Below are 72,089 nucleotides of genomic sequence, written 5' to 3'. Positions count from 1 at the left end.
CCATGACCACTACATTTGTGCTAGCAGCTCAAGGAAGGTTAAGTGTAACACGTTGCGGGTCAGAGTTTTGGATAATATCTTTATGCCCACATCCTCTTCCCCCAGGGAAAATTGATATGACAGGATAAGCAGTGGAAATTGAAGCACCACAGTCAGCATTCTTCCTTCTTCTCACTCCACCCACATGGATGCTAGATGGTTCATGAGTGGCTTGATTTGACAGTGGAGGACAACCCATGGTCCTCATGCCCAATGTTGAGCTGGCTGCAGGGTTAGAGGTTCTTACCCCACCTGGCTCTTCCACTGGATTGCTAGCAGCGGATGAGTGGCCAAGTGAGTGGCCTGAATGCAGCGCATTTGGAGGGCAAATAACTGACTTGTCAGAGGACATCCTCTGCTCTATAGCCCCCAGCATTCGGGGATCAACAACCCTATCCACAATTTTATCTATATGCTTTACAGAGAATATGTTGTGGCACTCAAGGCCTTGCAAGGTCATTAGAGATACATCATGGTGATGCATGCGTGGATGAAACACAGGAGCAGTGGCTCCAGTACAACTCACACTTGGAAGTAAAGCACACCATTTGTGCTGCACCGGTGGGCTTCCATCAGGAATACTACCAGGTGCCAAACTGCTAGGTCCTGGGCTTTGTGTGAGGAGGGTTAAGGAGAGTTATTCGGTGATATAGTTGCTGCTACGGCATCCCCTGCTTGAGTTGGGTCTCCTAGATGGAGTGATCCAGCTGGTGAAGGTACCTTTATCAGATGTTGTGGTTGTGATTGCGTGTAGTAATGTTGAGGTTGTGCCATGGAGAGAAAATTTACAGCTGTTACTGGTATTATGGGATAGAGTGATCTGGTTGTATGATCCATTGTTATGCCCGTTAGACGTTCCACCGAGGGGAGGTCCTGCACTAAGTTTAGCAGGCGGGCAGCTAATTAAGGGGAGGCCGACAGGCATCACTCCACCAATTCTATTTTCCATTTCTTTGTTGATTACACCTAATGCACATTGAATAAAACAGTTTGATATAAGGGTGAGTTTACTAATAGCAGAACATTTTATTTTTTTAACTTTGAGAAGAGTTCTTCCAGGGCCCAACTAACTTGACTCCTAAATCATGAACTAGTGTCAGTAAGTAATCCCTGCCTCACCCTTGGCTGCCTGGCTCCAGTGACAAGGCACATACATGTGGTGCATGTGTAGAAATAAACAACTGAATGGGTAATAAAATGAGACCAAAAGCTGCACTCCATGTTACATAAGAATATAGGAAATTTACAAGAGAAATAGCTCAAGGCAATCTGTAGTAAAAACCAATTGGGGCTGTTTGAGGAAAAATTGTTTTGCGCAGAGTTGGTGATCAATTCGTTCCACAAAGCAGCAATATGTTTGTTTTTGGCATTAAAAGGAGATACATCTCAGAGCAAAACATTTAGATTGGAGATAGGTTTTAAGAAAGAAGCTTTTCAAAAGTAAAATGATTTACTCGCAGTGACTTGATAGATTTGTACAAATCATGATAAATTGCTCCTCAGTCACACGTCCACAGTTTCCAGTTGCATAGGTTCTGACCAACTCCAGTTTAGAAACATAGCAACATTTCTAATTCCAATCTGTTTCAATTACGTTTCTGGAGGAACACATGTTCCCTTGGTCTGCAGTCCTTTGGATACCCTGGTGGCACGGGGGAGAAGTTTGATTTATTAATATTGTAATATCGCCTACCTGGAATCATGTAGTGTTTGAGCCCTTTTCTCAAAATTTAAAAATGCATGGAGAACTAGTAAGCTGTTAAGATTTCTATCTGAAGGACAACACAGACGGACACAGAAAGACATACTCAGTTTTCACTGGTCCTCTCTTTGACTTCCAAACAAGCCACAGTTTTTCTGTTTTTCTTCACTCTGAAGTCACAGAATAGAAATTCAGCATGTATTTTATCATAGGGGTGTATGATCAAATGAGCATGATTTCCCCTTTATTACCAATATTAAAAAATGGAGTTCTTCTCCAAGCCCTCAACTATGTACCTACAATAGATTTGGTGTTAACATAATGCTTAGAGACAAAGTACCAATAACGAATCCATACATCTAGTTAGACAAGTCATCTACCAAATAAAATACCTAAAGTACAGACAAGCAGAAATATTCAAGAACATAAACAAAGCATACAAAGTAGCTTTCACCAACACCCACAAACTAGATCAGAGGTTGATCTCACACAGAAATGTTTTGGATGCAATCCACTCCATATTTTGGTAAAACGTAGTTGAAATTGAAATAAATATAAAAAAAGAAAATTAGATATGATCATAAATCCACACAGAAACGATTCAACAGATATACAGTTGAGTGAATTCAAAGGGTATTGATGGATATTCGGTTGAGACCATGTCTCACCTGAATACCTATCACACAACAGTTGCAAGAAGACAGTGAAATTACAATAATGTGACTTCTACAGTACACCAATAACTGGAGACACCAACATGATCACTAAAAAGGTCATAATATGCATGTAGGGCATAATTGAATCAAGCTAAGAATGCACTTGCAGTAGTCAAACAAAAGTAGAACACACACACGCACTTTGCCAAGTGAATGAGGATATATAAAACTGTAAAAAATAAATAATCAGCAGACTAGCTGCCACTCTTCACAAATCAAACAAATATCACCTGTCAATCCATGTTACATTCTTACCAACTCCGCATCTGCATCAACCTTCACACCTTCGATCCCAGTGTTGCAACAAATTGCATACAAACTGTAAAATGATCTCAAAGCGTAGACAGTGGCAGCATTAACATGCCCATCCAGCCTCATTAGATGGCTAACTCCCTCAGCAATAATACAACGCCTCGGCTACCCTCCTGTTGACAAAACAAAACAGAGATGTAAACAAAGTTTAAACTAACATTGATTATGACATATACCATATTGTTTTGATTATTCTAGAAAGGAATGTAACTAGACAACCACAATGATATAGCAAAGAAATGCTCCCACTGCATTGAAATCAGTCAGGATTCAAATGTTTGAGATAAGCAGAGTTCACATGCAATATTAAAGAGGGGGTGAAAAATAATTTGATGAAAATAATTAGCAACATTATAACGACTCAAGCCTGCAGCAGGGTTTAGCACTGTGGAGAATGATTTTCTTTAGCATTGTTCAGAGTAACAATTGGGTTTGAACCACTGCAATTTAATGGATTCATTCCTACATACACCAAAGAGCTACATACAGCAAAAAAGGGATACAGCAGTTCCAGATACTTTTTGTGAGTTACACTTCTTGGTAAGCAAAGTCTCAAACCTTTCCAAGTTGGCTTTTTATTGCATTATTACATCCCTTGGTACCTGTCATCAAACAGCAAAACCAGTTCTCTCAAATGTACAGCGGTGCCACTCAGGTTCTGCATTACCTGTGATACAGACCTGGAAAAAATGAAGGAAAACCTGTTAGAAGAAAGATGAAAACAAAAAGAGGAAGAACCCGGAGGATTAAGATGAAAAGGGTCAAAAAGCTTCGTTTTGACCCTAATTTGAACTTACCTCCACCTCCAATCCCCGTTCTAAAAGACCAGAAAAGGGAAGAAGCTCAAATAGAAATTGTATCATTGGACTGTCACCCACTTCAGATGAACTCTAGTTCAGCAATTTTGGTGTCACAAGAAGTTACTTCTACAGAGCGAAGTACTGCAGTAAGTGCATAAAGCAGCTTGAATCCTGATGCAATACTATTTTCATCTGCCGTGGGCAGTGATGTGATTTATAATGCTAGTAAACAAGCAAAGGGAAATCGTTATGTTTGCACTCAGCCTTCTGCCCCCCTTGCATTGGACTTTATTTTAAACTTTGATTATGAGCTATATATGAATAGGTATTATTTATTGAGCTGTTTTGATGAAATCTACGATCTAAAAAGGATACAGAGTAGTGATTTGGCTGTGATTCATGTCTTAACCCCTTCACTGTGGTGGCTATTCCGCCGCAGTGCTAAGGGGGCAGGGCGGAAGAGCGGCGGGCGCATGCTGGTGACGGAACCGCTCCGTCACCAGCGTCGGTTGCGCTGCGCTTATGACGGAGCGGTTCCGTCATGGCCCCGCCCGCTAAATAGAACGCTCAGCGCAGGCGCGGAATTAGCGCCGCACATGAGCGGCGGGCGGGCCATGACGGAACCGCTCCGTCATTAGCACAGCGCCACCGCAGCTGATGACGGAGCGGTTCCGTCATCAGCATACAAGGGGTTAAAATATGTCAATCTGTGGGTCCAATGTGACGTTACTTTTAATTATCTCTAACACAGATAAATTACGGTGTTGTGGTATCGATGTACTGGTCCCCAATAAGGAGAAAGTTCCTGAAAAAGAATCTATTAATAGATGGCTTCCCCCTACAGAAGATCTACCATCTCTTGATCCTTACCGTTTGGAAAGCGAAAGGGTATTGCAGATCTCCCTCTGTAAAGATGGAATGAGAGTTTCCTTCCAGCTAGAGAAAAAGAGCAGTAGAATACTACCGGTAGACAGGGACGGACTGGCCATAGCGGGCACCGGGCGTTTCCCCGGTAGGCCGCTAGGGTGGGGCCGGTTTTAGGCTCCTGGGGGGCCGTTTTTGTTACCGGGGGTCGGCAATGTCGGCCCCCGGTAACAAAATCGGCCGAAACCGGCCATCGCAAACTGCTCACCTGCACTCCCCCTGACCCCAGGGGGGGGCAGCTGAGCAGTTTGCCAGGGCTGGTTTCTGTTCTCAGTCCGGCCCTGCCGGTAGATGAAGAAAACAAGAAATTGAGTTGGGTGGCTGGAGCACTGAACCCAGATAGTACAATAGGTCTAAGGTTTGAGAACTCCTCCAAGCAAAGGCCTGAAACTGGTCTCATGAAATGCAGCGGGCCTAAGCACAGGTAAAAACAAATGGCGGTTCTTGAAAGAACAGAACGCCAATATAACATGCATCCAAGAGAGCTGGATTACTAAAAATTGGTCCATGGAAGATTATTATGTGCTGAGCAGCCCTGCGTTTCCAGTGAGCAGGGAACATGTGAAAGGTGCCATCACCATCCTGCTTAGATCAAGCCTTAAGTGGTCTTACAAAACAATTCAACCTTCTTCAACTTTATTTCAGGCTATTAAGCTAGAGACTAAGGTTGATTCTATGAACTCCGGGTCCCTTTTAATTGTGAATGCATATATTCCTCCAGGCACTTCTAATACAAACTTATTGAAAGGCTTGTTTGCCTTTATTTCATCCATTTTCGAAAATTTAGATTGTAAGAACCCACTGTTGGTTGGAGACTTGAATGCTTAAGTCTCCACCCATAGTTTGGGGCTTTTTGCTAACTCCACTAAGGAGGAAGCCTTAAATATACCACCGGCTCATTTCCTGAACCATAGTTGAACAGATAAAAGAGGAACAATTTTATTGGAAGGCTTAAGAAACTTGGAGGTTTTAGTAGTCAATGGGAGACTTGGAAAAGACGTTCAGCGAAAAATACACACAAGGGACAGAAGGGTGGCTCCATTATTGATTATGTAATTTACTCCGTTGATTTCCTTAATAGACTATCAAATATATTGAAATTTTGGAAAATCAATTTAGTGACCACATGGTGATTGGTTTAAAGATAGATTTGTCACCTACTGGGGAGAGCTCATGGAATTTTAGGGATAAAACAGTAGCTTTTACCCGAACAAATAGCAGAATTTACTGAAATTCTTTGTCCGTCTCTAAATTAAAAGAGTCACCAACTATTTTAATAGGTGATAAGCAGCTTAGAGTAGTGGAAATTCAAGATTACTCCCAAATTTTCTCACCCAAAAATTAAGCAGAGAGTATGTTTTAATCTATTGCTTCAAATAAATAGGGTTTTAAACAAACTAGTAAGGGCTCAATTTGGGAATTATTATCCTGAACGAAATAGACTAATAGGTTTACTAAAGAGGAAAAAACAACAACAAAAAAACGCTCATTAAAACGAAAAAAAGGAGGATTATGAATGGGTTTAATTAAAAGAAGCTGCGTCCAAAATTAATTCAAAACGATATTGGGAAATAATAGTGGAAAGCTGTGGCACTAGAATGAAATAGCTTCTTACTTAGGGGCCGATTCCGATCTGGGTCGGAAAGCACTCCGACCGAGCCGGTCTGGGGTGTTTTCCGACCGATCCGGACTCTTGCAGTCCAACCGAGTGAGTACAATGCGGCCGTATGCTGTCAGACTCGGTTCGGTTGGACTCCCATAGAAGCCAATGGGAACCGGTCGTACAACGCATACATGGGCTACCATTGACTGAATGGGTACGTCGCGGGCAAGTGCGCCCCCTACAGTGGGTACGCGTCAGTGCCATCCGCGCCGTACATGCCTTTATTGGGGAGACCCATGGGGTCTCCCCCTGTGTCTGAGTCGTAAGGCTGCGGGTAACAGGAGGTCCGACACGGACCCCTGAAGTCCAACTCCGGGAGCTATTGCGAGTCGTACGGAGCGGTTCGGACCCGGAAACGGTTCGGACGGAGATTTCGGGCTTGTTCGCATCGTACTTCGACATCTGGACCCGTGTACGACTCGGACGGAAATTCAACCTCCAAAACAGATCCTCTATTGCCGAACCCGATTCGGTGCCCTACCGACCGAGATCGGAATTGGCCCCTAAGTAGAACTTTATTCCATGAACTTAAATTCCCTTTCGCACGACTTCTCTTGAATGACCTTCTTTGAAATTTCAATCCATCCCCCTACTAAGGAAGAAATTGTTAGATTGATTAAAAAAATGAGAGCTTGAGGGGCAATGGGCCCGAATGAAATACTCATGTGCATTATAAAAAATGAGCCTGGATTATGTGCAACATATCTTACCCCCTTATTTGAGCACTGCTATCGGTAACTGAAGGAACCAAATATTGGACTAATATACTATACTCACCAATAGCCCATATACCTTATTCATAAATATTAAGTCAGTCGGCAATGGAGAAGGTTCAATAGTTTATTCTGCAGATACAAGCCCTGACAGGGGAGCCTCAGTCTACACGACCCTCGGAGGTGCGCAGAGGAGACTGACTACATACAAACAGGGCAAAGCATATGTACGTTTCACACACAGCACGATGTCACCTTACTAGGAAAGATACAACTTGTCAGTGAGCCAGCAGTAAGACCCATATAAGGCACACTTGATTGCTAGCAGCTAGGCCTAAGCTATTCCGGGGGCAGGTCAGTAAGGTGCCTCCCTTTCTATCTGTAGCTCGGGGAGTACAGGAACGGGCTCTGCTAGAATGTGCGCATCCCACAATAAGGGCAGGTGTGATTTTGGGTTTCCCTGAGCTACAAACTAGCGAGTGGAGCAGACAGCTAGGTCTGCCTTCGTGGTTTCGTGCAGAAAGCCTAATCACGTGATTTCAGGGAAACAGTACTTGACATGGAGAAACGAAACAAGATGGCTCCGGTCATACCAATAGGTTTAGGCAACACTAAAGTGAATCGTTCCTTACTATAATAATACAGTTTGAATAATGCTAGGCTAACGTGCGGTTATAAGGTTATATTGTATATATTAGGCCAACTACATGTATTTATCATATTTATATCCCATCAAGGTGGAATGTTGCATGCAAAAGACCTGGTTGTGGAGTAGAAAGTTTGGGTCTAGGGTTGTCAGTCATTATCAGAAATGCCAGATAAAACAGCACAGCAATTCCTGGTTAGTGCTGGAGCAGGAATTGGGTCAGACAAGTGATTTGCACATAGGAATCGACTAACAGACCTAATGTTGCTCTTTCAGTGCCTGTAAACAAACCCTACAAGAAGTAATTCAATGGAGCCATGGGAAGCAGGCATTATACATTTGGATAGCAGACTGTTGACCAGGCTTTCATACCTATAGATAATTACCACACAATCACCTTCAAATTTCTTTTTTACACGGCCCAACCCATTTGACCTTATGGACCATTAGAATGATATTGCCTTGGAGAGGGAAAAACTAGTTTTTGAGTTTAATAAGTGTATTACCTTATTTATCTATTGGTATTTGTAGAAAGGGATGGAACATTCACCATGACCACTACATTTGTGCTAGCAGCTCAAGGAAGGTTAAGTGTAACACGTTGCGGGTCAGAGTTTTAGATAATATCTTTATGCCCACATCCTCTTCCCCCAGTGAAAATTGGTACGACAGGTTAAGCAGTGGAAATTGAAGCACCACAGTCAGCATTCTTCCTTCTTCTCACTCCACCCACATGGATGCTAGATGGTTCGTGAGTTGACAGTGAAGGACAACCCATGGTCCTCATGCCCAATGTTGAGCTGGCTGCAGGGTTAGAGGTTCTTACCCCACCTGGCTCTTCCACTGGATTGCTAGCAGCGGATGAGTGGCCAAGTGAGTGGCCTGCATGCAGCGCATTTGGAGGGCAAATAACTGACTTGTCAGAGGACATCCTCTTCTCTATAGCCCCCAGCATTTGGGGATCAACAACAACAGTGACATCACTATCTTGCTGACCCTATCCACAATCTTATCTATATGCTTTACGGAGAATATGTTGTGGCACTCAAGGCCTTGCAAGGTCATTAGAGATACATCATGGTGATGCATGCGAGGATTGGCTCCAGTACAACTTACACTTGGAAGTAAAGCACACCTTTTGCGCTGCACCGGTGGGCTTCCATCAGGAATACTACCAGGTGCCAAACTGCTAGGAGTTGTGTGAGGAGGGTTAAGGAGAGTTATTTGGTGATATAGTTGCTGCTACGGCATCCCCTGCTTGAGTTGGCTCTCCTAGATGGAGTGATCCAGCTGGTCCTGCTGGTGAAGGTACCCTTATCAGGTGTTGTGGTTGTGATTGTGTGTAGTAATGTTGAGGTTTTGCCATGGAGACAGAATTTACAGCTGTTACTGGTATTATGGGATAGAGTGATCAGGTTGTATGATCCATTGTTATGCCCGTTAGACGTTCCACCGAGGGAAGGTCCTGCACTAAGTTTAGCAGGTAGGCAGCTAATTAAGGGGAGGCCGACAAGCATCACTCCACCAACTCTATTTTCCATTTCTTTGTTGAAAACACCTAATGCATGTTGAATAAAACAGTTTGATATAAGGGTGAATTTACTAATAGAAGAACATTTTATTTTTTAACTGTGAGAAGAGTTCTTCCAGGGCCCAACTAACTTGATTCCTAAATCATAAACTAGTGTCAGTAACTAATCCCTGGCTCACCCTTGGCTGCCAGGCATCAGTGACAAGGCACTCCTCAGAGAAATACATGTGGTGCATGTGTAGAAATAAACAACTGAATGGGTAATAAAATGAGACCAAAAGCTGCACTCCAAGTTACATAAAAATATAGGTAGTAGTACAAAGATTTATTTCGATATAAAATATCTTAAAAAGCACATTGCCAGTTAAAAATACAATTCATTTTTACAAGACATTAGATAAACACTTAAACAGGAGTACAACAGTAAAATATCATTAAACCAATTACAGCTTTGGACACAGTTAAAAAGTAGTCGCCTTGTAAAATTATCTTAAGTCTTTCAGTCTGATCACCCACGCCCAACTAAGGAATTTAGCCACCCCAACGGCTAGGGCGGTGTTAGGATCTGTCTGTAAAATTCTGAGGGCAGAAGAATGATTCTTGGTCTCAAGCTGGCGGCAAACAGGTTTTAACCATTTCGACCTAGGTTTATTATAAGCGCGACATACAAAGAAAAAGTGTGGGATAGTTTCAGGTGCATCGGTACAAAATGGGCAATCAACAGGTGTTTGGTTGGGTAGTTTCCACTTGCAGGTGCGTTCACGAACCGGAAGAGCTCCCAGTCTGAACTGAATGTAAAGTGCCCTATCTCTGGGTTTCCTAATGAAATCCAGGTAGGGTTCAAGACGTTGTACTGTCTTGTGTAGACGGAACTCATCTGTCAACCTGCCCAGTTTGGTATCTCTAGAATCTTGGGCATCAACCCATAAAAAATAGGCTCTCTTAATTTCCAGTTTTGACACCGATACACCTGACTCCCATGCAATGTTAAAACCAATAGCCAATAAAAACTTCTTTACCCTAGTAAGCCAAACAATTTTATGGGACCCCTGCATATTCATGACTTCTCTAAGGCCATCTGCATAGCTAGATAGCTCAGGTGTACGCCACAAACGGGCCTAATAGAGAAGCGAGCGCAAGATAATAAGATCTTTAATTGATCGGCAGCCCATGTTGCACTGGAGTGGTTTGCTTGAAGTACCCCTAGGTAATGAAACAAGCTCTCTAAAAAACGTATTTTCAGCCGTAACAAGGGGATCAACGTTGTTGAAACCCCAGAGCTCACCTCCGTACAATGCAATACCTACTGATTTAGCAGCATAAATCTCCAGTGCAGGTGCTATGGGTCTGGATTTGAGGCTCTATGTCCCCTCCCAATGACTCCCAGAACACGCTTGTGATTCAAAGGCATTTTCTCAATGTGTGGGTGCCATTTCAAATGATCAGATATCCTTATCCCTAGATAGTCAAATGTTTTAACACGCTCTAGGGGCACCTCGTCAAGTGTAAGCGTACAGTTGGCTTTCCTGCTAGGGTTAAAATAAAGGAGCTTGGTTTTGGTTGTATTAATTGCCAAGCCCCTTAAGTTACAAAATGTACAAAAGTGATCTAAAAGCTTCTGGAGCCCCATTGGTGTTTTAGATACCAATAGCGTATCGTCCGCAAAGAGCATGGTAGGGACTTTGACACCAGCCAGGGTAGGGGCATCAGCATCAATATCAGACAAAAATGAAACAACCCCATTAACAAACAACGAAAAGAGGGTCGGCGCCAGGACGCATCCCTGGCAGACACCTCTATTTACCGGGATTTTGTCGGTTTTCTGCTCCTGTGTACCCCACCGGATGCATGCATAATTTCCATCATGCATACGGGTCAACAAATTCAGAATGGGCAAGGGTAACCCCATCTCCTGCAAAACCGTCCACAGGGGCTCTCCGGGAACCAGGTCAAACGCGGTCTTTAAGTCAATAAAGGCCAAATACAGACCGCCCTTGCCAATGGTTACTATCTTCCAGTGCAACAAAACCAGCCTAAATGCCTGGTCAACAGTGCTTGTGCACGCCCTAAAACCTGCCTGGAATTGGGGGATGATGTTGTTCTCCTCCGCCCATGAGAGGATCCTCTCCAGAAGGACCCTGCCAACCACCTTCTGGCCAGCATCAATGAGGCTGATTGGGCGATAGTTGGCAGGGTCTCCCCTTGGTCCCATCTTATAAATTGGGATCACCTTGGCCCCTTTCCAAGAGCTCGGAACCGGAGACCCCTGAAGAAGGGCATTAATCAAAAGGGAGAAGAACTTAGCCCATTGCTCGATATTGGCATGGAATAGATCGCCTGGGATGCCATCCTGGCCCGGTGCCTTCCCAGATACAATTTTGTTAATGGCTGCCTCAACCTCATTTTGCCCTGCAGGATCGATGAAGGACAAAGTGTTTATAAATATATAGGAAATTTACAAGAGAACTAGCTCAAGGCAATCTGTAGTAAAAACCAAGTGGGCTTTTTGAGGAAAAATAGTTTTGCACAGAGTTGGTGATCAATTCGTTCCACAAAGCAGCAATATGTTTGTTTTTGGCATTATAAGGAGATACATCTCAGAGCAAAACATTTAGATTGGAGATAGGTTTTAAGAAAGAAGCTTTTCAAAAGTAAAATGATTTACTCGCAGTGACTTGATAGATTTGTACAAATCATGATAAATTGCTCCTCAGTCACACGTCCACAGTTTCCAGTTGCATATGTTCTGACCAACTCCAGTTTAGAAACATAGCAACATTTCTAATTCCAATCTGTTTCAATTACTTTTCTGGAGGAACACATGTTCCCTTGGTCTTCAGTCCTTTGAATACCCTGGTGGCACGGGGGAGAAGTTTGATTTATTAATATTTTAATATCGCCTACCTGGAATCATGTAGTGTTTGAGCACTTTTCTCCAAATTTAAAAATGGATGGAGAACTAGTAAGCTGTTAAGTTTTCTATCTAAAGGACAACACAGACGGACACAGAAAGACATACTCAGTTTGCACTGGTCCTCTTTTTGCCTTCCAAACAAGCCACAGCTTTTCTGTTTTTGTTCACTCTGAAGTCACAGAATAGAAATCCAGCATGTATTTTATCATAGGGGTGCATGATCAAATGAGCATGATTTCCCCTTTATTACCAATATTAAAAAATGGGGTTCTCCTCCAAGCCCTCAACTACGTACCTACAATAGATTTGGTGTTAACATAATGCTTAGAGGCAGAGTACCAATAACTAATCCATAAATCTAGTTAGACAAGTCATCTACCAAATAAAACACCTAAAGTATAGACATGCAGAAATATTCAAGAACATAAACAAAGCATACAAAGTAGCTTTCACCAACACCCACAAACTAGATCAGAGGTTGATCCCACGCAGAAATGTTTTGGATGCAATCCACTCCATATTTTGGTAAAACGTAGTTGAAATTGAAATAAATATAAAAAAAGAAAATTAGATATGATCATAAATCCACACAGAAACGATTCAACAGATATACAGTTGAGTGAATTCAAAGGGTATTGATGGATATTCGGTTGAGACCATGTCTCACCTGAATACCTATCACACAACAGTTGCAAGAAGACAGTGAAATTACAATAATGTGACTTCTACAGTACACCAATAACTGGAGACACCAACATGATCACTAAAAATGTCATAATATGCATGTAGGGCATAATTGAATCAAGCTAAGAATGCACTTGCAGTAGTCAAACCAAAAGTAGAACACACACACGCACTTTGCCAAGTGAATGAGGATATATAAAACTGTAAAAAATAAATAATCAGCAGACTAGCTGCCACTCTTCACAAATCAAACAAATATCACCTGTCAATCCATGTTACATTCTTACCAACTCCGCATCTGCATCAACCTTCACACCTTCGATCCCAGTGTTGCAACAAATTGCTTACAAACTGTAAAATGATCTCAAAGCGTAGACAGTGGCAGCATTAACATGCCCATCCAGCCTCATTAGATGGCTAACTCCCTCAGCAATAATACAACGCCTCGGCTACCCTCCTGTTGACAAAACAAAACAGAGATGTAAACAAAGTTTAAACTAACATTGATTATGACATATACCACATTGTTTTGATTATTCTAGAAAGGAATGTAACTAGACAACCACAATGATATAGCAAAGAAATGCTCCCACTGCATTGAAATCAGTCAGGATTCAAATGTTTGAGATAAGCAGAGTTCACATGCAATATTAAAGAGTGGGTGAAAAATAATTTGATAAAAATAATTAGCAACATTATAACGACTCAAGCCTGCAGCAGGGTTTAGCACTGTGGAGATTGATTTTCTTTAGCATTGTTCAGAGTAACATGGGGTTTGAACCACTGCAATTTAATGGATACATTCCTACATACACCAAAGAGCTACATACAGCAAAAAAGGGATACAGCAGTTCCAGATACTTTTTGTGAGTTACACTTCTTGGTAAGCAAAGTCTCAAACCTTTCCAAGTTGGCTTTTAAATGCATTATTACATCCCTTGGTACCTGTCATCAAACAGCAAAACCAGTTCTCTCAAATGTACAGCGGTGCCACTCAGGTTCTGCATTACCTGTGATACAGACCTGGAAAAAATGAAGGAAAACCTGTTAGAAGAAAGATGAAAACAAAAAGAGGAAGAACCCGGAGGATTAAGATGAAAAGGGTCAAAAAGCTTCGTTTTGACCCTAATTTGAACTTATCTCCACCTCCAATCCCCGTTCTAAAAGACCAGAAAAGGGAAGAAGCTCAAATAGAAATAGTATCATTGGACTGTCACCCACTTCAGATGAACTCTAGTTCAGCAATTTTGGTGTCACAATAAGTTACTTCTACAGAGCGAAGTACTGCAGTAAGTGCATAAAGCAGCTTGAATCCTGATGCAATACTATTTTCATCTGCCTTGGGCAGTGATGTGATTTATAATGCTAGTAAACAAGCAAAGGGAAATCGTTATGTTTGCACTCAGCCTTCTGCCCCCCTTGCATTGGACTTTATTTTAAACTTTGATTACGAGCTATATATGAATAGGTATTATTTATTGAGCTGTTTTGATGAAATCTACTATCTAAAAAGGATACAGAGTAGTGATTTGGCTGTGATTTATGTCTTAACCCCTTCACTGTGGCGGCTATTCCGCCGCAGTGCTAAGGGGGCAGGGCGGAAGAGCGGCGGGCGCATGCTGGTGACGGAACCGCTCCGTCACCAGCGTCGGTTGCGCTGCGCTTATGACGGAGCGGTTCCGTCATGGCCCCGCCCGCTCAATAGAACGCTCAGCGCAGGCGCGGAATTAGCGCCGCACATGAGCGGCGGGCGGGCCATGACGGAACCGCTCCGTCATTAGCACAGCGCCACCGCAGCTGATGACGGAGCGGTTCCGTCATCAGCATACAAAGGGTTAAAATATGTCAATCTGTGGGTCCAATGTGACGTTACTTTTAATTAACTCTAACACAGATAAATTACGGTGTTGTGGTATCGATGTACTGGTCCCCAATAAGGAGAAAGTTCCTGAAAAAGAATCTATTAATAGATGGCTTCCCCCTACAGAAGATCTACCATCTCTTGATCCTTACCATTTGGAAAGCGAAAGGGTATTGCAGATCTCCCTCTGTAAGGATGGAATGAGAGTTTCCTTCCAGCTAGAGAAAAAGAGCAGTAGAATACTACCGGTAGACAGGGACGGACTGGCCATAGCGGGCACCGGGCGTTTCCCCGGTAGGCCGCTAGGGTGGGGGCCGGTTTTAGGCTCCTGGGGGGCCGTTTTTGTTACCGGGGGTCGGCAATGTCGGCCCCCGGTAACAAAATCGGCCGAAACCGGCCATCGCAAACTGCTCACCTGCACTCCCCCTGACCCCAGAGGGGGCCAGCTGAGCAGTTTGCCAGGGCTGGTTTCTGTTCTCAGTCCGGCCCTGCCGGTAGATGAAGAAAACAAGAAATGGAGTTGGGTGGCTGGAGCACTGAACCCAGATAGTACAATAGGTCTAAGGTTTGAGAACTCCTCCAAGCAAAGGCCTGAAACTGGTCTCATGAAATGCAGCGGGCCTAAGCACAGGTAAAAACAAATGGCGGTTCTTGAAAGAACAGAACGCCAATATAACATGCATCCAAGAGAGCTGGATTACTAAAAATTGGTCCATGGAAGATTATTATGTGCTGAGCAGCCCTGCGTTTCCAGTGAGCAGGGAACATGTGAAAGGTGCCATCACCATCCTGCTTAGATCAAGCCTTAAGTGGTCTTAGAAAACAATTCAACCTTCTTCAACTTTATTTCAGGCTATTAAGCTAGAGACTAAGGTTGATTCTATGAACTCCGGTTCCCTTTTAATTGTGAATGCATATATTCCTCCAGGCACTTCTAATACAAACTTATTGAAAGGCTTGTTTGCCTTTATTTCATCCATTTTCGAAAATTTTGATTGTACGAACCCACTGTTGGTTGGAGACTTGAATGCTTAAGTCTCCACCCATAGTTTGGGGATTTTTGCTAACTCCACTAAGGAGGAAGCCTTAAATATACCACCGGCTCATTTCCTGAACCATAGTTGAACAGATAAAAGAGGAACAATTTTATTGGAAGGCTTAAGAAACTTGGAGGTTTTAGTAGTCAGCGGGAGACTTGGAAAAGACGTTCAGCGAAAAATACACACAAGGGACAGAAGGGTGGCTCCATTATTGATTATGTAATTTCCTCCGTTGATTTCATTAATAGACTATCAAATATATTGAAATTTTGGAAAATCAATTTAGTGACCACATGGTGATTGGTTTAAAGATAGATTTGTCACCTACTGGGGAGAGCTCATGGAATTTTAGGGATAAAACAGTAGCTTTTACCCGAACAAATAGCAGAATTTACTGAAATTCTTTGTCCGTCTTGAAATTAAAAGAGTCACCAACTATTTTAATAGGTGATAAGCAGCTTAGAGTAGTGGAAATTCAAGATTACTCCCAAATTTTCTCACCCAAAAATTAAGCAGAGAGTATGTTTTAATCTATTGCTTCAAATAAATAGGGTTTTAAACAAACTAGTAAGGGCTCAATTTGGGAATTATTATCCTGAACGAAATAGACTAATAGGTTTACTAAAGAGGAAAAAACAACAACAAAAAAATGCTCATTAAAACGAAAAAAAGGAGGATTATGAATGGGTTTAATTAAAAGAAGCTGCGTCCAAAATTAATTCAAAACGATATTGGGAAATAATAGTGGAAAGCTGTGGCACTAGAATGAAATAGCTTCTTACTTAGGGGCCGATTCCGATCTGGGTCGGAAAGCACTCCGACCGAGCCGGTCTGGGGTGTTTTCCGACCGATCCGGACTCTTGCAGTCCAACCGAGTGAGTACAATGCGGCCGTATGCTGTCAGACTCGGTTCGGTTGGACTCCCATAGAAGCCAATGGGAACCGGTCGTACAACGCATACATGGGCTACCATTGACTGAATGGGTACGTCGCGGGCAAGTGCGCCCCCTACAGTGGGTACGCGTCAGTGCCATCCGCGCCGTACATGCCTTTATTGGGGAGACCCATGGGGTCTCTCCCTGTGTCTGAGTCGTAAGGCTGCGGGTAACAGGAGGTCCGACACGGACCCCTGAAGTCCAACTCCGGGAGCTATTGCGAGTCGTACGGAGCGGTTCGGACCCGGAAACGGTTCGGACGGAGATTTCGGGCTTGTTCGCATCGTACTTCGACATCTGGACCCGTGTAGGACTCGGACGGAAATTCAACCTCCAAAACGGATCCTCTATTGCCGAACCCGATTCGGTGCCCTACCGACCGAGATCGGAATTGGCCCCTAAGTAGAACTTTATTCCATGAACTTAAATTCCCTTTCGCACCACTTCTCTCGAATGACCTTCTTCGAAATTTCAATCCATCTAATTTAAAAAATTTCTAATTTCTAATTTCTAATTTAAAATATTTCTAGAGCGCAGCGTACACCTTGCGGTTTCTTGGCGCTAGGGGGATCAGCAACTGAGGGAGAAAGACCAGAAAAAGATAAAGGGGATATTGAGAGAGTTTAAGTGGGGAAGGCCTGGCTGGAGAGGAACGTTTTCAGATCTCTACGAAAGGGGAGATACTGAGTGGCAGAGCGGAGGTGGTCAGGGAGTGAGTTCCAGAAAGTTGGAGCCAGGGTGGAGAAATTGGCCCCGCCCCACTTTTTACGAGTGAAGCGAGGGATCTGAAGGAGGGACTTGGAGGAAGACCGAAGTTCTCTTGCAGGTACATAGGGATTGATTAATGAAGAGATGAAAGCGGGGGCAGTGCCCTGGCGGGCCTGGAAGACCATGCAGCCGATCTTAAAGAGGGAACGTTCTTTTACAGGGAGCCAGTGAAGCTCCCTGAGAAGAGGGGTGGAATGGTGATAACGAGGGAGGCCGTACACCAGCCGGGCTGCCTGGTTCTGGATAGTCTGGAGTCTACGCAAACTGTACGCGGGGATGCCATGGTAGAGAGCGTTTGCGTAGTCCAGTCGCGATATCACTAGTGCGGCCATGATGATCTTAAGTGCCTGGGGGGAAAAGAAACGGGAAACAGTGCGGATGGTGCGGAGAGTGAGGAAGCAGGAGGATACCACGGAACTAATTTGTGAATGGAGGGTGAGCTGGTTGTTTATTTTGACACCGAGTGTTTTGACCGTGGTGGAGGGGGTCGGTGCGGGACCAAGAGAGGGGGGCCAGAAGAGAGAGTTCCAGGGGCTGGACGAACCACCAGTGAGAACCAGCTCGGTTTTATCCGGGTTCAGCTTGAGGTGGTTGTGGTTCATCCAGTCCCTGATGAATGTCATAGTTGACTGGAAGTTAGAGACAGAGAGAGGAGAAGGGGACAGATCAAAGATGAGCTGGAGGTCATCCGCGTAATTATAGACGGTGACCTCCAGCTGCTGGAGTGCGAAGATGAGAGGAAAGATATAAAGATTGAAAAGTAAGGGGGAGAGAGAGGATCCCTGGGGAACACCGCAGGTGACAGGGAGAGGAGTGGCCGTGAAGTCGCCTAGCCGGACCGCCTGAGTGCGGTCCCTCAGAAAGGAGGAGAGCCAGATCAAAGCTGATCCCCCGATGCCGGCCGCCTTGACACGGGTAAGTAAGATGGTATGGTCCACCGTGTCAAAGGCGGCGGAGAGATCAAGGAGGACCAGTGCCTGGTGTTTGTTCTCATCCATGCCCTTTCTGAGTTTGTCTAAGACTGAGACCACGACTGATTCAGTCGAATGCCTGGGACGGAACCCGGCTTGGCGGAATGCCGGTCCCCCATTTGCCTCAACATGGGCGCTAAGTGCCGCGGTAACGTGGCGTTCCATCACCTTGCCCAGAAAGGGTAGCAGGGAGATGGGGCGGTAGTTGGCCGAGATGGAAGGGTCAGCGCCAGGTTTTTTCAGGATGGGCACTATGGTAGCTGCCTTTAGCGCAGAGGGCACTACGCCCTGTGCCAGGGAGCTGTTGAGGAAGGCAGTGGGGGGGTCAGGGCAGCTGGAGTAAATTTGCTGCAGGACTCGTGCCGGGCAGACGTCCGCGGGAGACCCCGACTTCACTTTGGGGAGTATCTCCAGAAAAGAGTCCTGAGTGAGGGGGGGGTGGAGGTAAGAGGGTATAGAACGGAAGGGGGGAGGGATCGACGAAGGCAGACGAGGGTGGTGGGATGTTGGTCTTGATGGTTGCTATTTTTTCTAAGAAATAGGTGTTAAGCTGGTCGCAGAGTGGCTGGGAGGGAGGGATATGGGGCGAGGTTCAGTCTGAGAATGCCAGGTCATTCACTATGCCGAAGATTTCCCTGGGTTTGTTTTCTGCAGAAGTTATTTTTAACGAAAAGTAGGTGGTTTTTGCAGCCAGGATTGCTGTTTTGTATTCGGCCAGTGCTGATAAAAAGTGGGTTTTTGATAAGGGACTGTAATTTTTCCTCCATTGCCTCTCCGCCCGTCGGGCGCTCAGTTTGAGATCTTTTAGGTGGTCATTGAACCATCTATTGGAGTCCTTTGGTCGGCGGATGGAAATGCGGCGTAGGGGCGCCACTGAGTCGCAGCCTTCAGCCAGCCAGGTGTTGATGGCCTTGGCTTGAGAGGCAGATGGTAAGCCAGCAAGAGTAGGGGTAGAGTTGCGGAGCAGGGAGGTCAAGGAGGGATAATCCAGTCTATTCCAGTTCCGTGCCCAGGTGTTTTTGGCGTGCGGAGTTTTAGGCATCAGGTTACGGAGAATGGAGAAGGAGATGAGGGCATGGTCGGACCATGGGCACGGCGAGACAGCAGCCGAGGCCACAGGGAGGTTGAGGGACCAGACCTGGTCCAGTGTGTGCCCATGGGAATGAGTGGGGACGGATATGTGTGACACGAAATTGAGGGACGAAAGGCAATCTGTGAATTCTTTTGAGGCTGAGCACTCATGGGGGTCTGAGGGCCAGTAATTAAAGTCCCCTAGCACCAAGACCGAGGCGTAGTTGACCACCAAGTTGGCCAACAGGTCTTGAAATGCCGGCAAGAATGAGGGCGAGGGCTGAGGAGGGCGGTACATTAAAAGGCAAGTGATGGGGGGGAAATGAAAGAGAGCGGACTACCAGGAAGTCAGCAGGGGGAATGGGGGGAAAGGGAAGTGATTGGAAGTTCAACTCTGACCGAGCGATTAGGGCGACCCCACCGCCAGCCTTGCCTGCCGGCCGGTCGGCTCGCAGGGCCACATAGGAGGGGGGTAGGGTGGCCAGGAGGACAGGGAGGGAAGTATCACAGTACCAGGTTTCGGTCAGGAGCAGTAGGTCAGGTTTCTCAGAGTCGAGTAAGGCAAACAGCTCGTGGTGGTGCTTGACCGCTGACCTGGTGTTGAGTAGGAAAACAGACAATGCCGGAGTGCTGGGGAGGGGGTCGAGGGGAGGGGGGCAGGGTGACGGGGGAGCGTGCAGCGGGGGACAGGGTGCTGTGGGGGAAGAAGGAGCAAGGCCTAGAGAGGAGATCAGTCTGCGGATGGGATCCGGAAGTGGCCAATGACCTTGAAGGGCAATAAGATCCTTGGAAGAGTAGGACGTAGTTTTGGCATGGAGTCGTGCCCCTAGCCCCGTCCGGCCGCGGACGGGCGCAGACGGGCTTGCCTTAGGCGCGCCTTTGGCGCGCAAACGGCGCTCCCGCTGCGCTCGTCCGCAGCGAGTTCTAAAGTTGCACATTGATATAGGTGGCCACAAGGGCAGAAAGGGGGCGTGGCCTGAAGGTGGGCGTGGCCAGCCGGTCAGAGGGGGTCACGTGAGCGCTAGATCCGCTACACGGAGCCCTCTGGTGCAAAGAATCAATGAGCAGCAGCAGGTAAGATAAAAACACAGTATAACAGGTTAAAAGGAGAGCTACTAAGGAAGAAATTGTTAGATTGATTAAAAAAATGAGAGCTTGAGGGGCAATGGGCCCGAATGAAATACCCATGTGCATTATAAAAAATGAGCCTGGATTATGTGCAACATATCTTACCCCCTTATTTGAGCACTGCTATCGGTATGGGCGAACCCCTTTGCCATGGTCAGGTATTATCCTAAAGCCGCTGCACAAAAAGGGTGAAAGACATCTTCAGGGATCTACCAATAAATAGCTTTATTCGATGCAGTAGGGAACCTTACTGACTGGCTAGTAGAGGAGAAAATCCTTCCCATCGAGCAAGCAGGGTTTAGGAAAAATCATTCAACCTTAGAAAACATCTGCTTGTTGAAATGAATAGAAGATAAATATACAGTCTTTCGCAAAACAAATGTCTATGTAGCATTTATAGACTTTTCTTCTGCATTTGATAAAGTCAATCGGCCACTTCTCTGGAAAAGTTATATAAAATAGGGATGCGCCTATTTTTTTTTTTTAATATGTGGGGTGTTAGAAAGGGGGGTCTCTAGTTGGCAGGCTTGTACCTGTCCAAGTAGGGATCCTTTTTTTTTTTTACTTTGTCATTTTGTTACGTTACAGTGAATGCAAATCCATTAAGCTGACTGTCATATCATAATCTCAATACACTGCAAACAAATATCTCAGAGAAACAAAAAGAGATAGACACCCTTTTGTAGTCATTACCTAGGCGGATCTGTCCTGAACATGCCCCATCCTCCCAAACTATACCACTTGCCCGAAGGGCAATTCGAGCGCCCTCTTTAGGCCTCACCGTGTTTACACATAGTTGGGAAATTCAAATAAAATATAAAACTTTGAGAATCACATACAACATAAACAACGCACCCACACATTTATCCAATCCCTGTGGTAACAAGTCTGTGATCCAGATGTGTATTCAACGTCGAGGAAGTGGCTGCCACGTAAATCCTGAGGGGACCACAGATATCCTTTGGTTGTGAAGTGCGAGGAAGTGTGGAAGCATATGTCTGGCTGTTCGTGCTACAATATGGTAGGCTCCTTAACCAAGCACGTAAAGTGGGAACCCGCTTCCCACCCCAGTGAATAGCAATCTCCCGCTTGGCTAGGAGAAAGCCGATAGCGGCGAATCTCCAAACTCCTTTGGGAAAGTTCACTAAGAACCCCATGAGCGCAATCTCGGGCAGCGGGGAGAGAGTTAGATTAATCATGAGGCCTAATGTGTGGTGTATCACATTCCAGTAGGACTGTAGTTTGGGGCAAGTCTATGTTAAATGTGCAAAATCTGCGAGTGGAGCATAACACTTCACGCAGTGATGTGATCTGGAGGGATCCATTCTATGTGCGTGAGCTAGAGTGATGTATGCTCTGCGCAAAAATTAAAATTTAAAAGCTTATGGCGACTGTTTAATGATATGTCTGAAATAACAACACAGCACTTTTCCCATTGCTCATCCGTAATGGGGTGTCCCAAATCCGATTCCCAAGCCTCCCGAATTTTATGATTGTTAACAGGCATTAAGCTTGAGCAAGTTCTATATAGTCTGGAAATCAGGTGCACGCCATTGTCTGCGTCAATAATAGTGGTGAGTGGAGCAAATGAGTCGGGTTCAAGCTGAAAGCTTGGGAAGATGCTGAAAGGACCCTGTTTAATACAAAGCGCTCCATGAAGGTGGCCGATCAAAATCGAGTGTCTTCCGCCAATGAGAAAACATGGCCCGCGGAAAAAAATCGCCACATTCAACAATATTAGGATTAGGATTAGGAAGCGACAGATCAGAGGAATATAGCAGGGGAGCCTCCATTATGCAATGCAAGTTATCCCAGGTTCAACTGCTGGTAGAAACAGTCCGAATGTCCGCAGGTTCTCTAGGAATTCCCTTGGGGAGCACAAACTCTAGTGTGTCTGGGAGAATAAAGTCTGTCTCCGGTTGGAGGAATGGTATCATAGCGTCCGGGTGATACCAGGCGTGGGCATAACTGAATTGGGCTATGAGAAAATATAGTCTGAAATCCGGGATGCCAAACCCCCCTATCATATGGTAAGGTAAGTATCTGCCACCTAACACGTGGGCTCTTGACCCCCACGTTAGTCGAATAAGATGTGAGCGCAGTGTCTGGAAGAAGTGACCCGTGAATGATATGGGGATGTTGTTAAACAAATATAAGAATTTTGAGAGGACAATCATTTTGATCAATTCGACCCGACCAGCAAAAGACAGGGGGTGCCAGAGCCATCTCTCGATTTGTGATTCGAGGGCATCCAATGCCCGCCCATAATTAAGACGGATGATTTGAACTGTATCTAAGTGGTGATGGATGCCCAGGTACTTAGTGGATTCCGTGCACCATTCCAATGTGAACTCACAGTCCCACTTTATCGTGCTTGTGGTCAAGGAGAATATTACAGACTTAGACCAATTGATATGGAGTCCCGAAAAGCAACCAAATTGGATTGTCTCCGGATTAAAGGTTTGAGGTTAACCTGGGGTTCGCGAACATATAAAATGATATCGTTCGCATATAAAGAAATTAATATTGGCCCAGTGTTGAACGGAAGGCCCCTCTGAAGGTGACATTCCTGGAAGTGGTGGACCAGCGGATCCATGGCTAAGATGAACAGCAAAGGTGACAAAGGGCATCCCTGTCGCGTGCCACAGGAGAGAGAGAATGATCGCGAAAGTATGCCATTTAAATGGGCTCTGGCAGTAGTTCTAAGATATTTCAATGCAATGTTCGTAACAAAGCCCAGCGGCAGTCCCATCCTCCGTATGATGGAGTGGCCAAGGAGTCAAACGCCTTCTCGGCGTCCAACACAATTGCTGCTGCGGGGGCGTCTGGATTATTTCTGTGCAAGACCGGGAATAGTGTCCAGAGATTAACGATGTTGACCAGTGAGGAACGAAACCGGTTTGTGCTGGGAATATAATGGTTTCCATCAGCAGAGATAATCCGAGGGCTACCATCTTACCCAATATTTTGTGGTCCAAGTTTAACAGAGACAAAGGTCTGTAGGAGTTACAATGTGTGGGATTTTTGCCTGGTTTAGGCAAAAGACTTATTACTGCCTCCCAAAGCGTAGGGGGAAGCTCATTTATTTCAAGTGCTTCCGCATATATCGCCACAGGTTAGGGGGCTAGGAGCTCTTTATATGTCTTAGAAAAGTCCCTGGTAAACCGATCCAGGCCGGGAGCAGTAGAACCATTAAGAGCTTCAATGGCGCTTACGATTTCTTCCGCGGAAAATGTTTCAGCGAGGAAACTTTGTATGTTTTTTCCAAATATACCAGGGCGATTTCTGAAAGGTAATTCTCTTGGGCTGTTAAATCTCCATCCGTTCTAGTGGAATACAAAGTGTTAAAGTAATTGACAAACTCTTCCCGGATAGCCAAAGTGTCCGTGAGCAAGTGGCCATTGGTATTGTGCAATAACGCGATATAGGCCTTGGCATATGGGGTCTAAGCATCTGCGCTAACGTGCCCCCGTGGCGTTCGCCTTCCCCATACATGTGGGCTGTCTGGTACTTACTCAGAAAATTGACCTCTCGATCGGCTGCATCCCCATGGTATCTCGTCATCTAATTGCGCCAGTTCCCTTTCAATTCTAGCTATTGTGGAATGCAAGTATTTCAAGAAGCCGTTGTGCTTGGAAACTCACATGCCTCTAATGGAGGCTTCAATGGCTTCCCATAGAACCGCCCAGGTATCTACAGAAAAGGTATTGATACTGAAATATTCCTCTATGGCCTCTTCGACCTCGGAATGGAATAAATTGTCATTGAAGGAACGGACAGGGAAGCGCCACTGGCGTTCATAGCCCTCCGGGTGAGGCACCTGGAGATGTAAGAGCAGTGGGGAAGATCAGAGAATGTTCTGGGAAGGGTGGTAATGGAGCCGATCCACATGTATACGTCAGGAGATAGCAGCCAGTAATCAATACGTATCCTTGTGTCATGCTGCCCTGAATAGTGGGTATAACCTGAATCCGAGGGGTGGCGACACCTCCACCCATCTTTAAGGGAGAAAGTACTACATAAATCCAACACCGCAGAACGTGCTTGCAGTTTGGTGGTCGGTACCGCGGCTGTGCTGTCGCGCCTAGGACACATCAGCAAATTAAAATCCCCTCCTAAAAACAAGGTATTATGTTCTAGTTTGACTAATTGGGCAAAGATGGAATGGAAGAACTCAGGATCGTCAGTGTTGGGTGCATATATACAGAAAGGGAAAGCGAGTGGCCCATCAAGGTGCCTGTAACAATTGTGTAACAACCATCATTGTCGTTGAAGTGGGAGTGTATGCGGAATGGAACTCGCTTATGAATAAGGATTGCCGGCCCCTGGCATAGCTGCTGTAATTCGTGAAGTACCTGTGAGGCCCCCAGTTCAAGGCGAAGCATGTTATGTCAGATTTGGGAAGGCGTTTTGCCTGTAGGAGTGCAATGTCAACCTTATGAAGATAGTTAAGGACATTTTTACATTTCTGTGAATCATTAAGTCCTCTAACATTCCAGGATATCATATTGAGACCCGAAGGGCCATTAACATTCCCTAATCAGGCCATAGCATCACATCATACAACTTTATGCAGTTTTAAGGAAGAGATAAATAAGACAGAAAACATCATGAAACTTAGAAAAAAAGTGCAAAAACTCTACGTCCTAAGCCCCCACCTACCTCCCATCCTCGCTTTCCCTAATGCGAGGGCCGAACCCCCTTGAACCTTTTACCGTGACATCATGTTTCCAAACAACCAAACTGGTATCCAGATAACAACAGTACATCAATAACTACAAAACTTAGTGGTTTACACCTGGGGGCCCAGCAACGTTACGCCAGCTAGCTGACAACCTGAAAAGAAAAGTAACAAATGGATCTAAGTAGGAACCCCATCATGAGCACCACAGCAATAGAGTCAGTAAAACCAGGTATAGTGCTCAACCAACGCCACCGCTTGAGAATAGTTCTGCTCTTGCATTGGAGCCAGTGCTATGAGGAGAGGCACCCCCTGCATTGGGTTTAGAGAGAGTAGTCTCTTGTTTGTAGGACTGACAGAATTTGTGCCCCTCTGTGGGAGAGTCAAAGATGCTGGGATGACCTGCTACGTCAATCAGGAGTCTGGCCGGGTATAGCACTCCATACTTTAATCCTAGGTTTCGGAGTGTAGCTTTAACCCCATTGTATTTACGCCTGGCGCCCTGCACCATGAGAGTGAAATCCGGGAAGAACGCTAGTTTCGTACCCTGCCATGTAGTGTCACCCTTTTCTCTGGCCAAGCGCAGGGTGGGGTCTCTGTCCCAATAGTTCATTATCCTAACAATTATTGGCCTGGGTGGGTATCCAGGATTTGGTCTGAGTCCCAGAGAGCGGTGCGCACCTTCTACCACGAAGCTAGAAGTGAAGGATTCCCTCCCAAACAGGTCAGAGAGGACCCATTCCACAAACAAATCCAGGTGGCCTGTGTCGGTCTATTCCGGCACCCCTAAAATCCATACGTTATTCCTGCGGCTTTGAGCTTCAAGGTCCCTATTCTTCATAGCGACTTCTTTTAGGATGCGTTCGACTTTTGAGTGATTGAGCTGTTCCGTCCTCAATGTCCAAAATCCTTGCTTCCACTACTTGTCAGCACCGATCATGCACCTGTATCTTGGCCCCAGGAGCCTCAATTTGTTTCCCAAGAGTTTCGAAATGGTGATCCAGCGCCTTGAACCCTGCTTTCATTTCTTGAAGCAAAGATGTGGACATGGCCGCAGCGTCGCTGTTATTTTCTGATTGTGGGCCCCCGTCCGCTATCGCTGGAGCGTCCTCCTGGTTTCTGTCCGCAAATTTTTTGAATGGCAGGGTCCGTTGTCTGGGATCTTTGTGGCCCATGCCGCACTGTAGGCCAAATCGAAGGATCAGGGCTACCTGCTCGTAGAGCTCACTAAGTTTAACTACAGACTGGGCTGAGGCAGCCACGTGGTTAGTCCCCCTCAAAGGTACAGATGTGTGCCACTCTTGTACTAGCTTCTCGTCTTCACCAGAACACTAATGCACTCCCCAATCTAAAAAGGCCCTTGTAGTTCCAAGGAGTCAGGTCGGTATATGGCCCAGTAGTGCTAAAGCAGCAACCACGCAGTGTCCTGTTCAGTTTATAGGTCTTGATAACACGATATACCCTATTGTCCTGATTCTGCCCTATAAAACTGATACTCCTAAAATTTCCTGGGACTTGAAAACGTTTTCCAACCTGCCAAGCTAATCTGGTCATGGTATGTTAAAACTGGGATGAAGGATCAGGTTTGCTCAGCTGAAGCCTTTACGAAGTAGCAAATCACCTTTAATTGAACCTCACAGGCAAAGGTATCTCCATTCACGGGGCTTTCCTCAGGCACAGCCATGCCTAGTTGAGCATTTCAGAGACTAATTCCAAAGGTAAAACTGGTAACTGGGCCAAAAATGGTTTCTGTATTCAACCTACGTTCCATCGCAGTCCGCCTGAAGTCATGCCTAGGTGCTGGTCAAGTGCAACCAGATGACTGCTGATTGCGCTTAACACTTTTCTAGCACTATTTTGAACATTACACTTTAACAATGCACATCTCCAGGTATCTTTATTTGGTTTTTGGTATTTTTATGTCATTGTATTCATTGGAAATTACTCTATTTTTCTATCTCCTAAATCTTGTCCTGTGTTTTGATTTTCTTAATTTTCTGGAAATACATAAATCTAAGACAACTACCAGGGAGTTGAGCTACAGTTAGTTTAGTGACTTTTGAGATAACACCCTAACAAGGATTATGGTTTCTGTTTAAGGTAGGTCATCCTCCTTTAGCAAATACCCCCAATGTCTTACAGGGATGCTCTCTAATTATGATTTTCTTTGATTTTTGATTTGAAGGCTTGCACAGAAAACTATAATGCCAGAAGAAGGTGCTCCATTTTGGAGAAAGGTTAGAGAAAGAAATATGTTTGAACTGAGGACATCCTAAAACCTTCCTTTTTAGGGACGATCCTGTTATGCTCCAGGGCTCCCTGCAATGCTTGCCGATATTGGTGTAATTCACTGTGTTCAAGTGGTACGTAATGGGGTAGGTTGAAGCATTCCTGTTAATGGGTCAAATCTTTGGGAAAACAAGGGTGCTATGGTACAGTGCAAGCTGCATGTCAGGATCCACTCAATATCACAATCCTAACATGTTGCCTGAGCTACTTATCACTATTTAAGCCATACTGATGTAGTGGCTTTAAGACTATTCCTCTTTTTGGCACTATCACTATGATTTGTTTGGACTGATGCTGATGGATGTTTTACTCTGTGTTCTGTAACTCTGTTAATCAGGCTCCAGTGCTTGTGCTCTAAACCCTAAAGCACGTTGAATATGGCTATACTCCTGATTAGCACAATGTACTTACCTATATGCCCCAACAATATGTACATAGGGCCAGTAAGTGAAACATCACTAGTGGACTGCAGCACATATTGTGCACCACTAATGCAACAAGGTAAAACATGACTGCAAGCCTTCCACCAGAAGCTTGGCTGTGCAGGTATAAACTGCAAAGTCAACCCATCAAATTAACACCTTTTGACAGTTCTAAACCCTCCTTTTAAAAATGTATAAGTTATTCCTAAATATGGCTTAACTGCCAATGAGGCGGTGCATGATAACTGAAAGAAAGGCATGTAAAAGTGTAATGTTAATGTTTAATGCTAATTGATTTGTCACAGTGACAATGCACTGTAAGGTATTTTCAGTGCAGCAGTGTTAGATGTTGCTTAGAAAAGCACTGGGGAAACTTTAGTAGCTTACAAACCCAATAGAAAGCTTTTTACAGTATCAATTACACATTACAGGTTACCTTTGGCCTACCTAAAGCTTCTAGAAGCTTACTTGCCTGAGCCAGAAGCTGAATAACCTAATCAGGGGTGAACTGGCTACCAGAGCCAAGACAAACAGCCTTGAGTCTGTGGAGTTGTCTTGTTCCTGAGACAAAATGACCATCCGGGCTGTGCCCAGGAACGTAATTATTTTCAAAAGGGCATGCTCTGCCAAAGACAGATGTAGCTCATACTTGGGCCTCCCACCTCTATCTTCCTCACAGACTGCCAGGCATCAAACCAGTGGTTGTGGAGCTGTCCCCACAACTGGTTTTGCGTGACCACAGAGGAGGGTTGGCTCATTTTCCCAGGTCAAACCTCTAGGGTGGGTACAGGAGACCTGCTTAACTGATGAAAGAATCTTACATCTTGGTTTTAGATAGAGAGGTGCAATGAGGGATTGTTTGCAAAAGGGCACATGTTAACTTCTGTGTACGGTTAGTGGGGGATATAACTTCACAGATCACACGTGCCACAAGAACTGGCAGATCCTCCAGAGCTGGGTCTGCATCAAAGCAAAGGGCATTCTTGGAAGATTGAGCCAGCCCTGCACTTTTGACCTTTGGTAGACAGAGGAGGGTCTCACAGTCCACCCAACCTAACCCAGACCACCATCCCCATCTTGAATGGCATCTGCAGCTGCACACGTGTAATTAAATAGTTAATTTATTGACGTCCCATACTTGTACATTGCATTATTTCTTGTGTCATGTGTTATTCAGTATGGGTTGTCATGTACATATTATTATGATGTCAGTGTCCAAAGCATGAAGTGTAAAAAACAAAACAAGCAGTTACCTAATGACAAATGGTACATAATTAAATGTGCACCATATTTATGTTGACATGCTTTTCCATAAATGTCTGCTCACTTGCAACTTTATTTTGGAGGGGTGGAGGGGTACGTCATGCATTACATGATTGGAACATGCATGACAGTTCTTTCTAGTATGTTGTTCACAAATCACACGAAGTATGTCCATGCCTTCAAAAATCAGGATAGATCACTAATCATAAATGCTCAACACATGACATATAGTTCACTCTGTATAATTCGTTTTTCAGGTGTGCAGGGGTCTTGTTGTTAAAGGTTTTATAAGTGATGAATCTGATCTTGAATATGATCTAGGTTGGAAGTGGAAGACAATGTAGGCCTTTTACCATGGATGTGCTATGTTCATATTTATTTCAGCACATGGGCTGTGTTGCTGCCTTTCGGATATCATTTGGGATCGCTACGGTGGTATAAGCTAAATGTGTTCTGTCAGGTGTCACAATTGCTTTGTGTGATCAAAATGGTGTCTAAAATATATCACCAATGTATGCAATATACATAAACGGAGTGTGGTACTATATCTTACTATGGTTTCACACCCCCATAATGGTTTCCTTCACATGTAGCAGTGACAACACCACAACTAAAAAGAACAATGGGGCTTAGTGAAAAAGTGACACAAAGAGCAACATTGCTTGACAGAACACAATACAACAAATGAACATGAAGCAAATAGAGAAATGTCTGTCCTTCTTGTATCATCTGGTTCAACATACAACCTATCTCAGCATTAATTTCATTTAATGGATGGTTGACACATGGACCAATCAGATTTTTGTCAATCTTTCAACCCTGTGTGTACGTGTTGGTGGGTACACAGCAGTAGTCCTGAGGAAGACCCGTTATGATATGTGCCCACTAACACATACACAAAGGATTGAATTGATTTGTTTTTATGCTGCTAGATGCAAGAATGGATCCGAAAGATTCAATGTAGAGATTAAGGTACCAAGAGAAAAGATGTAGCTCAGGGGTACTCTGCAGGAGAAGGACAGTGTGCATGATATTTTGGAAACTAATTATGTGATCTGGCATGGTTTAGTGATGTAGGATGTGATCCGTTTCAAGACAGTGCCTGAAAATCCCATGAATATTTTCTAGATGTTGATCAAAGCTAGATGGGTGACTGTCCCAGGTTGCAGACAGGCCAAGCACAACGATAAAGGAGGGGTTAGTCTTGTTCCTGCTGTTGTGTTCCTGCAGCTGATTGGTGACTGTGTTTTTGATGATTTTCTCTATGATCAGAATGTGGCTGAAAGGGCCAAGGTTGGTGAGTCCAGCTAGGTCACTGCGTGAATTATTTAACAGTGGAAGGATCTGACCTAGCTTTATATTGTCTTTGAATTTTTCTTAGCTTCGGGATCAGTGCTTAATTTGTAAAATATGAAGTGCAGGTGCTCAAATCTTTGTCGGAGGCCACACCTACTTTTCTCTGGCTCCACCCACTTACTTCATTGGCCCCACCCACTTTCTATATTAGCTCCACCCACTTCCTCAACCGGCACTGCAAAAAGACAGATGCATTTCAGCAAAGGAGCCTTCCTCATAGTAAGGTTTGATAGGAGGTTCCCCTACTACTTCTACTTCTAGGAACATCCAGGCTAGTGTCCGGCGCTCAATATTTCATCAGCCTCAAATCACACATGCAGTCTGTCTTAAAAAAACATTATTACCTAGCTGCAGGCAGGTTAGACTAGCACGACGTTCTGATAATACAGCGCTCTAAATGGGATTTTACAGCCACAAGAAACTCACTAAAAGAGATATCACAGAAATGCTCCTCAGTCCTGAAGCAGCACCCAGGCGGTGTAAAATGCACTGAATGCATTGGGCTCAAATAATTAACTGTAGGTCATGAGAAGCTGCAGTTAAACATACCTAATGAAGTATTTGCACAAGTCATCCACAGCCCCAGCCTGTGCATGTACCTCCCTGAGCTGAAGATTCCTAAAATAAGAACCTCTTTCCCAGTACTGCTCTCTCCACAAGCCCAGGCTTTCCCTCCTGGCCCTGAATATTCCTGGCATAGGAGCATCTTTCCATAGTCCCAGCCTATCGCCTCCCACAGCACTGCTGTTATCAGAACACCTGTGACCTGTCCACACGCCCGGGTATAGCTCCCTCTGGCAGCTGTCCCTGTTCTAGGAACCTCTCTCCACAGTCCCATGCTGCCTCTTTTGTTGCAGCATTGTCTAGTAAGAGCCTCTCTCTGCCTCTCTTCTCCTTCAGACCCTCTGGAGCCTGCTGCACCCCACCAAGGACCCTCCTGCTCGCTGCCAGAAGTTTGAGGTGAACCTCTTTGCCCAGGGCCGGTGCCAGCACTTCTTCCTTTAGCCTGCTGCCTGAGGTACCAACGGCTGGGCCACGGGGCTCAGCCTGGTAAGGGCTGGCCTCAGCCACCATGACTATTTCAACAGGAGTCTGGGAAGTGGGAACAGGCACCGCTGCAGGGGGTGCGTTCTCTCGAATTACGCCACCTCTCTCTGACCCCAGAGTCTCTTACTGTCTGTGACTTTGACCAAAGACCCCTCTGTGCCACCTTAGCCGCCCTTGCACACACTGTGGCTTCGCCGGTGATGCCTCTCTGACCCCTGAGTCTAGCACTCTCTGCGACCCCCCAGTGATATCTCTCTGCGTGCCGTCTGCCCCCTGTGTTTGGTGGTACTGTCTAAGGCTGCGAGGCACCAGTTCTGTCCCCCTGCCCCCTGCCCCCTGCCCCAAGTGTGGTACTCTGTGGTCTCTGTGATGTCGCTGTGACTCTGCCCCTTGAGGCTGGCACTGTCTGAGGCACCAGTGTGTCCCACTATGAGTGACCCTTTCTTGTGAGCAAAATCAAGCAATGAAGACGAGGGAATCATATAGATATCAGAAATTGCACCCATTTGAGTCTAGCTGCTAATGTTTCAGATTGCTTATGTGTGACATTTTCATACATTCAGTGGATTTATGAGTCATTCAATGACTAAATGTGTGGCACTTTCTTGCGACCAAAATCATGAAATGAATTCAATGAAAATAGACAAATATCAGAAATCACACTCATTTGAGCAACAAGAAATTCGAACTCTGCAGCAGGTGCTTTTAAAGCGATTATTTAATTTCTAAAACATCAGCACCCTCCACCACAAACTCAGCTTCAGTTGTGGCTGAACCACATGTAGCAAAGGGATCTCTGTGACAAAAGCTGCAACCCACTGAGCTATCCACATACAATACAGTTAAATACAATACAATACATTATGCCGGTACCAGTAGTTATATTAACCCCCTGGGCTACTCCATGGTTAAAGTAAAAACTGAAACTGCCACTAGATAAAATTCTGACCTCTCTCCAGCAGGAACATTAATCACCTGCCTCATCTCTGACATAGCAAGTCTCTTTGCACTGGGAAAATAAAGGCTGCTGCTTCATTGTGCCACTGTCAATCACGGATATTTAACACTTTTCACTTATAAATCATAAAAGCTGCTAGTTTAGAGAAAATGTCCACCTTCGATGGCACTGCATTTAAAGCACAGAGAGAAAACATTAGTGTGCCCATTTTCCAAGGCGCTATGCCGTGCTGGAGCCCCCTCCCCATTCTAGTAACAAACATACCATGTCATCAGACAGTAGCAGATTAATAAATTAATAATATCTGATTTACCCGAATCACTTTATAGCTGTCGGAATGATCCACGGAGAGGAGCTGCTGGCATGGCACTGTGGAACTAATATCTTGCCTCTTCAGAGTTTGAGTGCGAGCTATGCTATCTTGCCTCAATCTGTGCCACCTGCTCTCACTATGACCCAGACTCAGCACAAGTTGGGCTCTGCCTGGACAGGGCACAGCAAAAGAACATGTCGAGGTCAGGAAGAAGTGAAGACCGGCTTCCTCCTTTAACTCTGGGCCATGCAGCAGGAGGTTTCCTGGGTGCCATGGGGCCCGGTTTGCAGACAGGAAATTCAACATCCTGCCACAGAATGCGCGCCGACCGGACATGGCTCCTCTGCAACAGTGTGTCCATGTGGGACCTGACACTACCCAGGGAACAGTAGCAGAAAGCAGGTTTGACTGCACAAGTTTAAAAAGCGTGGTATTTGATCATGCATTTCATTAGAAACATACTTGTCTCTGCAGAAAGCAGTTAGAGACAGCTTGCAGCATTCTCCTCAACAATAGTATTGTCTGGACACCGACCCTCCCGCAAGGAGAAAGTACTACTGGAAGTGTGAATCTTCCGCCCTTGCTTGCCCCTGACAACATTTCTATAAATGAAAGCAATACCAAGCATACGCTGCACGGCGCACCCCCTCCTCCTGGGCTCATCAGATCCCATACTGCGGATCAGACTGTAAATCGGTCAATCCCTCCCCGGGGGCTGCTAATGGAAACTTTCAATCGGATCAATCGCCGCTGGGATGTCAGGATGCCCCCCGCCCCCTGGCCCCGTGCATTTATTATTTTAATTAAGTGGAGAGAATCGGATGCCAGAGAGCAGTCCCGCCCTGTAAACTTGACTCTGAAGGGGAAGGGCTGGGGGATTGGGGGTCCTGAGCAGAGGGGTGCCCTGCACCCGCACTGTAAACGTGACTCTGAAGGGCTGGGGGCCCAGGGGCGTGTGTGTGTCCCCTCGGCTCAATGATCGATTAGCTCTTGTTAGCACTCAGTGCAGGATATTCAAATGAGCTCGGAGGATTACCCATGACCACGAGACAGGCCTCCTTTATTCTCGTGCCACAACAACACCGTTCCCAGGGCCCTTCTGGGCCCTGCCCCCTCTAAGGGGGCAATTATCTCGAAATTTGGGTACCACGAGTCTAGGGGCTCCGGCAGCCTATGTGAAATGGCAGAGTTACACAGAGGGGACACCACCGAGAAACACAGACCACGGAACAGTGATCTAGCTTTGTGTAGCGCCTGCCTATTGCCTTGCACACTGTCCGAGGCATAGCAGAGTGTGATCTTCGCGGTCACCCCTGCTGAGACCCCAAATTGTGCTAGATGCTGTAGACCCGGCCCTGTAAATTAAGTGCCGGTGCTAAGCACCGGAAAGCACCGGCACAAATTAAGCACTGTTCGGGATACATAGACAATGTGGAGAAGGGCACGGTGGGGCAATGTGATGATTGAAGAAAGAACAGTGAGATCTTCAGGGATGTTTAATTGAGCTAAGGACGTTGAAGTGATCCACAGTAGAGGTTGGAATGAAAAATGTACATTTGTTGATGCGACGATGGGGCATAGCAGGAAATGAAGGGTCCATGAAAGTGGTAATGAAGTTAGACCTGATTTTAATCAATATCAGTGAAGTAGAAGAAGTTGTAGATGTTAAATTTGTAGAATGAACTGGGGTATTTGGGTCCTAAGAAAAGATTGGTGCAGTGTTAGTCTTGAAGAGGGATTTATTTTCTTTTGTTGTTTACCTTACTGATGGTGGTCTTGTACTACATGGCACCCCTACTAATGATTGTCCTGGCATACAAGTGGTATGTCTAACCCACTTTCCGCACCAATAACATGATGCCTATCTCTGATAAAATACTGTCTGTGAATAATACCTTGCACATTGTAGACATCTCTAGATAGATGGCACATATATCTGGCATAATGCTGGTAATGACAGAAAGGTGGTCATTTCCGATACACTTTGGGTATCCATGCTATAATGGTAGTCCTGGTTGTAAGGTTGGAATTATTTGCAATGTGTGCACATCTATTGCAGATTGTTATCTACCTCTTACTTAACATTGACCCTGGCACTCTGGTGGTAATGTGTGGCATATCATATGCATCAATAGCACAATGACTATAAAGTCTGCTAAAAGGCTAGCCCCTGCCTTATGGTGATAATTGGCAAGCATGGCATGAAGGTGTCTACACTGACACAATGCTACCCCTCGTTTATTGGTTTAGATTTTACTGGCATATCATGGGAACACATGCTATGGTGCTTACATGACATTAATGTAAATACTTTTGAATACGTTAATATTCAAGCAGGTTCAGAGAAGACTTGAAGCAGACCAGCAAACATCTATTACATGACTTCTTATTTCCATGAGTAGCTATCTGTCTGGCGAAAACTCATTTTCAAGGACCAAAAAATTCATTTTTAAATGCTTGTTTATTTCAACTATTCTTGTTTGAACCCCCGACCCAACACACTTTGGATTCAGGCTTCCCAAAATTGCATACACAATACTTAGTTTAAGCAAATTAATGACTTTCAGGTGTTTGTGCAGAAATAGTCGTATGAAAAAATAATTGTTGTACTCACTTTCAAATATACTTTTCCAAATAAGACGGCAATCACCTTGGTCTCATTTGATTTTTTGTTGACCACTTCAAAGTAACAAGGCCCCAATACAAACTTGTTCTTTATGGAAATCTTCACTTTTTGGCAATTATATAATATTTTCATTTAAACACGACTCTGGATTTAATGAAAGGCCTGTTTCTGCATTAAGCCTCTAGAACAGCATTAAATATGTTGAGCTCCCCTACAAACCTCTGCTCCTTTCTAGATTCTACCATTTGGCATAATAAACTCATAAAAGTGAAGAATAGGACCTTTTTATTAGCAAACGTGGAGGGAAAAATGATTAATTTGGGGCCATTAACTTTTTACTCAAGAGTCTCTAGGGACCCAATTACAATGAGGCTCGGAAAGCCTCCGACCACAGGTCAGAGGCTTTCTGAGCCTCATCAAGGTTTAATTTTTGACCACTGTGTTATGATGCAGGCGGTCGAAACTGAAACTGGCTGGTCACTCTGGTGAATGACAACAGGCTGAAGGAGCCCGTCTGCAAGTAGGAGACCAGCATGGTATCCCAATGGATGGTGTTTCCGCATTGGAATTATGATGTCGGTTTCCAACAGCCTTTCCATGTCAGGCTTTCCGAAAGGGGAAGCCTGTCGGAAAGCAACACCGTGGGCCCCTAGAAGGGCCCCCTTCACCCTATGTGTTAACATTGGTTCAAATATTAGAGTGTAACCTGTTCCTTGTTTTGTGAATTTGCCAGTGCTGCGTCCCCACAAGAAAAGCACAAACCACAAGTCCCTACAGCAGTAAACGTAAATAATAAATGGATGACCATGTGGAATGCTTGCTCACTCCTACAAAAATCTCGGAACAAAAGTGAAAATAGAAGTTAGGGTAAGTCAAGACAATTGGATCACCCAGAAAAAAAGAAAATAGGCAATCACGCAAAGCCAACTTCATTACTTATGGGTTTTTTCTGTTATTATTCAATCCCAAGCACCCATCCACTCAACTGCTGGATTGTTCTTATATGTCAGTGTTTGATACCTCTGTTTGTACAAGTTCTCCAAAGGTGGCAGGGATTCAGCTAGTTTGGTCAATACTGATAGCATCAGTAAAACCAGCCAGAAATCCTTGGGTTAATCTCTAATGTTATGATGTTATGTTATAGTTTTTTAGAGTGTAGTAAATGCCTAAAAAAGGTGCCCTGGCATTGAGAGAGATACCACTACTACAACACATTAGATGTTACCGTTTGTAAAGTCACGTCTTTAGGGCCTCTTAAAGTAAAGCAGCGCCTGTATTTGCCAAGAACAGCTGGAAGGTCAATCCAATGTTTCGCTACTACTTTTGAGAAGGCTTTCCCAACATAGCTTGTTCGTTTGTAATGAAGAACACACAATTGGTAAGAATCTTTGGTTCACAGAAGGCAAGAATGGGTACAAATGGTAAATTTCATACTCAAATATAAGTGCATTGTCCATGTATACCCTTGAACACATGACAAAGATATTTGGTAATAATTTAGTTATGAACTGGCAACCAGTGTAGTTTATAAATGAACATAGTTGAGGAAGTGTGGTGTGTTAGTCCCAAAGCCAATTTGACAAAAGCATTTTGGATCCTTTGCAACATTTGAATTAGCCCCACCATGAGGTCCAGAAGCAAAGAGTTGCAGGAGTCAAAACGTTGCCTGCGTGACAAAATATTGATTGATCTGGGAAGGTACAATACGATCTTATTTAAAGTCCATAATAGATTAAAACATGTAGAGGCAACATTTTTAATCTGTCTGTTTAAAGGCTATTAGGGTCAAACAAAAGCTCAGATTTTTCATTGCTTTGCTGGACATGATGGGTTGTCCTATGAAGGTTGTCAGAAATCACTGGTAGTGGGCTTAGTGTTATTGAATGATCTAACTAGAGAACATTTGTCTTATCAGAGTAGAATTATAAGTTGTTATCTTTAAAACATGAGGACACAGCAGACATTGATGTAAGGATTCACAAGGGTTTTGGGCCCAACTCGTCCTTGGCACTAATGAGCTGCGTATCATCAGCATAATTCAGACAGTTGAGTCCTAATGATCAGATTAATTGTGCCAGAGGTCGAAAGTAGATGTGAAAAACTGATGGACTTAATGCCGACCCCCGGGAGCATCTTATTTCATAGGATTCCAGTCTGACATATATGTGAGCAGACAGACTGCTTGGTACCATTCCTACGTGCAAGATTGACACCACTGCACCACATTCCCATAGATTCCAATGTGCTCCAAGCTGGAGAGAAGAATATGCAAATGCAGCACACAGGCCTAACAGCACACGTTCTGTTGGACTAGTTCTCCCTGCCAATAAACGTACGTCATACAAAACTGACAGCAATGATGTCTCAGTGTTATGAAATGGTCAGGAGCCAGACTGGACGTGGTAAATAATCTGATTTTGCTCCAGAAAAGAGGAAACAAATTGATTTCTGTGATCTCTAGTATCTTTTCCGGGTATGGCATGAGGGAAAATGGTCCTGAAATTATGCAGAATATCAGATCCGCATTCAGTTTCTTCAACAGTGCTACTGTGTTTTTTTCCCATTCTGCTGGAACATGGCTGTTTGCTATGGAACATTACATTTTTCCCACAAGAATGGTGCAAGGAAATCCCAAACTTTCCCCCAGCAATCAGGAGGGAGATCTAGATGTAAGTGATAAGGCAAGACTTGTAAATAAATTGTATTTAAGAGATTCCAACTGCTCCAGCCCATCCAAGTATTGTGATAACTTGCCTGTAACCTGTGCCAAAGTATCTGACTGCCTATTTGGGACTAAATCCATCTAAAACCTGTAGTTATTTATTTATTTTTCTAAAGAATTCACCATTGGCACTAGTATCTTGGATGTTCACCGTTCAAGGGCTTATTGTCATTAATTATTTCAACCTATTATGATTTACTAAATTGGAGTAGATAAATAGTTTTATCAATAAAACGATATACCGGTGCACATTTAGTGGCCATTTCGATGGAAATAAGCTGCTTGTAAATCACAGTGTGCTACCTCACAATTATTTAGTTAAATTAAAAGAAATGTGTGCCTCATGTCCACTAAAGTTAGTTGGATCACGAAAGTTTGTCATTCTGAAAATTGGAACATTATTCTAAATAGTTTGGGAAGCACTGCAGTGTCTTCCATAAAGTCCTATTGAAAGGAGGTGATTGGTCAGAGGATATAATAGGATCAAATCATAACAAGACACTTTACCTGGTGATATACAAATGATAAATATTCACTGAAGCCCGCAGGGGTGGATTCTTCATGAGGGCTCTGGGGCTATGCGGGTCCTTAAGTTCCCTCACATTCCTGTACAAATAATAAATAGATCAGTTTATTTAGTGATACAATCGTATATCTAAACAAATAGAGGTATTTAAGTCTGGGCTGTCTGTCCTAGGCTCCCTGCCCCTCCTCTCTCTGAAGAAGAACACAGAAGCCAGGCAGTAATCAACTTTCTGAACTGTGGCTCATGATGCAGGGCTTATTGTTCTAAGGCCCTTCCTAATTAATCATTTGTCATTGTAGTGTATGGCAGTGTCCACTATAGACATTTTATTTTGAAGAGGAGCACGCCTTGGTAATCTGGTTCAACTGTTCTGACTTGTATAATCCTTTTTTTAAGTTTAGCGTGCCACAGAGGTAGACATGCTGGCCTACCGTGCCTTTTCTCTACTCATCAGTGTTCAAGTACTACTACTTGACCTGGTGCACTATGTCTGGTGCTATTTTGCTTGCATTTATTAACTGTATACTACATCTCAGTAATGACTGTTTCAATGTTAAACTCTTAACAGTACAAAATTCATAGAAAAAATATCATGAACATAATCGCTCTAAACAACTTAATTTAATGTGTTGTAATCACAGAAATCACATTCCTAATGTATTCAACATGTAGCAGAAATTCCAATTCAATTCATGCTTGAAACAAATTCATGCTTGTGCCCAATGCATTTCGAGCCCTTCTGGCCATTCTTCGAGGGCTGAATCTATAAACAATATAAATGTGTGTTCATTTAATTTACATTCAATATGCAGGGGAAAATTATTGTAAAATGAAAGTTGTATTTATAATAGGCAAAACCTCATGCATCACACCGTGTATGTGAAAAACCTTATCACAAAAACATAAATAGTTGTGAATAACGAAGTGGAAAAAAAGAAAAAAGAAAAGAGAAAACAAGAGAAGACTAAGGTTGACCCGGTCACTGTGTCGGAAATAACAGTGTTCTCAACCACCTATTCCCATATCGGCCAAACATTATCTTAAAGCCTTCACTCTGCACCCTGAATCACGCGTACATGTACATGTACCTTAGTCCTGCATGTACTGTTCAAAATCCTAAAATGTCAAAAAAAGAAAAACTCTTATACCGTTTCTTTACCCAAACAAAAACCTCTACACGTACACTGCACTCCTTTGCATCAATACTGACCTGTCAATTATCTATTGTTGCTGAAATACGCAGTAATGAAAACCAATGTGGAACGAACACCTGAAACGACGTGCCTTCCCAAATCGCCTTGTCTAGATGCCTAACAATGCAACTCTTTGGCTGCATTCTTTACTTCTAAAATCGATGCCATTTACACTGATTTTGATACACCTAATGCCCCTCTTCAATCACCCAACCCAGCCGTTTTTTGTGATTCTGAGACTTTGGCGGATTTGCACGTCATACCTGCACAACAGAATACCCTCTGTAACGCACCTGACCCCGTGATCCTCTGCGAACCCAATGTCCCAGAAGAGAATTTCCTCTCATCTGCACAGCAGATCCATACCTGGGATCTCCTTACCACTTCCACACTTCATGATACCATCAGTAGTATTAAATCTGGCTCCCCACTTGATCCACTTTTTATTTTTATTTATTTTGAAAGTTTTATATAGCGCGAACAAGATCTTCGCAGATATCAGAGCGCTTTACAGAGGAGGGGAGCATGTATACGCAGATACATCAATCATGTTAGCAGTACATCGAAGTGATATCATAAAACAATCAAGTAAATCAATTTCAAAGTCAACATAAAATACAAGGGTTCGAACAAGTAGTACAGATGAGTATCGAGTCTTTGTAGTTTTTCCCCAATTGTCGTTCAAGTGTATTTAGCCATGAGGATTGCTTTTACTTCTCTCTTGAAAAGTATGGTAGAGGTGATGAGCCTTGTTTCAGGGGGGAGCGAGTTCCAAATCCTGGGGGCCATTCCTGAGAAAGAGCGTTTATAGGTTTTTTCCTTGCGGAATCTTTTAGGCTTTAGCAAAAGATTGTTTGTGCCTCTAGTGTTCCTGGAGCCTCCAGAAATCGTCAGCTTCTGAGCGAGGTATCGAGGTGAGCTCAGGTGTACAGCCTTGTGGGTCAAACAAGCGATTTTCAGGTGTATTCTGGCTTCAAACGGCAGCCAGTTCAGTGATTTGAAGTCAGGGGAAATGTGTGAGTGTTTTTTTGATCCAGTGATAAGTCTCGCTGCGGCGTTTAGAGAGGCTCTTATGGGTGCCGTAGTAGCTAGGGGGAGACCGCAGAGGGCGGTGCTGCCGTATTCTATTCGAGGTATGACTAGTGATTGTACCGCAGTTTGGAAGTCTTTGGCTGGAAGGAAAGGTTTAAGTTTCCTGAGGGTGTTGATTTGGTAGTTTGCTCCCTTAGTTGCTTTGTTGATGTGTTCCTGCATGCTGAGATTGGTGTCAAGTGTTATGCCCAAAGATTTTGCTGAGTCCACGATGGTGGGTTGAACATTGAGTGCCGTTAGGTCTTTAAGCCACATTTGCGCGGTAGTGATCTTCGCGGGAGGTGCGATCAGGAGGAACTCTGTTTTAAGGGCATTGAGTTTGAGATGATTAGCGGCCAACCAAGATTGGGTGCTTCTGATCGTTGAGTTCAAGAGCGTGATGTCTTTGGGTGATTGTAGTTTGAGATAGAGTTGGGTGTCATCAGCATACATGTGGAAATGTACATTGGATTCTTGCAGCAAGGTGGTGAGAGGTTCCATAACTAGGTTGAACAAAGTTGGGGATAAGGAGGATCCTTGTGGTACGCCTAGCGATACAGGTCTTGGTGCGGACATCAAGTTGTTGCTCTTGAATTTCTGCGACCTGTTATGCAGAAAAGAAGTGAACCATTTGAGCACAGTTCCAGATAGGCCCATTCTTGTGTTTAATAGTTCGAGTAGGTTCTCATGTTTGACGGTGTCAAATGCGGAGGAGAGATCAAGGAGGATGAGGAGGCAGGTATCGTTATGATCACGGATTTGGAGGGCGTCGTCGATTATGTGAATCATGGCAGTTTCCGTACTGTGATTGGCTCGGAAGCCTGATTGATGAGAGTTGAGGAGATCAAATTGATTAATATGTTTAGTCAATTGTATTTGTGCGCATTTTTCCAGCAGTTTGGCAAGAGTCGGAATGTTGGTAATGGGACGGTAGTTGTTTAGGTCAGAAGGGTCGGCTGTAGGTTTCTTTAGCAAAGGTGTTACTTGTCCAACTTTGAGGGAGTCGGGAATGGACCCTTGTTGAAGTGAGCTGTTAATGATTTTGGTCCAGAGTGGAAGGAGCGACGGGGTAAGGACTTTTACAGCGTTAGCAGGAAGGGGGTCCGTGAGGTGATTGGATGGTTTCAGAGTGCTGAGCAGTTTGCCAATTTCTTCTTCCGTGTAGGTGACAAAGGTTGACCAGGTTGTAGGTATCAAGGACCCCCTGATAAGGATGAGACTCCTGGGTCAGGGACAACAATTTTTTGTGAAGGTAAAAACCCAGGCAGGCTACAAATACAAGAGCTAGCTGATTATACAAAACAACATTCAAAAACACAGGAAATTGATAAAAATGATTAAAGCAATGAACTGAAATGATATCAAAAAGAGATACTCTTTAATATAGTTATAAAAGATAAATGTACACATAAATTAAAAAAATTACACAATAAACATATTAAATCATGAAGTTCATGTGATTATTTTCAGAATATATAAAAAGACTTCATAACATATAAAATTGATTCTTTATCTTCAAAAGTATTCTCTAGTTGTAGAGAGTGAGGCTGCGTGTCGTGTGTCAACGCGTTTCGACAAAAACATTTGTCTTCATCAGGACAATATTGGATGGTCAGCCAAAATTTTTTTCTAGACAAAAAGATACAATGATAACATTTAAAATAAATTTAAATTTAAGATCACAGTGCATTGCTTCTCATAAGACATAAATTTGCTCCTAGATTAATCAAGTTCATCAGCCTAGCTCATGTAAAGATGCAAAACATATTTGAGAAAACGTAGTAGGAACAACCACATATACATATTCCATCTTTCGCAATTATCATGTACTGGACATAATTATTTACGTTTCAATTACAGACATATATCAAAAACCTCATAGAGGTTGGTGTATCATCCATATTATTTAATATCCTAGGAAAGTCACCCTACCTATTACTAGGGAATAAATATTTTATTTATTAAAAAACACATAAAAAAACTATCGTTACTTTTTCCTACGTCTTTTATCTGGGACTCTAAATGGGTTAGTTTCAACAGGTATAGAGGGAGGCCTGTATTCATAGATTGGTTTACACTAAAGGGTCGAATTGTATATAAACAGGTTCAAAACATTAACTGTAAGGGGTAAGCAAAGGATACACAGTGTTTAGTCTTGGAGATTCTAAAAGGGATGTATCTCAGTCTTTCAGAATTTATACAACCTTAATAACTCGCTAGTTCCATAAAAGATCATAGCTGATATCTGATGGAGAGAACAGACCAAAGAAGGATATTTATTCAAACTTTGCCCTTTTCAATGAATTTTTCTTACCTAAAATGATTGGTAACCAGAAGGATATGGAGTAGTTGTAGGGAGTAAGGCACCTTTACTTCTTTTATTTAAAAAACCGGACTTGGTATGTGATAACTATATAAAGAATAGGAATAAGCAACACATTAAAGTATTTAGTTCATGTTGTCATTTTTTTATATAAAACTATGTATGATCCATTCTTTTTTAATTTATTAATTGTACCAGATACCAATCTCACCTGTCTATGCAGTATTCACTGCCTCCATCTTACTATCACCTAAAAAACCTTTCATTCATCTTTTTTGGAGCGGAGGAAGGAAATCCAAGGCTTACAGGTTTTATTTCGTCAATACGTAGCAGTCGATGAACAGCGGTATTTGTAACTAAAGTGGAGACATAATCACAAAAAGGTGCGCTCTAATGCTGATTCTATTTATCTATTGATTTTAGTTAAAGAGTTCATGTTTACGCTTCTTCCTTACATTTGTTATTTATCCAAGATAGCCGTGTTCTTGCAACGTTGTAGCGAGTCGTTAGCAAGACGCGGCGGTGAAAGCCTTTGTTTATTTTTCAAAATTGCTCGTATTTCTCGGGGACTGCTGTTGGCGTTTCCGATGCCTGAAATGGTCGTAGAAAAACCCCTGCATACAGAAAGGGAGGAATACCCACAGGGGAGCCAAGATTAGCGGGTGTAAGGCAATCTTTTTTACTCAAAGAATATTAAACGAAAACGGCTAAAGATTTAATGGTTTACACACTGATTTTATAAACGGGTTTAGAAAAACGGCGCAAAAGATCGCACCGGGAGATTCCGTTTGGTCGCAGAAAGAATGCGGAGTTACGAGCAAACTGATGCGGAGTTTTCGCATGGTGTGCAAGGCTCTTACCTTCGCTACGGGTCTGCGGCGCCTCGACCTTCCTCTGCTGCTCCTGTCGGCAAAAACGATCAGATCTAGTGCAACCAGCGGGACTCTTTTATTTCGTCAATTGGCTACGCCCTTTTAAAAAAAATTCTTAAATGTGTACCGCCCATTTATAGTGATACAAAGTAAAACGATGCTTTGTCAATGAATGACCTAATCTGTGGCCTTCGGGAAGAAAAACTATATATACGTAAACCAATGCTACTGCTTTGGGTTATGAACAGAAAAAGGCACAACAAAAAGCCCTCTGCTGCGTAGTCCTTAAAAAGGGGGACAGTTTAGTATAAAGCTGTTAGTTCATCAGACGAAATATGTTCATCAGACAGAGTTTGCTCATGATTATCAGGATCATGTTAGCATTATATTATTGCATTTTCCCATGGTAATTCATGGTTCAGTCCATGATTGAAAGTTCCGAGAGTAAAAATCCAAAAGACCTCTCTTTTTTTACGGATTTTATCTCCACCTTGATTTTTTTGTAACTGTATCCTCACTAAGATTCGCCATTTAAGTTCTTCAGGTTTATGATTATATTCTAGAAAATGGTTTACTAGAGGTGCAGTGGTTTTCCTAGTTTTAATGGCGGACCTGTGTTCCGTTAATCTAGTTTTTACTGAACGGGACGTCTCTCCCACATATCCAAGATTGCAGGGGCAGACAAGTAAATACACAACATTCTTTGTGTTACAGGTCCATAGTTCATTGGCTCTAATTTTTGTTTTATTAAATTCCATTGTTTCACCTGTAATAATGGTGTCGCAGGGTTGACAGGAACCACAACGAGAGGTCCCTTTGATAGCATTCGCACCATCAATTGATTTTTGGATGAAGGGGACATCCCTGGTCTTGCTTTTGTGGCGGGAGTGAACAATCTGATCTTTTAGGTTCTTGTTTCGCTTGTGGGCAAACATAGGTTTCTGTAGTTTTTGTTCATTCTCATTGACATTTAGTAAGTGCCAGTTTGAGTTAATTATCTGCCTGACCATGGAGTCCATAGTGGAGTGTTTAGTGATGCACACTAATTTTGGATCTGTCTTTTGTTTTTGTGAGTGTAACAGAGTATCCCGATCATAGAATCGGGCCCTCTTATACGCTCCTCTAATGAGCTTATGCGGATATCCTCTCTCAATGAACTTGCGTTTCATGATTTCAGCTTGAGTGTCAAAATCTTGTATGTTGGTACAGTTCCGCCTTACTCTCAAGAACTGAGAGAAGGGGATACTGTCTTTTTGACAGCGGGGATGATAACTATTGAAATGCAAAAGAGTGTTACGAGCAGTGGGCTTAGTGTACAGATCCACCTCAAGCAACCCTTCCTTATTTCTGATGTTTATGTCGAGAAACTCAACTTTTGATTCACTTATGTGTGCAATGAATTTAAGGTTTATAAAATCAGTGTGTAAACCATTAAATCTTTAGCCGTTTTCGTTTAATATTCTTTGAGTAAAAAAGATTGCCTTACACCCGCTAATCTTGGCTCCCCTGTGGGTATTCTTCCCTTTCTGTATGCAGGGGTTTTTCTACGACCATTTCAGGCATCGGAAACGCCAACAGCAGTCCCCGAGAAATACGAGCAATTTTGAAAAATAAACAAAGGCTTTCACCGCCGCGTCTTGCTAACGACTCGCTACAACGTTGCAAGAACACGGCTATCTTGGATAAATAACAAATGTAAGGAAGAAGCGTAAACATGAACTCTTTAACTAAAATCAATAGATAAATAGAATCAGCATTAGAGCGCACCTTTTTGTGATTATGTCTCCACTTTAGTTACAAATACCGCTGTTCATCGACTGCTACGTATTGACGAAATAGAACCTGTAAGCCTTGGATTTCCTTCCTCCGCTCCAAAAAAGATGAATGAAAGTTTTTTTAGGTGATAGTAAGATGGAGGCAGTGAATACTGCATAGACAGGTGAGATTGGTATCTGGTACAATTAATAAATTAAAAAAGAATGGATCATACATAGTTTTATATAAAAAAATGACAACATGAACTAAATACTTTAATGTGTTGCTTATTCCTATTCTTTATATAGTTATCACATACCAAGTCCGGTTTTTTAAATAAAAGAAGTAAAGGTGCCTTACTCCCTACAACTACTCCATATCCTTCTGGTTACCAATCATTTTAGGTAAGAAAAATTCATTGAAAAGGGCAAAGTTTGAATAAATATCCTTCTTTGGTCTGTTCTCTCCATCAGATATCAGCTATGATCTTTTATGGAACTAGCGAGTTATTAAGGTTGTATAAATTCTGAAAGACTGAGATACATCCCTTTTAGAATCTCCAAGACTAAACACTGTGTATCCTTTGCTTACCCCTTACAGTTAATGTTTTGAACCTGTTTATATACAATTCGACCCTTTAGTGTAAACCAATCTATGAATACAGGCCTCCCTCTATACCTGTTCAAACTAACCCATTTAGAGTCCCAGATAAAAGACGTAGGAAAAAATAACGATAGTTTTTTTGTGTGTTTTTTAATAAATAAAATATTTATTCCCTAGTAATAGGTAGGGTGACTTTCCTAGGATATTAAATAATATGGATGATACACCAACCTCTATGAGGTTTTTGATATATGTCTGTAATTGAAACGTAAATAATTATGTCCAGTACATGATAATTGCGAAAGATGGAATATGTATATGTGGTTGTTCCTACTACGTTTTCTCAAATATGTTTTGCATCTTTACATGAGCTAGGCTGATGAACTTGATTAATCTAGGAGCAAATTTATGTCTTATGAGAAGCAATGCACTGTGATCTTAAATTTAAATTTATTTTAAATGTTATCATTGTATCTTTTTGTCTAGAAAAAAATTTTGGCTGACCATCCAATATTGTCCTGATGAAGACAAATGTTTTTGTCGAAACGCGTTGACACACGACACGCAGCCTCACTCTCTACAACTAGAGAATACTTTTGAAGATAAAGAATCAATTTTATATGTTATGAAGTCTTTTTATATATTCTGAAAATAATCACATGAACTTCATGATTTAATATGTTTATTGTGTAATTTTTTTAATTTATGTGTACATTTATCTTTTATAACTATATTAAAGAGTATCTCTTTTTGATATCATTTCAGTCCATTGCTTTAATCATTTTTATCAATTTCCTGGGTTTTTGAATGTTGTGTTGTATAATCAGCTAGCTCTTGTATTTGTAGCCTGCCTGGGTTTTTACCTTCACAAAAAAAAAAAAAAAAAAAAAAAAAGGTTGACCAGGTTGCATTGTTTTTTGGTTTAGTGGGTGTTATGCAGTGGGGTTTGGGATAGAGGCTTGCGTCCATGAGGAGATCATTCTTTATGTTGTCCGTTTTTTGGTTAAAGAAAGAGGCGAAGTCTTCGCAGGAAGGGGCTTTGCACATAGTGTTGAGAGGTTGGGGTTGTTCTTTGGTTTGTGATCGGATAAGCTCAAACAGACTTCTCGGACGGTTTTTGGCTTGGTCGAGCTGACGGCTGAAGAAGTCTGATTTTGATCGTTTTATTTTCCTGAAGTAGGCATTTCGCTTTTTCTTCAGGTTTTTTAGGTTCAGTGCAGAGGGAGCTGATCTCCAGGAGCGCTCTGCCAATCTCATGGCACGTCTATCCTCATTGAGACTCCCGTCATACCAGGGATTGGAGATTTTCGTGGTGGCTTTTTTTAGCTGCAAGGGCGCGACTTCATTAAATATTGCGGTCATATTGTTAAGATAGTGATCAGTCAAGGATTGGACGTCCTTCACGCCAGCCGGAGGAAGTAGTAAGTTGTAGCTGTTGGAGGGCAGAGAGTATGAGTTTAGTTTTTTCATGTCTCTTTTCCAGACTTTGGGCCTGGCGGATTGAATAGGGTTAAATGTAACTTTTTCATTGATGAAGAACGTGATAATATGATGGTCCGACCAGTCACAGGGTTGGATAGATTCGAGTTGGATAGCGGCCTCTTTGGAGATGATAAGGTCGAGGATAGAGCCTTTCTTGTGTGTTGGACTGTTGCAAATTTGTGTAAGGTCAAGGGCGTTGAGGAAATTCTTCAGACCTTTTACCACCGCATCATTATGATCATTCCAGTGGAGGTTGAAGTCCCCAAGGTATATTTGTGTGAGTTGCCGCCCGGAGTTGGTTGAGATCATGTCCATGATTTGTTGGGAGAAGGTGAGGTTGTCACCGGGTGGGTGGTAAACGCCGTGAAGAGTGCAGATCGGTTTGCCCTCACTGATAATATCTAGGCTGATGTATTCACAGGACGATGGGGAGGGCGGGGAAGGTGAAGATACTTTCAAGACAGAGAGGTTGCTCCTGTATATACATGCGATTCCGCCACCTTTTTTATTGCCAGACCTGTCAAGTCTAGTGATGAGGTAGTTGGGGGGAACCAGAATGTCCATTATAGGTGTAGAAGATTATGTTAGCCATGTTTCAGTCATGATGATTAAGTCCAGATCCAATTTTAGGATGAGATCGGCGATAGCGGCGGAGTGTCTAGCGGCTGATCTGCAGTTTAGGAGAGTGCATTTGAGACGGGGTGTGTCGAGGGTGGAAGGGTGCTCTAGGGCGAGGGGGACATTACTCAGGTTACTATGGATAGCGACTCTGTTGTTCTGTGTGGGGGGTCTAAGGGGATTGGAGTGAATCGTAGGTATGGCAGTGAGTGTGTCGGGTGTGTTGCTAAGAGGAGCTGGGTCATAGGAGCGGAGGAGGGTGATTGTGTCTAGGTCCGAAAGAGGGTTGCAGGAGCGATGGGGGCGGTTTTCACGATTGTGAACAGGGATTGAGGTCCAGTGTGGTGGGAGTCGAGTGCGAGAGTTCGCTGCCCGGGTGGAGGACCAGTTGGGAGGGGAGGTGATGGTGGAGACGCGTGAGTGGTGTCTGGGGTGTGTGCTGAGTAATTGTTTGATGATGTGAATGTCTTGTTTGATCTGTTGGAGGGTGTTGGGTGGGGGGTGGCTGGAGTGTGATAGACAGAGTAGTTGTTGTTTGATGCTGTACATGTCTTCTTTGAGTTGGAGGAGGGAGGCCGTAATGTGGTCCACTGTGGGACATGTGTTGGAGGTGGGGATGGGAGGGTCAGGCGTGGATGACATAGGGGAGAGGTTGGTGGTGTGGATGAGAGTATTGGTGGTGGGCGTAGAGTGCATGGTGGAGGATGGGCGTTTATTAGTGGTGAAGGGGGTGGAGGTTGGGTGATGGGGGGTAAGACTGGGGGGGGTAGTGGGTTTGTAGATGGTTCTATTTAGAGAGGGTCGAGTTGAGCTGATGGAGGTGGCGTGTTCTGTGTGATTAGTTAGTGGGAGTAAGTGGGGGCTGAGAATGGGTGGGGATAAAGGGTGGGGTTTGCCTTTGTGTGTGCCGGTCTGATGTTGATCTAGGATAGGCGGGATGTGGGTGGGAGCTGTGGTATCAGGGGTGAGAGGAACGGGGATGAGGGCTGGTGTGTAGGTGGAAGGGGTGAGGTGGTTGTTGTAAGAGGGAGAGAGATCTATGTCTGTGCTTGAGGGATGTGGGGTAGCTACGGTAGGTGGGAGAAAGACTAAGGTGCCGGGAGTAGAGGGGTGGTGCATGTCTTTTTGGGTGGGAGCTGTGGTATCAGGGGTGGGAAAGGGGATGAGGGCTGGTGTGTGGGGGGAAGGGGTGAGGTTGTTGGTGTAAGAGGGTAAGTAATCTATGTCTGTGCTCGACGGGAGTAAGGTAGATACGGTAGGTGGGTGAGTGACTGGGGTGTCGGGAGTAAAGGAGGATTCCTCCTCATATTCTAAAAATCCTGAACCCTTCCTCTTTTAAACTTATTTTGGATTTACTTAATTCTTCCCTCAGAGAATCCAAGGTACCTTCTGCATGGAAACATGCAATGATAGTACCTATACTAAAAAAGGCTAATGCTGATCCCAATAATCCATCCAATTTCCGACCCATTTTTCTCCTTCCTATCTTTTCAAATATATTGGAAATTCACAACTCACCCGGTTTATTGAATCTAATAACATTCTTCATCCATCACAATCAGGCTTCAGATCCGGTTTCTCGACTGAATCCACTCTGCTTGGGGTCTCAGAAGCCATCCGTCGCCGAGTGGATGCGGGGGAAACCGTGGCACTCTTCCTGCTTGACTTGAGTGCCGCATTTCCCACCCCATCCTTATTAATGCCCTTAAATCCTCTGGCATTACCGGCTCTGCCATCAACTGGTTGGTCAGTTTTCTTACAGACCGTACTTTTCAAGTATTTTCCCCTTCCTCTGCTTCTCAAACTTATAAATCAGCATATGGCGTCCCTTAAGGCTCAATTTTGAGCCATTTACTTTTTAATGTATATGTTAGATCCTTGGCCACGATTGCGGAACAAGCTGGGCTAACCATTTATTCATATGCTGAAGACACGCAGATCATCTATTCTCTCTCGACAGGATCTCAAACTACCCCCTCTTCCCTCTGCGTGGGGCTTAATAACATTGCCAGGTGGATGCACGCAAATAAACTTAAGTTGAACGGGGGGAAAACTGAGCTTCTCCTGTTTGGCCAGAATACTACTCTGTGGGGCCCCAACATTGGCCCACCCAAATGGGTACCCTCCTGTTCCTCCTAAAACTGCTCGTAACCTTGGTATCATCTTCGATGACCAGCTCTCCATGAGACACCACGTGGTTAAAACCTCCTCCACTTGCATTACTATCATCAAATGGCTCCGAAAGATCTTCTGGATGCTTCCCCTAGAGACACAGAAAACTGTAGTCCATGCTTTAATTACTTCCAGACTGGACTACGGTAATATTCTTCTCCTGGGGGCAAGTAAAGAGGTAACCCGGAAACTTCAGACAGTGCAGAATATGGCGGTTCAGCTGCTCTGTAATCTTCCCAATAAATCCCCCACCTCTAATTCCCTCCATAACTTGTATTGGCTACGCATTGAAAATCGTACGAAATTCAAGGCACTTTGCCTTATGCACAGAATCAATGCAGACCAGGCCCCATCCTATCTCAGTACGCTAGTTCATCACTATCGTCCTGCCCGTACCCTTCGTTCTTCCAACCAGAATAGGTTTCAGATCCCCAGAGTAAAAAGAGCAAGAATGGGTGGCCATTCGGTTTTCAACCTAGCCCCCTCCCTCTGGATTTCTCTTCCCCAGGTCCTGCGCACTGAACCTTGTTACCTTAAGTTCCGCAAAGAGATAAAAACCAATTTAACCAATAGTCGTCCTTCATATTTCTCAGCCTCTCTCTCCTTAATTTGGTCTAGCGCCGGGAAACCTCCGGGTAGCTGTGCGCTTTATAAACTTAAATATAATAATAATAGGCCACCAAAGTTAATACCTCGAATCCTTTTTTTATTTTATTTATAATTCTTTTTTATTTTATCACAGCGATTTATCCAAAAGCAAGCAGATAGTATTTGAGACATATATAAGCTTCATATTGCATTATCCAATGGGGAGAAACATAAACCAAAACATAAAGACAAAAATGACATCTGCAGCACAAAAAACTATTACTGCATCATTAATCATCCTTATTCAGATACCTGTTCAAAAGAACAAAGAAACAAAGGAAAGACCCAAACTATCAGCCAAAACAATCATTACTGCTGGTTTTCCTTCCATCTGTAAACGGAAATACCAAATACATTTGCCAAGTAATCTCCCCTTTTTCCCCTTTCTCTCATAAATCCCTTCTCAAGATTGTAGGTAGGCAACAACCTGGAAAGCCATTACTGGAACGTTGGAGCTGCTTTATCCAGCCAGGCTGTAGCAATACAAATATGCAATACTGACATAGGCAAAAATAAAAAGCATTGATATGGATCGTACCTTTCCTCATTATTTATCCTGAGCAAAATGATAGATTGAGTAAAACAAACTTTAATTTCTAGTGTTTTATCCAAAAATAATTTCATACAAATATAATTTGATAGCATTCCTCAAAGTTTGCAATTGAGGGCATGATGCAAATATATGTATTATTTCAGCATCCATGCTGTCCCACTGAGGACATCTAACTCCTGACTGCCCCCCTCCCCACCTTATTGACACAGCATGTCCGCAGGGTTGTAACTCTCTTTGATGCTGCTGAAGTCTCAGGGGATGTTATGGTGGGCATGCTAATGGATGATGAAAAGGCATGTGACTGGGTCTCCAAGGACAATCTCTGGGCAGCTTTAAAGCCGTTTGATATCAGGCAGGGCAATGTTAGAGCAATCCAAGCCCTATATAAAGATCCAACGGCCCGTCCTAGAGTGAATGCAGGATATAAGCCATCTCTAAAAAACAAGCGCGGGACACAGCAGGGTAGACCATGTTCGCCATTGCATTTTGCGTTATATATTGATCCACTAATTCAGAGGCTGGAGGCATATGGATGCATTATCCCTATAAGATATCATGGCCTAGAATATAAAACCTTGGCTTATGCTGACAACATCGCATTGGTCACTCCAAGCCCGGAAGATGCCCTAGTTTTAATTGAGACAGAAAAGTCTAAGACTCAAATAGTTAAGAATATGGGGGCTGTGTGTGATGATACACGGGTAACTGACTCAGTTGTTTATCTGTAGATAAATATATCATTAGACCTGGGGAAGACTGTAGAAAGCAATATCGTGCCAATAATTGCCAAAGCGAAAAAGGATTTTGATAGAATGCACAATTTACATTTGTCAGTAGTTGGGCGGTAAAATGTGGTGAAAATGGTATTTTTGCCAAAAAACGTTGTATCTCTTTAGGGCCATTCCGCTTGTATTTTGGAAGAACTGTTTTTTTGTACTGGAGCACATTGTTAATAGGTTTATTGGGCACATGGGTAAACTAGGAGGGCACTGCGATTCATGTCTTTGCCAAGGGATCGGGGAAGATGGGCTGTTCCTGATTTTAAAATGTACTACTGGGCGGCAGCCTTTCAATATATGAGCGGGCTAATTGGGGGAGATGCAACTGATCACTGGGTCAAGTCTAGATCAATCGAAATGTACACAATTTTGGTGGAAGAGGATGGGGAGAACTGCTTTCTGAAATTTACTGAGCCCAGTTATTTTAAAAAAAAAGCTAGGTTTAAGACCCTGATGGCTGCATACAAGATTTGGACAGCATTTGGTAAAAAAACTGGTATTGGTAGACTAAATGTTTATACTCAACTTTTTAGGAACCCTACTTTTCCTGGGGAAATTTTCTCAGATTCCATGATGGTGGAATTGGAAATGTGTGGTATCCGGAGACCAGGGGATATAATGGGGCCCCATGGAATTTGGCAGTTTATAGACATACAGAACAACTATGGTTCAGTGAAAGAAGTTTCTTTAAGTATCATCAAATTCGTAGCTTTATGAGTAAGAAAAAGTTGGGGCCCTATGGATTTAGCGGAAACAAGATTATGGATGTTATTAGAGAAGGGGAAGACTGCACTATTGGGAGGATATACGCTGAACTTTCTTTATGTAAATATGATGATCTTGAAAAATATGAGAAGAAATGGGTAGATAATCTCGGCGTAGATCAGGACAGCTTCAAAGTTTCCTTAGAATTAGGCCAAACCCTTCTCTGTTTTGCAGGGCTACAAGATCAACAGTATAAAACAATCTTTTCCTTGTATTATATCTACTTTGATTCAGTGAATTTATGCTTATTTTTGACTGTTTACAGTGTATTAGGCTAGGCTTGCACTATACAAAAAAAATGTTTATTCATACATTATTCATCTATGTAGGTAATATTATTGCTTTCTGTGTCCTGTGTTTTAGTGGTGGAGAGGCTTACAACACCATTACCGATAGATGATTTACTAAGTACTTGGTGGGAATTAAAAAAGTTAGCAATTTTTCATTCACATCCAATTTGCACATGCACACTTTGACCCCCATTACGAGTTTAAGATGGGGTTGGTGATGGAAGCTGTTACTATTACCCTCGATAGTGGTAACTCTAGGAGGACATAGTTACTGGGGATACATACAGCATTCTTAGAATGAGAATTTAGTTTACGTTTGCAAACTAGGGGGTATATTTATAATCCTCTTGTGCCGCCATAACATGACTTTTTATGACAATCCGGCGAGGCAAACCTTGAAATCATATCTATAAGGCCACGCAAAGCCACTTTGCGTGGCTTTGAATGCAGTGGCGGCTGGCTTTGAATGCAGTGGGAGCTGGCAGGGGATGGGGGCGGTGAAGTAGGGGGTTGAAAAAAAACAATTAATAAAAAAATATTTACCTTTAAAACAGCTGCCGTCTCTCCATCGGTCCGAAACTAGGAGCCCCCAGTTTCTGCATAGCCAGTCACAGTGCTTCAATGCAGCGTTGTGATTGGTTGCCCATAGCTGATACAGTGTTGTGCTTGGTCAGATCGCCGTGGTTTGCACTCAGACAGGGACAGGGACAGGGAGCCAGTGCATGTTACTCACCAGGCAGTGCATTGCATCCTTGTCGGGAAGATGCAAAGTGCGTATGACTGTTTGGCCGGCATGAGACGTCAGCCAAGCAATTATGCACACTTGGAGAGTGCAAACCACTCCTCACCCTGTGATCCCAGTCCCGGCCCGTCCTACCCCAGCCCCGTAGCAAAGAAAAATAAAATGATAATAACAAGGTTATTTCATTTACTTTTTCTTTTTTCTGCTCTGCAAGGAGTGAGGCTACAGTGAGGCTGCACTCCTCCACCTTAGCGAAGGACACCCTCTTGTTTGAATGGCATCCTAAATATGGAGAATGGCAAGGCAGTGCAAATCACTGTGTTGCCTTACTCTGGGCTAGGGAGGCTTTACATGGGCTTTGAGGTGGGTGTTCCTATGCAAAACCCATGGATTTTGACGCTTCCCCAGATTTGCAAGACCATGTAAACCTGGGGATGCAGCAAACGTTACACCTCCCAAATTGAGACGTAACAAGTAGAAAAATCTTTATTTCTCCTCGTTTATTCCTCTTTCTATATGTGCTGCATTCTGCAGCACACATGAAAGAGGAACATGCCTCAATGGATTGTTTCCGTGCAGTAAGTTGGCTCTTCCTGCACTTAAACAATACTGCTGACAACAAAGGCCCCCTTTCAAAATGGTGCAAGGGTACTTGATTTGGTGCTATGCTGCTGAAAAGGCGCCAGCACAGGGGAAAAGGACAATGATACACCCTATTGGATAAATACTGTGCATTCCTGCCCATTCACTTTCACTTAAGGGCTCCCCTATGCCACATCCCGCATGAACGAGGGTCTGTGTGTGGAAAATTCCCTGACATTCAATACTTTCATTATTTTAGAGAGCATAGATTAAAGCTCTGATTCATATTCAAACATATTTTCTAGTCTAAGAATTAGCCTAGGTAGATTTTGATTTGTCCAGAGAAATCCATAATTGTCTTGGATTTCAGCACCCAAATTACGGATCTTTGTGAATCCCCTACAGGTAACATTTCTCAACATTGGAGGAGTAACTTCTAATAATAAAAAATTAACAGTTTTGCTTTTAAATCGGCTCTTAGTTGTTTCACTCTTGTTTGTTAAGGTAGCCATCCTAAATAGGCTAGCGTGCCAAATGTCCTTCCCATTCAGGGGTAATTATGTTATCATCTTTCAATTGGCCTTCAAGGGATGAGCCCTGTAACCCTTTAAAAATGTTTTTGTAGTTTTTTTCTATTTTCTAACTTTGTCATTGCCTTTTTTATATATTTTATACAGAGACGCATCTTTCATACCAAAGAGGACCCCACTGGCTAAGAAGACCTCCAAGTAAAATGTGAATTCCAAGATTACACTGGTCCCATTCAGTTTCCCCTGCCTGAGTTCTCTTTTTGTGCATTTTTGAAAAGAATGAAAGGAAACTTAGATGTTTCTTAAAGCAGTGCTGAAAAATAATGGTTTCTTGCGAACAGCATGACAGACCGCACTTTCAGTGTTACCTTTTTAGCATTAGTTACAAAGGCACCTTTGAAATATGATGATTTTTATGTATAGCATGGGTCCTTTTTTCGGTTTTTGTGCTGTTGTATGCTTTGGAGGTGTCAAACAACTATTGGTAGGGAGCCAGTTGGAGGTCAGACTGCCTCACACTTTATGAAAGTGGCAACCTGAACTGTTTCCATGAAAGAAGGCATGTGAAGGCTTTCAAAGGGGTTAGTACTAATAGCCAGGGATCATGACCTTTGTGTAACCCACCCTAGGTGCACAATATTCTTAGCAATGTATGACAGTAAAGCATTTGCTGCCTGGGACAGATCCAGACAATGTTCGAAATGACTATGTTGAATAGGACCAAAAAATGTTTCTTGCATTTTTCGTCGTTTTTTATTTTAATTCCAGCAAATCGCTTTCATCTCTTTTTTCATGTAGCGCGAAAATTGGTTTAATTAAATATATGTCAAATGAACAGATGAAACAGAAGAAACAAGCCGTCATTCGTGCATTAATGAGCCCGTGAATGCACAGTGATCGCCTTTTGAAGCTTGGCTAACTGCTGGAACCAGCTTGCAATGATGCTCAGAGACGCACTTATTTCTTTGAAGGACCAAGGCTTGGTTGACCCGAACCTATTCAAAATCTACAAGGGGTGGCTATGATATTTTAAAAAGGGAACTCTGCCCTCTGCCTGTCAAGTGAAACCAGTTGGGGTGTGAATCAACTTTTGATGTGCATAATTAATTTGGCTAGAACCATTATTACCATTTCGTTTGATTTTGCATAAAAATAACGTAAGCCATTCCTAATCCTGTAAGAGGTTTATGCACTGCCTGATATCAAAATATGTCACTTGTTGTCGTTGGGTAGCTAGGGGCCATGTGGGCCATTGTGCTGCATGCCACAAATTAAATCGGCTTTACATTATTTGCTTAAAGCAAAATGCTTGTTTAGATGAGAGCCTTTCATAACGTTGAAAGATTGGAGCGGGCGGGTTGCTATGTTAATAGTTTCAATTAGCTGGCAATGTGTGAGCACAGACGTATACTTTTGATTACATTGTAATCTACGAAGTTGATGCCATTCGAGTTAATGCTATGCAGTAGGGATCTTGTCTTCTTTTCGAGAAACTGCTAGAGTGACGCCAAAGGCAACGCACCAAGTCAAAACAAAAAGCTGCAACACACTTACATTGAAGAACTCGCTACCGTAAGTTGTGTCTTCCGTTCTACACAGACACATTTTCTTAGATAGTTCAGAAAATAAAAGCCCGAAATCTGCGAAGATGCAGATGAGAGTCAGCATAAAAAAGGGTCTCTTTTATGAGACTCTATCAGCACTTTTGCGCCCCTAGAACGTCACTTTTTTTGACGTTCCGAGGGCGCAATATGCCACTGCATATTTATAAGGCCACGTAAAGCCACTTTATGTGGCTTTTCATGGCCTTATAAATATGTGCCCCTTTCACGAAGAAAACTGCAGGAAAGGGGCGTTCCATGGGGGTTGCTGTGGGTGTTCCAACACAGCACCCATGGAACCTGCCACATTCCCATATACGAGGCATCGTCAACCTGGGAATTCATCAGAACCTAACGCCACCCCTGGGGTGGTGTTGGGAGGCACAACGAATAGAAATGAATACATTTATCCTCGTGCTTTTATTTGCAGCACACATAGAAAAAGGAAAGTGCCTGAATGGATTGATTGTCTGCAGGAAGGGTCCCTTTCTGCACAAAATCAATCATCCCCGCAATGCAGGCACCCTTGCACCATGGTGCAAAGGTGCCTGCTTTGACGCTCAGCAGCCCACTGTGTGCCAGCGCAGGGGAAAAGGACAGGACTGCGCCGTATCATATAGATACAGCACATTCCTGCCCTTTCCTTTTGCTGTACGGCAGCGCAACAGGGAGACCTGCAGGGCTGCCCTACACCAAATGCACATTAATAAGGCCCAACGTTTGCACAATATTTTAAAAGAAAATAACGTATCAGGAGATACGGTTGCAGAATTTGAGATCAAGCATCACAACCGACAGCAGGCGTAAGACTTATTAGTCTTTGAATGTCTTGAACGATTTAGAAATTCTATCTCCAGGTGGAATCCCCCATTTTATTGTTCTCCTGCATTCAGGCACTTTACCTCTGTTAAGGAGTGATGCCTACAAACCAAATGCAGCCACCCTGATGCCAATGACGAAGCCTAATTAACATGAACATCAACTGACTTTTGAGACAGTAACTGGCTGGTTGTTTCTATTTGTTTAAAGTATACTCTACAGCCTCAGAGTTAGGGGGAACTAAAAATTCTTCAATTTCACAAGAAAACTCTAAATAGAAACTACAACTAGGCATGGGTGGTAAACTCCACTCTGCTTGCAGAGTTTGTGGAAATCTGGTACTCTGCGCTCTATGGCATAGTTCCGCCTGCTTTGGCGTGCGCTTGTGCCACGACATTCTCGGGCTGCTAGCAAAAGGCTGCAAGGCTTCATGTCCACTCATAAGGCTCCCGGCTGTGACAGCACCAATTTAGTACCTATAGGAGTTGAAAACGCACCACTCGAGTAGCGTTTGTGCTTGAGAAGCAGCTAAAGTGGTTTTCAAGTGGATTTTCTTCTCCAATGGACCATTGGAGTTTTTTTGTGGAGTAGTTTTTAAAATCTTTTTACTTTTTTTAACAGGAAGGAAGTGCCCTAGAGGTTCCAACTTCCAGGCGCTGTCCAGCATTTTCCTCCCAGTGCTTTGTCCATCTCCTGGTCACTTTCATTTGGATTTGGAGCTGGAAGGATCATGTTCCTTGTCAGCTGCATATATGCCATTGGATTTAAAGACTTTTTATATGAGATTTCACAAGTAAGGTAAAAAACTCTTCTGTAAGGGTGTTGTCTGTTTGATAGTGGGCATGCACCAGTATTTATTTGTACTTTTTTGCACATTTTAAAAGTTATTGTTGTGGGTGGCCTGCATTTTCAGTAGGTGCCTAGTTGTAATTTTGCATTTAATTTTTCTTCTTTAGTAAAGGAATGATGTTGCACAGTTCAGTAAATTTTCTCCATGTTTGTGAAATTTGCAATATGTATTTACTTTACTATGTGACCTAGTCTGCCAAGGGGCCATCCTGTAGGTCCAGGCCAGTGCTAGTCATGGATGCATGAAACAACTGTTTCTGCGGTATATGTTGTTTTAAAACATAATTTAGGACAGGGATGGCATTAGATTAAATAAAAAATGTTGTGCTTTTTTAATTTGATATTGTCTGTGTAGAAAAAGTGTATATGTGGGGTAATATTTGGTGCCTTTGGATAATGTGTGGTGTTGTAAAAAGTTTATGGCTCAGTAAATTTTCATGTTTGGCATTGCTGAATGATTGGTAGTGTTTGCTTCAGTGTTACCATGCCTCCTTTGTCTGTTCAGTGTCTGTGTGTGTGTGTTTGCCAAAGGCCACCCTTGATTTGTCTTTGTTCTCCATGTCATGTGTCTAGGCACACTTTTGTGGAGTCTGTGTCCATAGGTCTGAATGTGTTCTCTTTGTTCCCTATGCCTCCTAGCTTGCTGTTGTTGGCCATTTGGTTGGTAGCCATTTTGTACATCCATCCAGTGTGCTTTTGACATTGACTTGTATGTGTTCCTTGTTCCCCATGCCACCTTGCTCGCTGTTGTTGTTTGGCCTTGTGGCTCTCAGCCATTTTGTTCATCCAGCCAGCGTGCCTTTGCTTGCATGTATTCTTTGTTCCCCATGCCTCTTTGCTCGCTACTGTTGTTTGACCATATGGCACTGACTTTTAGGGGCTGGCAGCCATTTTGTGCATCCAGCCAGTGTGCCTTTGCCATTATCTTGCATGGGCGGGTGAGATATCAGTTTATTAATATGCTTTAGGATCATTTTAGTATATATATATTTAGGATATGATTTTGACGAACAGTGCTTACATTTTGTGTGCATTGTTTGCTTTTTCATTCTCCCATACAGTCATCAGCAATTGTCGATTTTTTTAACTTAAATTTCAAATTGTTATTTAATCTTTTAAACTTTTCAAATATGCTCCTTTATTTTTTATTTGAAATCTTTTTTTTAAATGTTTACATTTTTTGTGTAATTGTTTAAAAAAAAATAGTGTGCATTTTTTAAATATTTGAATTTTTTTGTTTCTTTTGATTTTGCAATGGTCCGTCTGTCCGTCCATAAATCCGTCCGTTCGTCCATAAGTCTGTCCGTCCGTCCATCCATCCATCCATCCATCCATCCATCCATCCATCCATCCATCCATCCATCCATCCATCCATCCATCCATCCATCCATCCATCATCCATCCATTCATCCACCACATGCGCATAGCTGCACAGCATTGGTTTTTAGGTATGATTTAATTTCCTCTTGTTCACCCTTGCTGCAGTGCATTGCAGACACATCAGCATCATTCATTTTTTAAATGATATTTCATTTCCCCCAGGACCAAATTGCCTGCTATGAGTGCACATCAACCTCCATTTTTTAAAAGATTATTAATCCATTTACCCTTGCAGTTCCCTGAGTGCCTCAGGTGTCTCCTTTAATATATATGGATACAAATGAAAGAGCTCTATCTGCATATTTTGTGTTACCCTGATGGGAAATTACATTTTATGGTGAAGTGGTGAGGTTTGACTTTAACACCTTAGCTGCATGTAAACATTTCTCCCCAGTGCTGCGCTGTCCATTAGAACTAGTGCTGAATGGACGTTCAATGGTCGTGCGCAGCACTGGGGAGGTAGCGCTGCTGACGACCATTGGCCGTCAGCAGCACTTAAGGGGTTAAAGTGGTTATTATCTAAATACTCATCCACATTAATATTGCCTTTGTCTGTACTAAAACTGCAACAATACCACATTTCGCAAAATGTTTTTCTTGCTCGTTTGCTTTTAGGTGAGCAAGGGACATCACCCGAAGTGCTGCCAAACAGAAGGCCTGTACAGTGATGTACAGCTTAGTGCCACTGCTAACTGAGAGTTTTACAATGGCCCCAAAGAAAGTTGCTGCCAAGAGAGTGGTCAATAAGAAGAAGAAGCTTTCCACCAGTGGCATGTCAGCAAAATCTTTTTAGAAAATATCATGAGCCTTCCGCACCAGCCTCCTGAGGAGCAAGATGGGAGTAGCACTCCTGTATCAATAGCACCGCTCCATCCCAACCTAAGCCAGAGGCCATGTCTGTCAGTGAGACAGCCACTGACATCATGGTGACGTCGACCAACAGTGAAGTTGAATTCGATTTTTCCCTTTCACAAAGTAGTAGCAACTCTGTTCAGGAAGCAGCAGCCACAGCGAGCAATACTACATCTTCCTGATGTTGGAGCAGAACTAGAGGTTGAGCATCCTGCTTATCAAAAACCTTCTCTTTTAGAATCTTTGGCTCCCTAAACCTCCAGCTAGGAAAAGGAAAGGTGCTACTCACCATTTTCTTCAAGCACAATTTCTGATGATGATGATAGGAGCGTGGCGTGGTCCCCGCCAGAGTCCGGGAAATGCCAGGAGAGGTAAGGGAAAGGAAAAGTTCCTGAAAGTCTTAGAATTATGGAAGGGGATGATGAGGAGGATTACGCTGATGAGCTAGTCATTGTGGAAGGTGACACAGAGGAGTTTGACATTGCTATTCAACCTGCTCTGATAGATGTGGCCCAGGTCGTGCAGCAGGCTCCCTTATTTGCAAAGCCTCTGCTGAGACCTGCAATAACCACTAACTCCATATAAGTATGCACTGCAGATAGGCAATCAATGACATTCCCATCTACCTCCAGTTCTTCTTCAGGCTTTGGCAGTGGCACAATAAAAAAGTACTCATCCTGTTTGGGACTTTGTTACGATTAGCAAAGATGAGGAGAGCATTGGAATAATTCACCATTTGCCACACAAGTTTTAAGAGATAAGGTTGGTTCACATTAGGATACCGGAGGCCAAATGACCCATATGAAAAAACACCATGCAATCCAGTGGGAGATACACCTTACAAAATTGTTGAACGTGGTCATGGTGGTGAAAGTGAGGCAAGCTGGGGAACATCAGCTACAAGTCCAATCCCAGTGGGAGGTGATGATGAGGAAGAAGAGGGTGACATAATCGCACATAGCAGCCCTGTCCCAAGTAGTGCACCAGTAAGCATGGGCGAATTTTGCGAATCTCGCGTTCGCGAATTTTGCGGATTTGCGAACTCGCAATCCGCAAAATCCGTGAATTCTAGCGAATTTGCGGATTTTTTTTTTTTGTGTTCGCAAGGATTTCTGCCAGTTCGCGAGGATTTCGTACCAGTTCGCAATTGCGAACTTACATTTCGGCACGCAACGGTCGCGATTATGTTGTTTCTACGTCTGGTTCATCATCACAGGTTCCCAGCACCCTCTGTTTCACCACTGCAACCTTCTGTTACATCAATGCCACCCTCTGGTTCATCATCACTGTAGATTATGGGGGGGAAAAGCAAGCACACCAGCCCTGCTTCAACTGACATAAATTAATTTGGGGTTAGTTTATTAATGTGTCACTGTTTTAAAATTCCAGTCTGGCACCTGCTTCCTTATCTGTAATTTGCTTTCTGTTGCAGTGCATTTTTTTTCCCCAGGACCTTTGTGGCCTACTTGTAGCTATTCTATGAGCCTGCTGTGAGGGTCAGAGCAGGGTCATACAATTGTTGCAACTAGCAACTGAATTCTGGAGGGGCCCCAGTCAGGAAGCACTACAGGGAATTGTTACTAATGATGAGTTTGAACTCTTGCACCTGCCGAGTGCTTTCAGTTTTGCAAAACACGTTTTACTGCAATTTCGCGGGATTTGCGGGGAGCGAACACTCGCGAGATCGGATTCGGAAGCCGCAAATTTGTGCGAATATGCAATTTGTTTTTTTGCGGCGTGTTCGTTGGCAAGGTTTTGTGCGTTTTTGCGAGCCACTCGTAGCGCAAGGCGCGAAGTTACCCTCGCGGTCGTTCAAGGGCACGGCCATCTTGTTTGCCTGACGTATTTCCATTTCCGGGCGCGAAGTGTAATCTCGCAAAGTCTGCGGCTTGCCAGTACAGTTTCGCGCTTGTTCGCAAGGAAAATCTTGCGCGAACTTACCCGCGCGGTCTTGAACGGGCGCGGCCATCTTGTTTCTCATTCATTGCTATGGTTCTGGGCATGGTCTTTGTATCCTCTCTAAATCACTGCCATCCTTTGCTTGTTTGTAGTTTTTTTTATCTATTTTACTTATTATCTATCCCTCTATTTTTCTAGCCCTATATTTTTGTGTTTACTGCTACTTTTGGTTAATTTTAAACTACTTTTTTAAACTCTTTTCTTTTCTTCTCTTCCCTATTCTATTTTCTTTATTCCTTTCCGCCCAGACCATGGTGAAGGGAGCCGGGAAGCATCCCGAGAAGGGGAAGGGTCCCGCACCCCGTGTCCGGCTCCCGTGCGGGCGTTTGAGGGGGGAGGAGGTCGTACCCAGGGAGATCTTTACCCTGGAGGAGGTGGGCCAACTCATTTTTTATGTTCAGCGCCGCCTCCCCAGGACCATCATGGGAGGCGGCAAGATCAGTGCCGGGTACAGGGTCCGGGAGCACCGGAAGCGGTGGGAGAAGGTGTGCCAGGCCATTTACCACCACTCTCGGGTCTGGCGCACCTACAACCAGGCCAACCACCGCTGGACGGATGTCCTGACCCGTGAGCGAGATCTGCTCGACCTCCTTGGCCTTGAGATCCCCGGGCTTGGTGAGTAGTAGTAGCTATTTCTTTACTACTATGTTTTCTCCTGCTGTGTTATTATATTGCAAATTTTTGTTTTTTACCAAGAGCAATAATGCTGCTCATTACATTGTAGGTAAATTATATTTCAAAATCTTCTGTGCATTTCAGGTACACTGCTCTCCTTCTTCTCAGTAGTGTTGCTACTATGCTTATTTGTTTTAGATTTTGTGTTCATTTCATTGGCCTGTGAAATTATGTATGAGTGTAGTTTAAAGAACTGCTTAATGCTACACACTAAGGTTCAGATTTTTAATTACCGGCGCATCCCTGCAAAGTAGCAGGGATGCGCCAGTAATTGTGCGTCACGCCACCATCACCCATGGTGCGCCGTATTTACAATGCGGCACACCATGGGCCCAAAACGTCACCAAAGCGCTACGCATCTGTGCCGTAAAGGCGGCGCATTGCTGGAGTTGCGTCGCAATGATGGTGCAGCTCCATTAATGCTCTGGGGTGCCCTGTCTCCCAAATGCTGCATCAAGCCGTACGTCTGATTCAAGCAGGCGCAGGGTTTGAGTCACGCATCATTGTCCTCAAAGTGACTGATTGAAATCTTGTAGATTTCCCTCAGCCACTTTTAGGATGCGTTCCTGCGCAGGAACGCCCTCCCTTGCGCCGGAACGCCCCCTTATTGGCGCAGGGCTTTACAACGTGATGCATCTCCCATATGCGTCACGTTGTTAATATACGCCGCACCATTGCGCCTCTTTTGTGCTGTCGCTGCGTCACAAAAGTCACGCAACAATGGAGCAAAAGAGCCGCAAGGGGCTTCTAAATCAGCCCCTACAGACTCAAGTCCAGTCCTTCCTTTGTACACATGGCGATAAGAAGAAATAGTGGTGGTGGATTGATAGTTTGAGTATTTTAATGACTGGTTAATGTAGTAGGAAACTTTAGTGTTGTCGCTGATCTTCAATCATGATGGTCTTTGGCTGTCACTTCGCGTGCTGCAGACTGCTGCCTGCCAATCCTGGGCAAACCTTTTTAGTACTTTGTTTAGTGAGTTACATAAGGTAATTTCCAATTCGACGGTCCGCAAATCAAGCAATACTAAAGTAATAACGTAGTCGACCACATGAGATTGGTCAATAATATATCCCGTGGAGTAGTTGTCTATTTGCTATTTCGCAAAAATATTTTGTTAGTTCTTTTGAAATGTTTGATTTGGTTGACAAATATCATCCATGTTTTCTGTTTTTCTTTCTTTCAGGTTGTACATCAGCTTCCCCCAGGGGCAAGAGGAGGACACAGGAGGAGGAGGAGGGTGCTGTTGACGATGCAGGCCAGGACCGGGCAGGCGAGGGCTCCTTTGCTGGCCCCGGTAAGTTTTAATTTTAATATAGAGTACTTATTTTTTCCTAGCGTTCCTCATTCGATTTTTTCTAAATCGTCTTTGATCTTCTTGTAGACAGGATCTAAATTCTTATCCTGCCTCGACTATGACTCCGTGTGGTATTACTAGATTATTCTTATTAGTCTGTCTGTGTAGCTAACTAAGATTGCACATTTGGCATTTCCAGGGGGGCGCTAGAGGGCGCACTGCGGTATGGCTGGCTAGCGAGTCAGCTCCGCTGGGCGGTCGCGCACCTACCAACTTTTGACCCCTTAAAACCCCACCAAAATCAGCGGCGTTCACAAATATGAGCATCGGAATGTAAGGCCGACCTCTCCTGACGCGAAGCCACGACCTGCTGTGTGGGGAACAGAAGATCCAGCCACAAAACCGGAGCCCTCGCGGATGCCGCACAAAATGGCCGCTCCGGAGGCTCGGCGACCCGGAGCTTTCAACGGCGCCTAGCGCGTTGGGACTTCTGTTGCCACCTGGCGCGGCCCGGTAAATGACTGTTTGCCACCATCGAGGACTCGGCAGGGCCCCTGCAGGACCCCAGGACTCAGCGCCACCTCAAATCGGCGTGCGTTCCACTGAGGGCAAGATGGCGGCGCCCGTGGAACGCACAAGTCTGGCGGCTGCAACGGACGTTCCCGTCGGTCGGACCCCCTCATAGATCGACTGAGACACTCGCGCATGGGGTATGACGGAGGCGTGTGGATCCTGACCCAGTCTGTTCGTCCATAACATCGACGCATCCAGGGCGCTCACCAGCGGGGCCCCCACACGAGGAAACGGAGTGAGAAACGAGCACACCACAGCTGAAGGTATGCAGGCGAGATTTACAGCGGACGAAGGCACCTAATATTTACACGCGCTATCTTTACCATAGCGCCGACCACAGCGACTGCACGAGGGCGACCCCCCCAAGCAGTGGGGAGTGAGAGTGTGGATCCCTACCCTCACAGTGCCCCAACTAAGACCAGCGTAAAGAGACACCTGCCGCACCCAACAACTGAGGCCTCGCTCGGGGCCTGATTGTAATCGAGCGAGCCCGCTGATGACCACACGCACTGTGAGAGGGGGAGCTGCGGCAACAGCGACTCGTGCCAGTTCCGCAACAAGCACACCATCGGGCGGCAGCCCTAACACAGCGGAACAACACCCGTCGAAACGGGACTTTGAAATGGGGAAGCCTGACCGGAACCAAACCAAGCTCCAATTTGAGAAGCGGAACCAAGGCAGAAATAATACGGCAGAAACGGAGATGGAAGGGGGCCGGGAGACACCGGAGGGCACGGGCGTGGAGTCGGTGCTGAGGGCGATACAGCAGAGTTTGCAAGAGATGAACGGCAAGCTCGATAACGTGGTGCAGAGGGTCGACAACATGACGGCGAAAATTGAACAGCACGAAGGGCGCCTCACGGAAACAGAACAGCGAATTTCGAGGCTTGAGGATGAACAGAACGCCACAGCCAAGACATGCGGAGCCCTAGAGAAAACAGTGGAAGTCCTGCGAGCCAGGGTGGAAGACCAGGAAGCTAGGTCCAGGCGGAACAACGTTCGGATTTCGGGCCTGCCGGAATCCACAAACACAGGGAAAATGGAGACCTACATAGAAACCCTACTCAAAGAACTTTTTGGAGCTGAAAATCTATCTCCAGTGTTCCTGGTGGAGCGTGCACACCGGTCACGGGCCCCTGTGCCAAAACCCGGAGCCACCCCGCGAATGATCATCGCTCGTATGCTTAATTACAGGGACAGAGACACGGTCCTGAGACTGGCGAGAGAGCTGGGGAAAATTACACATCAGGGGAACACTCTAGAGTTCTACCCGGACCACACCATGGCGGTACAACAGGCTCGGAAAGAATTCGCTCCCGTCAAAAAAAAGCTAAGAGAACTGGGCATGGAATACGCCATGCTGTATCCGGCAAAGCTCAAAGTCCTCACTGGCGGGAAACCTGTCATACTACCAACGGTGCAGGCAGCACAAGAATTCGTCAAGCAACAAGGGAAGCGGAGAAAACAACAAGACCGTAATGGACCGACGAGTGATGTGGAATGAGTGTATTGAACCGATAGCAAGCCGGCGACATGTTTGTACTACGAAAACACAACACGGCTATTTTTGTGCGCTGTTACTTGCGGACAATCACATGGACCATGATGGCAGCATGGGTGGCAGCGACTGGACCGGAAAAGCACTTACAAACTTGCTGTGAGTACTGTCTCCGAGTATGTGATGCCGCGGAGGTGCTGATCCAGATGTGAGTATACGCAGTGCGGTTGCAGGCGGGGTGGGCCGGCTACTGGACCGAGTGGCAGTGGGTGGGTGGCCGTGACCCTGACCGGCCTTATTGATAGACTACTGGCTGAGCGAGAGACACTGCGTGCTTTGCTTAGCGTCACCCCAAGTTTGAGCTGGGACTAGAGACAAAGGGGAGGCCAGCGTAATGGAGAACTGACATTTCAGCGATGCCAGCTATGCTGGATGGGGGAACGGGGTTGGAAGAAATCGCACGCAAGTTATTCACTAGTAAAGCGCGTATGCGACCGTCCACATCCACTATGTGGATGGAGATGTGTGAACCTGGTGACACCCCCAGGAGGGTGTACCCCGAACTATGTTGGTTGAAGAAGTTACTGTTAAAGTTGAAGTTAAATCAGGGATGGCTTTGCAAAGTTTGGGCGCTAAAGTGGGTGGGGGGAGAATGAGACAACCAGAAACTACCCGACTGAAACCTCTGTGTCTGAGAAGCATGGCGAACTCCTTGGGGATGCACAGTCATGTGAATACTGTTCATTTTAAGCGAATGATATTGTCTATTCTAAATGCTATAAGGTACGGCATCATATGCACACGATACAACAAACAGACTGGGCATCTGCTGTGGTTAATTTATCACCTAACACGTATACATGTCACGTAGAAACACGCTAAAGTTGGTCACTTGGAATGTGAGGGGTCTAGGCAACCCGAAGAAGATCAGGAGGCTATTTGCTTATTTTGATAGACTGCACATTAACATTGTTTTTTTACAGGAAACGCACCTAGAGCGGGATGGCACCTCAACACTGGGGGCGCGTTGGGCTGAAACAGTGGTTCACTCTAGCTACTCGACATATTCCAGAGGCGTAAGCATATTAATCAGGAAGGGTACGGGCTTTGAAGTTACTGACATACAAAGAGACACTGCTGGGCGGTGCTTGCTGCTGGTTGGCAGACTTAGGCGGCAACAGATCCTATTGGTGAACACTTATGGCCCTAATGTGGATGTATATTTAACAAGATATAGAGAGCAAAGGGAATTTTTATCCACTCAAGTGGACGGAAGGGTACTCCCAGTCCCCTGGTTTACTAGTTCTATAACAAATAGGAGGAGTACCACCAGAAATCAGGCTATACAGCCAGTATCAGTGGAATGAGACCGTGATTTATAAGAAGAAGTCCTTCTTTGTTTTTTAAGGAACCCCTCACTCACCGACCTGGTCGGTGACATGCTTCATCATCGGGGCCACCTTGACAGCCGAGTGCCGTCAAGGTGTGCTGCGACACCTGAAAATACAGTGGAGCGGGTATGTGGGTGATGAATGTGAAAAAAAGGTCAGTGGGTTAATAATTGTCCTGGTATGACTTAATATTATTTATTGTAAGGCTACTGGACAATGTTAAAAATAGTGTGTGTAGATACAGTCAAGGCGTTAATTAGACCTAATGTATCTGAATTTATGTGATAGGTCTACATGTTTCAAACCATAGGTGGGAGTTACCGGTTTTTCTTCAGGACCATAAAAAGAAAGGAGTTGGGTGGTCAGGGTACACTAACGCCCTGCCATACCTGCAACCCTCTCAGCACCCAATTTAGCAATTTGCATAAATGGGTAAAAAAACTTGCAACCAAGTATGGTTACAGAAAATGGCAAAAACCTGTGAAAAAGAAAAGGATTATAAGTCACAAAAGGTTGATTACATGCCTGTAACGTAGTGAAGTGACGTAGTCCGTTCTGTCTCTTGAGTCATTCCACACACCGTAACAGCGAAATTGTGCAGCATGCGGTGTATCAATACAATATAAAAATGGGAAGTTTCCTAGAATGGCACACCTTTCAATATTGGTGTGACTGTGTACATAATATTTTATGTTTCAACCAGTCAAACACAGGCTTCAAAGTGCGTGCCTAGCTAATGACTGTGTTATGATTAGTGTCAGGAAAATGCCGACGTGGTGACATGCCAACTTGATCCAAAGTCACAAAACATATAAGACAGTACAAACACACAACACATATATAGTATAAGACTTATGAAATGCTCACTTCTCAATGGAGAAATGCTTGCTGCACAGGAATTGAGGGGAGGCAGCAAAGCTCAAAAGAACGTATTCTGTGAAGCCAAGGGAAAAAGGATACCGCTAATGGAAACGCTTCGTTTTCCGGTTTATTTCCACGAAGGAGACATGAGAGCAATCGGTAAACTGATTTTGTCTCTACTGGTATCCTTTTTCCCTTGGCTTCACAGAATACGTTCTTTTGAGCTTTGCTGCCTCCCCTCAATTCCTGTGCAGCAAGCATTTCTCCATTGAGAAGTGAGCATTTCATAAGTCTTATACTATATATGTGTTGTGTGTTTGTACTGTCTTATATGTTTTGTGACTTTGGATCAAGTTGGCATGTCACCACGTCGGCATTTTCCTGACACTAATCATAACACAGTCATTAGCTAGGCACGCACTTTGAAGCCTGTGTTTGACTGGTTGAAACATAAAATATTATGTACACAGTCACACCAATATTGATAGGTGTGCCATTCTAGGAAACTTCCCATTTTTATATTGTATTGATACACCGCATGCTGCACAATTTCGCTGTTACGGTGTGTGGAATGACTCAAGAGACAGAACGGACTACGTCACTTCACTACGTTACAGGCATGTAATCAACCTTTTGTGACTTATAATCCTTTTCTTTTTCACAGGTTTTTGCCATTTTCTGTAACCATACTTGGTTGCAAGTTTTTTTACCTATTTATGCAAATTGCTAAATTGGGTGCTGAGAGGGTTGCAGGTATGGCAGGGCGTTAGTGTACCCTGACCACCCAACTCCTTTCTTTTTATGGTCCTGAAGAAAAACCGGTAACTCCCACCTATGGTTTGAAACATGTAGACCTATCACATAAATTCAGATACATTAGGTCTAATTAACGCCTTGACTGTATCTACACACACTATTTTTAACATTGTCCAGTAGCCTTACAATAAATAATATTAAGTCATACCAGGACAATTTTTAACCCACTGACCTTTTTTTCACATTCATCACCCACATACCCGCTCCACTGTATTTTCAGGTGTCGCAGCACACCTTGACGGCACTCGGCTGTCAAGGTGGCCCCGATGATGAAGCATGTCACCGACCAGGCCTAATGTGGATGACCCAGGGTTTTTTAGCAAAGTATGGCACAACATCGCAAACATGACAACACCCCATATACTGTGGGGAGGGGATTTCAATGTCACGATGCAGGACTCACTAGATAGAGCAGCACACACCTTAGAACAGCATGGGAATGCTAGGACAATGATGAGGGACGCTATGGAGGACCTAAATTTGGTGGACTTCTGGAGGGTTCGTAACCCCGGGGTGACAGCGGCGACACACATAAACGCGGCGAACAATAGTTGGTCCAGGATAGATTACTGGCTGGGCACTCCAGATGTACTCTCATGGGTGTCGGATGTTACGCACTTGCCACGCACACTATCAGACCACAGTCCGGTACTATTAGAAGTAGACATCCCTCACTACGACCCACCTCCCTTCACCTGGCGTTTTCAAACGACTGCACTGAGAGACCCAGTGTACGTCGACACCATACATAAGGCAATAAAGGAATACTTCGATCTTAACAGCCCAACAACAGAGGACCCAGGCTTGCTATGGGAAGCCTTCAAGGCTACCATCCGGGGAGTCTGCCTCAGTACAGCATCTGGCATCCTCAAAGATATCAGGCATCAAATACACACGCGTGAGCAAGCCATTCAAACCCTGGAGCAGGCATACACACAAACGGGAGACACTAAACTCTTGGGGGATATCCAATTGCTATTAACGGAACATGCTAACTTTGCGACAGACGAACTGAAATATGTGACTAAACGAGCTACTGCGAGGAGGTATGGAGAAGGGGGTAGACCGGGCAGGGAGCTGGCCGCTAAGATATGCGCAGGCAGAACACCGCAAAATGTCACAACCATAACCACCAGCACCGGGGAGGTGATCACTGACACTAAAGGCATACTGGGAGAATTTATGAACACATACGGCACGTTATATGAGGCACACCCCTCGCCGTCGCAGGCGGAATTACTGAAATATATGGAGGACATCGAGATGGCATGGTTAGCGGATGGACATAGAAAGTACCTAGAGCGCCCCATCACTATAGAGGAAGTCACCGACACCATTAGACGCCTACCTAACAACAAAGCACCTGGGCCAGACGGCTTTGTGGCGGAATTTTATAAGGCGTACGCTGACACACTTGCACCTCACTTAGTGCAGATGTATGGGGCGGCACATGAGGCCCAGACTCTGCCGGCGTCACTAAGGGAAGCCCTGCTCATCACATTGCTGAAGCCCGGCAAGGACGCAGATAAATGTGACTCCTACCGTCCACTGTCCTTGTTAAATGTAGACACCAAAATCATAGCTAGTCTGCTGGCAGACAGGTTAAAACCTCTCATGCCGATGTTAATCCGACCTGATCAGTCGGGATTCATCCCAGACAGGGCCACCACACACAACACCCGCACACTGTTCGCGCTAGCACACTATCTAGCACCGGAAACGAAGGCAGTGGCAGTACTGTTAGACGCTGCTAAAGCGTTCGACACCATTGGCTGGCCATTTATCCGCGCGGTGCTGGTGCGCATGGGATTCCCGTGGATATTTCAGGGATGGATAGCGATGCTCTACACAAACTTGACGGCACACATCAGAGTAAACAGATACATATCAGAACCCATACCTATCCGCAGAGGCACTAG

Source organism: Lissotriton vulgaris, chromosome 3_1, assembly GCF_964263255.1.
Source record: "Lissotriton vulgaris chromosome 3_1, aLisVul1.2, whole genome shotgun sequence".
In the NCBI taxonomy this organism is placed as follows: Eukaryota; Metazoa; Chordata; class Amphibia; order Caudata; family Salamandridae; genus Lissotriton; species Lissotriton vulgaris.
This window is presented reverse-complemented; position numbering follows the sequence as displayed.